General features: G+C 46.8%; 1 protein-coding gene across 3 annotated transcripts; it reads left to right on the top strand.

Annotated features, from left to right (window-relative positions):
- The first annotated feature begins 35,403 nt into the window (after nucleotides 1–35,403).
- Nucleotides 35,404–53,185, top strand: ZCCHC10 (zinc finger CCHC-type containing 10). 3 transcript variants are annotated; one of them, XM_069954720.1, is made up of 4 exons: nucleotides 35,404–35,510; nucleotides 41,286–41,447; nucleotides 50,922–50,960; nucleotides 52,078–53,185. In XM_069954720.1, the coding sequence occupies exons 1-4, from the start codon at nucleotides 35,470–35,472 to the stop codon at nucleotides 52,358–52,360; spliced, it is 525 nt and encodes a 174-aa protein (XP_069810821.1). In that variant the 5' UTR covers nucleotides 35,404–35,469; the 3' UTR covers nucleotides 52,361–53,185. The 3 variants fall into 3 exon arrangements, with proteins under 3 accessions (XP_069810821.1, XP_069810813.1, XP_069810830.1); XM_069954712.1 differs by having other exon boundaries at nucleotides 50,919–50,960; XM_069954729.1 differs by lacking the exon at nucleotides 35,404–35,510 and adding an exon at nucleotides 35,742–35,837 and having other exon boundaries at nucleotides 50,919–50,960.
- The last annotated feature ends 16,127 nt before the right edge of the window (nucleotides 53,186–69,312 follow it).

Genomic DNA, 69,312 nt, shown 5'->3' with positions numbered 1-69,312 from the left:
ACATGATGACAGATACCATAATGGAACCAGAAAGACTCCATTATAAGTCTGTTAGGTCTGACAGGCCCTATTGGTGTCCATCGTCGACCTGGTACACCATAATTTTAATTTCTCTGATGCCTATAAAATTGACAACACACTAAAAACTATTATGATTTTATACAGGTGTGAAACACAGTTTGACTTTATAGCTGCAATGTCGTGGAGATTTCCCCTTTGCTTAAAATAGCAATTACAGTCATAAATATCCCAATGAAAAGTCACCACACTATTCCAGGACGTTCACACGTCGTATGGCTAAGGTCCAGTACATGACTTAAAAAACACAGCAGGAAGCCTGTGACACATTATAGGATAATGAGGGTAATAACTATTTATCTCGGCAGATTAACAGGTACCTAGGTTCTTATGTTTATTAAAATGTAGCATAGCTGCCTAAGCTGGGGCATAGTGTTCCTCCTGCATTCTGTATTTTCATTTCATGACAAGTTGAACTTGTACAAATATATTCTCTAGTAAATAGCTACAGTAACGCGTATTATTAATATTTTTTTATAAACAAGTATATATATTCTTCTAACCTTTGAGGTAAACAAAAGACCTGCGTTTGCTTTGCGTCACACAGCTTTCAAAGGTCCCATGTATCAAAATTGTCCGAATGAAAACCTGTTTTTGTTGCCCATAGTGACCAGTCACAGAACAGCTTTAATTTTGTATTCTACTCCTTAAAAATGAAGGCTGCAATGTTTTGTTGTTTTTTTTACTTTGGGAAAAAAAACACCACTGAGGTGTCTACGTGTTTTTTTTTAAAACCAAATGCAGACGTGAATTTTGCAAGTATTCACGCTTCCCAACTTCTGTATATGTAAGTATATGTGTATATGCTTTGCACTGTAAATTTGGGTATTGTGCATCTTGTCTGGGTGCTGCTGAGAACAACCTAATTTGCAGAGTTAAAGCAAAGGAAAAGAAGATTTTACCTCCATAGCAAAGAGATGGGTTTCCTCTTCAAAAGTCAAATATTCCAGAAGGAGTTTTTTATAAGAACAAGCTAAAAGCAAGACATGCTGTCTCTAAGTCTGCATTCACTGTAAAGTTGTCCGTGCGCACACACACAGGGACAAATTTATAGCCCATTGCTTTGCATTAGGCTATTCACAAGTTTAGTATTTTCACGGATCCGTTCTCCAATCCGTTCTGTTTATCAGTAGGACATGTCATAACTTGGAACAGAAGCACGGAACAGATTCCCTATAGATATCAATGAGATACATGTTTTTAATGGATGTACATCCGTGTTCATCCAGGAAAAACAAGGAAGTGATGTAATCAATGTAATTTAAAATGCTTTTAACAGATCCATTAAAAACACAGACACGGATGCAAAAAGGAAGAAAAACGGATGACAATACGGATGGTTTTGCACGGATCACAAAGGTAGCTAGCAGATCACAGTCCCGGACCAGGTAAAACACTGAATGTGTGAATGCACCCTAAGACACCATTTTCTAGTCTATGCTGCAAGGATATATTTTACAACCTTCTTCTAGTCCAGGGTTACAGAATTTGTTCAAAAGGGCCTCCTTGCATTGCTATCCCTTAGTAGGCCTCCAGTCAGAGACAGTGTTGCTTGGCTTCCACATTTTTTATTGTGCTCCTGCATGCACACCTGCAGGTATTGTGTGACAGATCTGCAGAGTTGCTCTGTGGGTACTAGATTCTTTTTGACCATAGTCAACCAAACTGTGAAGATCCTCAAAAGTAAAACCCATAGCAACATAGCCATATTTCTACCAAAGTGTCCATAAGCCAAATTATTTAGTTAACCTGCTGTTTGCAGTAACCTTAAAGCGACTCTGTACCCACAATCTGACCCCCCCAAACTTGTCTTGACCCCCCCAAGCTATCTGACTTGTACCGTCAGATAGCTGCTTTTAATCCAAGATCTGTCCTGCAGTCCGTTCGGCAGGTGATGCAGTTATTGTCCTAAAAAAATACTTTTAAACTTGAAGCCCGTGCCAAACGGAAGTATCTGTGCCCTAACTTTGCACCACCCCTCCGTCCCTCCTCCCCACCCTCTTCAACATTAGGAATGCTCCAGGCAGATTGCCTCCTATTCACCACCTGTGGCAGCCCGGCACATGGGCTGGATCGTTAAGGACCTGTGCAATGTTCAGCTTGGAGAAAATGTTTCAGTGGCATTCCTAATGTTGAAGAGGGTAGGGAGGAGGGACGGAGGGGTGCTGCAAAGTTAGGGCACAGATACTTCCGTTTGGCACGGGCTTCAAGTTTAAAAGTTGTTTTTTAGGACAATAACTGCATCACCTGCCAAACGGACCACAGGACAGATCTTGGATTAAAAGTAGCTATCTGAAGGTACAAGCGGTTTGGGGGGTCAGATTGTGGGTACAAAGTCACTTAAAGGTCCGAAATATTCTTAGTCCAAAGCATATAAACTGTATCTACCTTGTGCTATACTGGATTTTGCACAAGAACTGCCAAGTAAAGTGTACAGCCATAAGTCACTTGCCTGCACTTTTTATGCTTCTCCTTGATGCATAAAAAATTACAGTGACATTTTAACAAAATGTACTGATTGGGAAACCCCACTTAATCTCATTAACATCTGGCTGCTGTATATAGTCAGCCTTAGAAGTGATAGCACATCATGAAGACTTGCTTTTACTTCCAAATCCATGGGGAGAGCCAATTTCCAAGCCCTAGGAATGAACGCTTTGTCAGTTTTCTGCCACACAACAAACAAAATGTTCAAAGGTTACTCAGTCTCTTTGTTCTGTCTAGTTTCACTGATCACAATGTTATGTCATGTTCTACTGTACTACAGCATTATGAGATGGAAACAGCATTTTCAACTTCTGGCACTTGAATGTGGAAGGCTATGCATATAACTGCCTCCCAAAAGCCATTTAACGGCAGAGTGGCAAAGAAAAAAAAGAATAAGACATGGTATATATGTGCTAGTGTTATGCCATAACACAAGGGTCTGAAATGCTACAGCAGTTATAGGTGCTTATCCGTTTAATGGAAAAATTGGATGCAAAAACGAATGCATTTGTGTACATCCATTTGGATTCTTACCTCTCCATGCTCCCCCAATGTCTTCCTATGACATCTTCGGGTCCCCGGCTGAACAATCCTGTCTCCACTTCCGAGACAAACTCATATCTGCAGTGACAGCACGCTCAGCCAATCACTGACTGAGGCGAGACAGTGTGGGGGTAGGGGACCTGAAGAGGCGAGGACACCGGTGGAGGGTGGAGAGGTAAGAATAACTATTAAAAGCTTTTAATAACATTTTAAATTTAAACTTTGCAGAATACCCCTTTAAATCCTCCATAATGGAATTTGCTAGATTCACACACACTGGAACCGCAGAGGATTTCACGCTGCGAATTTGCAGCGAAATCCGCTGTGGATCCCTTGCCTGTCATTTTCAATTAGAATACATACTCGCAGCGGGAACCTGGCCTAAGAATATAATATTCTCATATTGCAGTATTGGAGTGCCATAGACTTTAATTGAAATCAGTACTGCAGCGGATTAGACTACAGGCCTCTATGTGGGGGAAACAGGGCAGAGATTCAGTCAACGTATGAACTCACACCGCTTTAATATTAACAACGGCTGGACAGATCTCCCTGTGGCTGCACATTTCTCTGGAGAGGGACACACAGTAGAAGACCTGCGGGTTATGGTCTTGGGCCCCATTCACACGTCCGTGTCAGTTTTTACTGTCAGGAAATCCTGATCAGGAGACTTCAAATGTCGTCAGAAAAGTATCAGGATTTCCTGACAGTAATCTGTTTTTACAGGAAAAACCAGGAAACCATCAGAAAAAACCTTCAGGATTTCCTGATGAGATAATATGGTCTAGTATGCCAACATAAATCACAGGTACCCACAGTGTACCAGGATGGCCACAGGGTGCAGAACTACAACTTCCATCATGGCCTGCCAGCAAGGCATGATGGAAGTTGTACTTCTGCAACCTGGATGGCCACAGGCTGCAGAACTACAACTCCCATCATGGCCTGCCAGCAGAGTCATGATGGGAGTTGTACTTCTGCAACCTGGATGGCCACAGGCTGCAGAACTACAACTCCCATTATGGCCTGCCAGCAGAGCGGGTGCGGGTGATCGGCCAGCGGCCAGAGTGCAGGGCGGGTGGTGTTGGGAACTCAGGCAGTCTTGTGCTGAGGTCCGGGTCCGGGGCTGGCTCTCTACAAATCCGGAACCGCGGGCACTTTCCTGATATATATCACGAAAATGCCCATGATTCCGGCGCTCCCATAGACTTCTATGGGGGCGTCCGTGCCGGATTTCCGGACGAAAATAGGACAGGATCTAAAATATCCGGTCCTATTTTCCGGAACGGACACCCTTCCGGAAGAATACGGAAGGGTGTCTAATGTTAGCCTATGAGTCCGGAAATCCGTCCGGATTTCCTGATAGGAAATCCGGACAGATTTTCCAGACGTGTGAAGGGGGCCTTAATGGAACATTTTAAGACACAAAGAGAAAGGAGGGAATGAGAATATAAGCTAATGCTCAAATGTAAAACTTTGCAACATGGTCTCAATATTCATGCCAGCTTCATGTCGGCCTATGTGTGACCTGTTCTGGATATGAAGGCTATTAATTGCTATTAGGCCATTAATCTGACAACAATCAGATAGTGACAAGAGCTTACCATCCTCTTGTCACACCTCCCTAGCTTTAGATTATTGACCGGTTGTAAATAGCAGACCCTGTAAATATTGCATTTTGTTAATTTCTAAAGTTTCCTAAAATCCCTTGATGAGATCTGTCTAGTGTGTATATAAGTCTGTGATTTTTTTCCGTTTTGTATAACATCTTGTCTGACGAAGGGAGCTAGACTCTCAAAAGCTTACAATCAAAAATACTCAGTTAGCCTCCAAAAGGTATCGCCTGATCTCTTCTCTATCCAGCGGATTACACTGTGAGTAACTTGCAGCTTGAAATCTGTCGTAAATGAAAAACGGGTAAAAGCCCCCCCCCCCCCCCCTTGTGTGCACAGTAAGCACAGGGGGGCCCATGTCGTCCTTTCACTGCTGGTATATAACATATATATATATTTTTTTTAATGAAGTTTAGATTAGCGATTCGCTCATCTCTCCTGGCAGCACTATTGTGGTGTTCACAATATGGGATCAATAATGTAATATTTACTGTATCCCTGGAATGTTTCTATGAAGAATGATTATCAGGCAGCTCTGGGCTCAATCAGAATTTTTTAAAGTAATTCCATTTATCCCATTTAAAATTTGGTCCCTAAGTACCTTAATGAAGGCGCTGTTGTCTCAGCTCCATGCTGTCTGTACCTGTTGAGGCGCCGTTGTCTCTGCTCCCTGCTGTCTGTACCTGAGGAGGTGCCGTTGTCTCCGCTCCCTGCTGTCTGTACCTGTGAATTAGGAGGCAAAACTTCCTGATCTCTCCAGTGTGACACCCAGTGTAATGTGATTCTATGGTGCCGTCTCCTAATGCACAGGTATGCTCACCAGTAGAGTCGATCAAACCTAGGGAAATCCTAGGTTCAATTGAACTCGAACATTCACGAACCTGCTGCATGATTAGATTGCTGATTCCTTCCCGGTCCATGGGGAAGGAGGAGAGTGCCCGGAATTCCGGGATTCAGCATAGGTAATAGCTGGGCAGTCTCCTCCTTCCCCACGGACCGGGAGGGCATCAGCTATCTAATGCGGCAGGTTCGTGAATGTTCGAGTTCTATAGAACCTAGGATTTCCCGAAGTTTGATCAACTCCACCTAGCAGCGGAGACAACAGCAGCAGTAATACCTCCAGTAAGTATTTCCATCACCAAATTCACAATAGAAATAATTTAGAAAAATGACTCATGGTAACTGTATATACAGGTACAGGTGCTTTATAGATCGGCGTAGGGAACCTTGGCTCTCCAGCTGTTGCAGAACTACAACTCCCATCATACATGGACAAAGCTAAAACTTGGCTGTCCAGACATGATGGGAGTTGTAGTTCTGCAACAGTTGGAGAGCCTAAGTTCCCTACCCCTGCAGATAGTAGGTAAGGTTTATATAAATGTGATATATATTTGGATAGGGCAGTTATTAAGGGGTTAAGTATAGAATAATGTACAACCAGATCAGACCCCTAAATAAACACTGGACCCCAACTCTCTTATGTGTCTCCCCCCCCATCCCAGACAAGTGTCACCCTGTACCCCCCTGTCCCCCTCCCCAGACTGTGCACCCCTGATTGTCCTCCCCTTCCCACACACCTGTATCTTCTTTCTTCCTCCTCCATAGTGCATTGTACATACAGGACCTGCGGTGACATCAAAGTCACATGTCAAGGTCCTTCAGCATCTCTTTCTTGTATTGTCTCCTGATTTGCGCAAAATCGCGGTAAAAATGCAGCGATTTTGCACAAATTATAGCTAATCAGCAGCCAGGAGACAGTACAGTATAGGAAATACCTCTTTTGATGAAGGAAAAATGGTCCCCTGCCTCCCCACACTGACAGAGGGCAGGATGCTTCCAGGCTGCCTCATCCACTGCCCTTCACATTACTAATCAATTAAAAACCTATGGTTCTGTTGGAACTTACAGTAGTTCTTCCTTCCACACCTGACTGACAAATTACTTTTATAACTGCTATATCATATACATCATGGATCCTAAAATAAAACATAACCCATAATGCCAATGTGAATAGAGCCTAAATTCCCCATGATACCATACTGTTAAAAAGGAAGCCCATTGCAGAGCTGTCATGTCCATCACTGAGTCTAGCAACAGGACTTGTCTTACAACCCTTGTGAACTATAAGCTACTGTCCTGCATACCCAGCATTTTAGTAACATCTCTGTTACTGACCCTTGGCTAGCTGATAATGTTCATGCTTGCGTCCCTCTAGTACCTATCTCCTGCATAGCTTTACTAGTACATTATAGTGTTTTTGCCCAAAGAAACCATACCACCCGTGAGGCACTAGTCATTGGGTTGAGTATTTTCATCTTAACCAAAGTCATGGGAAAAGTGGGAGTGCTATGAAACTGTGCCATTCGGTATAATCTTTCGCTGGGTATTATTATTATTATTATTATTTATTTATAAAGCGCACTTAATTCCAGAGCGCTATACAGGCGACAAGGGTAACAAACAAGAACATTACAAGATCAAAACACATTGCATGAAGGCAGATGGCAGACTGATACATGGGGAAGAGGACCCTGCCCGCGAGGGCTTACAATCTATAAGGTACTGGGAGAGAAACAGGAGGTAAAGTGCAGCCAGTCAAGTGTGATGCAGAGTTATTGTAGGTTGTAGCCTTGTTTGAAGAGATGGGTTTTCAGGTTACTTTTGAAGGACTTGATGGTGGATGAGAGCCGGATTTGTCGGGGTAGCAAGTTCCAGAGTATGGGGGAGGCTCGGGCAAAGTCTTGGAGGCGGTTGTGCGAGGTACGAACAAGGGGGGAGTGCAGACGGAGGTCACTGGAGGATCGAAGGCTGCGTGAGGGACGGTAGCGGGATATCAGGTCAGAGATGTACGGAGGGGACAGGTTGTGGATGGCCTTGTAAGTCATGGTCAATAATTTAAAGTGAATACGTTGGGCAATGGGGAGCCAGTGGAGGGATTGGCAGAGGGGAGAGGAAGAGGCAAAGCGAGAGGAAAAGTGGATTAGTCGGGCGGCAGAGTTAAGGATAGACCAGAGGGGAGTAAGGGAGTTAGAAGGAAGGCCAGAGAGGAGGATGTTACAGTAGTCCAAGCGGGAGATAATGAGAGCATGTAACAGCAGTTTGGTGGAGTCAGGGGTGAGAAAAGAGCGGATTCTGGAAATATTTTTGAGGTAAAAGCGGCAGGAGGTGGTCAGGGCCTGAATATTCGGGTTAAAAGACAGGGCAGAGTCAAAGGTGACCCCAAGGCAGCGGACTTGGGGGACAGGGGACAGAGTGCAGCCATTGATAGAGATTGACAGATTAGACGGCAGGGTAGAGCGGGATGGGGGGAAAATGATAAGTTCCGTTTTGTCCATGTTGAGTTTTAGAAAGCGGGAGGAGAAGAAGGAGGATATGGCCGACAGACACTCTGGAATCCTAGATAGCAGAGAGGTGACATCCGGACCAGAGAGGTAGATCTGGGTGTCATCGGCGTAGAGGTGGTAGCTGAAGCCGTGGGACTCTATGATATGTCCCAGGCCAGAAGTATAGATGGAGAAGAGAAGGGGCTTAAGTACAGATCCTTGGAGAACACTAACTGTGAGCGGACGAGGAGAGGAGGTGGTGTGAGAATGGGAGAAACTAAAAGTGCGGTTGGAGAGGTAAGAGGAGATCCAGGAGAGGGGGAACGGTCGACTGTGTCGAAGGCAAAATATAGGTCAAGGAAAAGGAGCACAGAATATTGGCGTAAGGTTTTGGCAGTTAGCAGGTCATTGGCCACTTTGGTTAAAGGCAGTTTCTGTGGAGTGGTGGGGGCGGAAGCCAGATTGCAGGGAGTCAAAAAGTGAGTTGGATGAAAGGTGGGCGGATAGTTCGTGGTAGACATGTTGTTTTAGGAGTTTTGAGGCAAAAGGGAGAAGCGAGATGGGGCGGTAGCTGGATAAGGAAGTAGGGTCAAGGGATGGCTTTTTAAGGATGGGTGTGATGGTTGCATGTTTATATGGAGATGGGAAGATTCCAGAAGTTAGTGATAGATTGAAGAGATGTGTTAGTGCTGGGACAAGTGTTGAGGAGAGGTTGGGGATAAGGTGGGATGGTATTGGGTCAAGTGCGCAGGTGGTGAGATGTGATGAGGAGAGTAGTTTGGAGAGATGTTCTTCCGTGATGGTGGAGAGTTGAGTTAGTGGAGAAGAGCACTGGACGGGCATGAGGGGGGGCTGAGGGGACTGTAAGGTGAAGCTTACTCTGATGTCATCGATTTTCTGCTTGAAGAATGTAGCAAAGTCCTCAGTAGAAATAAGAGATGTGGGGGGTGGCAGTGGGGGGGGGGGGGGGAAGAGAGTTGAAGGTGTTAAACAGTTGCCTAGGGTTGTGGGATAAGGAGGATATGAGGGAAGTAAAGTAGTCCTGTTTAGCAGAGGTGAGAGCAGATTTGAAATCAAGGAGTGCTTGCCTGTATGTCTGGAAGTGTTCCTCGGAGTGGGACTTCTTCCAGCGCCGCTCAGCAGCTCTGGACACTCGCCTTAGTTGTTTGGTTATGTGGGTGTGCCAGGGCTGTCTGTTTATGCGTCGTGTTCTCTTTTTGGTAAGGGGGGCAACAGAGACAAGAGCGGAGGTTATTGTGGAGTTGTAGAAGGTTGTGGCTGTGTCAGTGTCATTCAGAAAGTGTATGGTGGAGAGTGGCTCGAGGCAGTCAGAGAGCGTTTGGGTGTTGAGGTTTCTAAGGTTCCTGCGAGGGTGGGCAAGGTTCTGGACTGGGGGGGGCAGATGAGGAGAAGAGAATGTTAGGAGGTTGTGGTCAGAGATGTTGAGAGGTGTGCTGGTAAGGTCAGATATAGGGCAGAGGCGGGAAAAGATGAGGTCCAGTGTGTGACCCTTTTTGTGAGTGGCCATAGAGGACCACTGTGTGAGGCCAAAGGAGGAGGCTAGGGATAGGAGTTTAGAGGCGGCTGATTTGGATGCGTCAATGGGGATATTGAAGTCTCCCATGATGATAGTGGGAATGTCTGTTGAGAGGAAATGTAGTAGCCAAGTGTTGAATTGGTCAAGGAAGGTGGTTGCGGAGCCTGGTGGTCGGTAGATGACGGCCACTTGGAGGTTAGAAGGGGAATAGATACGGATAGAGTGTACTTCAAAGGAGGTGAGGGTGAGGGTGAGGGCAGGGACGGGAGGGGTTGGGGTAAAGGAGCAGTTGTTCATCAGTAGCAGGCCAACCCCACCACCCTGTTTATTGCCAGGGCGAGGGGTGTGAGTAAACTAGAGCCCACCGTATCAAAGTGCAGCAGGGGAAGCAGTGTCAGTAGGGGTCAGCCATGTCTCAATTAGGCCTAGGAAGAAGAGGTTGTGGTAAAGAAAGAGATCGTGTATGAATGTGAGTTTATTGCGGACAGAGCGTGCGTTCCAGGGGGTATTGCAGAAATCAGATTATTACAGTCAAAAATTTGATCTGAAATCTGCTGGAAGAATACCTAGTATATTGGGTAATATGTGAGGGAAATAAACAAAATTCCAAACCTACACTGTCATGTTATTTTCATTTTTATGATGCTAGCATAGTGTTCTCACCAATGACATGATCTGCAATGTGAGCTTGCTTATCTAAAAATAGCAGCGCTAGAATGAGCCAAGAATGGAACATTCACCACACAGGAGTGTGACAATGGTATAACCTGCTGCCATGGAAACATTACACAGACGCATGCCATGCGTGATAGCAGCGACTGAAAAGGTCATTGGATACTGCAATGGTTAACCCCTGTTACAACTGGAAATGATTCCTGACCCTTAGTTTTGTTATGATCTCAGTGCATCTGGCTCAGGCTATAGCATCAGAGCTGCTATAAACATGACACTGTATCCAAGGAATTCGGACTAGAGAACATTGTAAATTTATACAACCCAATATCAATAGTGGCTGAGATCCAGATGCAAATACAACAAGACCAGCAAACCAAATGTTCTTTACTCTCTAGACTTTTTACCATAGTCTTCCTATCACCTATGTAGATATCTATCTGTGTGTGTATAGGGTTAGATCAGGGTGGAGGCTAGAATGTAGTTGCCAGAGGTAGGTCTTGAGGACCTTTGATGATGTCATGTCCATGTGACCAGCCCCATGTGTGGGAGGAGCTATCTTCCTCTGCTCGGTTTCCCGCTTTTCATGAGGCAGCAGTATAGTGAGTGCAGTGTATATGATCAGCAGGAGGTAAACCACTGTTTTGAGGGGTGTGTGGGTGCACTGTTATGTGATGCTCTGCAGGGTCAGTGTGTGTGGGTGCAATGTTCTGCAGGGAGAGGTTTGTGGGTGCACTGTTATGTGATGCTCTGCAGGGAGAGGTTTGTGGGTGCACTGTTATGTGATGCTCTGCAGGGAGAGGTTTGTGGGTGCACTGTTATGTGATGCTCTGCAGGGACAGGTTTGTGGGTGCACTGTTATGTGATGCTCTGCAGGGACAGGTTTGTGGGTGCACTGTTATGTGATGCTCTGCAGGGACAGGTTTGTGGGTGCACTGTTATGTGATGCTCTGCAGGGACAGGTTTGTGGGTGCACTGTTATGTGATGCTCTGCAGGGACAGGTTTGTGGGTGCACTGTTATGCGATGCTCTGCAGGGACAGGTTTGTGGGTGCACTGTTATGCGATGCTCTGCAGGGACAGGTTTGTGGGTGCACTGTTATGTGATGCTCTGCAGGGACAGGTTTGTGGGTGCACTGTTATGTGTTATGTGATGCTCTGCAGGGTCAGTGTGTGCGGGTGCACTGTTATGTGATGCTCTGCAGGGACAGGTTTGTGGGTGCACTGTTATGTGATGCTCTGCAGGGACAGGGTTGTGGGTGCACTGTTATGTGATGCTCTGCAGGGACAGGTTTGTGGGTGCACTGTTATGTGATGCTCTGCAGGGACAGGTTTGTGGGTGCACTGTTATGTGATGCTCTGCAGGGACAGGTTTGTGGGTGCACTGTTATGTGATGCTCTGCAGGAACAGGTTTGTGGGTGCACTGTTATGTGATGCTGTGCAGGGTCAGTGTGTGTGGGTGCATTGTTATGAGATGGTCTGCAGGGGGTTTGTGGGTGCACCGGTATGCAATGTTCTGCAGGGTCAGGGGTGTGTGGATGCACTGTTGTGAGATGATCTGCAGGGTCAGGGGTGTGTGGATCCATTGCTTTGGTTGAAAGCCCAGTGCACCCCAGCCGCCAGCAGTGATACCCCCACCCTGTGGCACTGACCGTACCCCTTTGTCCCCTGGACCTTCAGTGCTGGCCACCACAGCCCCCAACTCCCCTTCCCCCCGCCACCTGGACCCCCCCCCCCCCCAGTGATTTTCACAAAGACCGGACACCATCAACCACCCCCACCCAGGACCGCAGTAATGATCCGGCTCTCTGAGTGGCACAACTACACCCCCCCTGAACTTACTGATGAAGACGGGCTCTGGGCTTCTGCTCCTGAATCGCTGTAATGATTGACTATGCCCCCCCCCCCCTGACCTCTGCGGTGCGGGCCGTCACAGCCCCTAACCAGCCTGTTCCCTCCCCCCCCCCCCCCGGACCTCTGCGGTGCTGGCCGTCACAGCCCCTAACCAGCCTGTACCCTCCCCCCCCCCGGACCTCTGCGGTGCTGGCCGTCACAGCCCCTAACCAGCCTGTACCCTCCCCCCCCGGACCTCTGCGGTGCTGGCCGTCACAGCCCCTAACCAGCCTGTACCCTCCCCCCCATCATCCCCCCCCACCCGGGTTCGCAGTTAAGATCATGCCCCCTGAGTGGCACAGCTCCCCCCTCACTGATGAAGACGGCCCTGGGCTCCTGGACAGCTGTAATGATTAATGATCGGGTCCCCCATTCCTGGATTGTTGCCATGGTGCCCAACTGCAGCTTTAAAGGAAGGCCCCAGCGGGTGAGATGGGGGGAGCTCACAGTGCAGAGTGATGAGTGCTCCTCTGACCGGGAGCCCGATGGAGTGGTGCCCCTTGTATAGCGCCCTGCTTGCTTTCCCCTCCGTCCACCCCCACACTCCCCCTTCCCCTGAACCTCAGAAGTTCTCCGACCCCCCCCCCCCCCCCCCCCCCCAACTGAAGGCGAAGATCCCCCTACCTCACCATACCCCGGACCCCCACCCGAACCTCAGCAGTCCAACCGTCCCCCGGACAAAGGGGCTGATCCTCCATCCCAGGTCTGACGGACCTCAGCGGTGAAAATATCAGCAGTGACAGCCTGACAGGAGAGGTGAGATTACCCCCTAAAACTACAACCCCCACCATGTCCTGCTAACAGCTCATGATGGGAGTTGTAGTTTTGAAGCCCGTGGCCATCCAGAACTACACCCCCCATCATGCTTATAGACTGATCATTTTGGGAGTTTTAGTTCTGCAGCAGATTAGAGGATGACAGCATAGGAGGAGGAGGAGGAGGAGGAGGAGGCGGCAGTGGCACAGTAGAACTACATCTCCCAGCATGGTGTGGTGATATGAAGCACTACAGTACACAAGGGGACATGTGATGTGTGTGGAATGTATGTTGGCACACCACTAGACCATAGGGCTGGGCGATTAATCAAATTCAATTAATTTGCCCAGAATTTTAGAATTGATTTGAATTTTTTGTGAAAATCGTAAATTCATCGTAAAAATCATTGCGGGCGGTGAGGTGCACGAGGAGAGAAAGAGCTGCACAAGGCAGAACATGGGGCCGCTGAACGTGGTTCTTGTGGCCGGCATTCTCTACCGGCCAAACACCAGGAGCGAGACGCCCATCACAGTCACTCTACCGCCGCAGGGGAGTGACCATCTGAACCTGAGCAGTGTGCGGGTTCAGAGGTGGGCGGTGCCTGGGAGCAGAGGGTGCACTCCGTACTGCAGGGGAGAAGGACATGTCCCAGAGAGTGCCGGCCACATGGGGACTACCGCCTCCCTGTACAGCCGGCAGCGGAGCGCCCCCAGATGTCACAGCACACTGGCAGTCGGGGGAAGAGCAAGCGGAACGGGTAAAGGGGAACTCATCATTGCACAGTGAGGTCTGTAAAAGGAACACTGGGACACCAAATCAGGAGTTCTGGATGCTTTCCTGGTGTGCATCAGGAAAGCATCCGGAGTTCTGGTGCTCCCGTATAGTTCTACGGGGGCGTCTGTGCCAGAATTTCGGATGAAATTAGGACAGAATGTGAAAAATCCTGACCTATTTTCCGTAACAGACGCCCTTCAGAAAAAATCCTGAAGGGTGTCCATGACTAATGCACCCCTATGGGTCTGGAAATCTGGACAGATTTTCCGGATTTGTGACACATGATAGGTGTGTGGGGGGGGAGGAGTTGTTTCTTAGCAATTATCACTGCTGGCGAGAATGAGATGGGTGGGGCTGCAAACATCACTGCTGCGGTCCCGGGGGACTTAGCGATCATCATTGTGCTGAGGTTGGGGGGGGGGGGGTAGCTAGATAGAGGAATGCTGCCAAGAATGCCTGTGGTCTGCTCCCAGTCTAGTGTCCGATGCACTGGCACTGTGTCTGCCTGGGAGGGGGGGCTGGTGCTGGTATAATATTGATTGCATAAAAAGCCTTGTACACACTATTAGTTTATACAACCAGAACCTGCTGACAGATCACTGTGCAATATTAATCTTTAAATTGTTTGTAATAAAAGTTTATTTAAAAAAAAAAAAAAATGGTTTCATGTTTTTATTGGGGTGGGGGAGAGCTGGGGGTGTTGTTTCATTGTGTTAATTGGGGTGGGGGAGAGGTGATCAGCTGCTGATTGGCTGAGCTGACACTGCACAAGTCTTTGCTCAGCCAGTCATCGCCCGCAGCAATGCCCCGCCTCAGCCGCTGAGTGGCTGATGCTAGATTTGAAGAGACAGAGCACAGCACACTAAAAGCTCAGTGTGCTGGGCTCTGGAGAAGGAAGATGTTGAAGGTGAGTATGGAAGCTTTACTCGCACTGCAGCCATCCCAGAAAGGAAGGGGGCGTTTAACCCCCCTTCCTTGCGGGGATGGGTAAAGAGTGAGATTGGTCTGGCCACTAGGGAGTTGGTGTGGATACAGTGCATCCTCACAACCCCATCGTGGGCCACATTGTTCAGTATGGCACCAAAAGGGTTAAGTGGAGATGTGATGCATCCTCACTTAACCCCTTGTGTACTGGACTGTAAGCAGCATCTGGCAAGATGCTGTATATTGTAAGGTGCAAAACACCTGTCAAAATGATGGGTGTTCTGCTCCTGCCCTTTTTTGTGTCTCCCCTTTTGTTTTTCAGATATTGGTAAACAGGCTTGTGACTGATTCGGTGGACAATGTCAATGACCAGTGTGGTCAACGAGGAGTGTGTGGGGGGGTTTATTTTTTGAATAAAACATTATTTTTTTCAATTTGTCATCTTTACTTTACAGGCTGACAGATGGCATCCATGAGTCAGGGCTTAGTGTTAGCTGGTATAAAATGGCTAACACTAACCCCACCTTCCCCCATTATTACCCCAGTACCCACTGCACCAAGGTTGCTGGGTACCCTATACACACACATACATATATATTCCGAGTGAGTTGGGGGATGCGTCTCCCTGCATGCTGCTCATTGGCAGGGTTCAGAATGTAAAAGTTACAACATTTCCCCATGTGGGTTAGTTTTTTATTTTTCTAAATTTTTAAGCTTTAGGCTATGTTCACACTGCGAATGAATCCGGCCGTAGTTCGTACGCCGCCGTACATGTGCGGCCGAAACTACGGGCGTGGGAAAAATCGACATGCGGCCGGATGATACAAACTGTGAACATACGCCCGTAGTAGAGTTATGCTTCCCTAGCTTGTTTCGTAGTGATCTGAAACAGGTCATTTACTTGGAAATCTTCGCCCAGCCCAATAAAACACACAGAACCTTTTGGATCGAAAAATCAAGTTCAATTTGGCTGAAATAAGTACTTCGTACGGGACTGCACTGAAATCCACGGCCGTGAGTTACAACATTTCCGTCCTCAAACAATGGTCTTGTTCATTTTTCATGGCACCGTATACGATCCGGCCGTAAGCTCATACGTAGTGTGCATTGTGCAGGCGTATATCATATACTTCCAAGCGAACGCATCAACCTCAAAACTACGTGCGTATATTCGCGGTTTGCACTACGGACGGAAAAATACGCAGTGTGAACATAGCCCCAAAGTGAATCCGTCAGTGACTGGACCCGAGGTGCTAACAGTGTGTATCCCCTTGTGTGCATTGAACCTGTCTACAAAGCCTCTATGCAGTGGGATTTTTCCACTTTACAAACAGTCTAACCAAGCGTCAAAGAGGAGTGGTGGCTTGGCATTTGTGCCGCATCTCGGCCCGCCTCACCACTACTTCTTCCTCCCCTTTTTAATGCATATATACCTATTCGCCTGCCTCCTGCTCCCCGATATCATTATGTTGCTAATCGTGCATGCGTTGTTGGGCAGAAGTGCGGTGCACACATGCTGAGGGCCTGAAGCCAATGCCCTCTGCACCCTCCTCTTCCGCCCTATGGTGCATGCAGGAATGGTGTTATCAGGAGCACGCCCTCAGAGGGAATTGTCTGTGCAGACGTGCAACAACGTGACTACGACGGGGAGCAGGAGGCAGGCTAATGGGTAAAATGCATGAAAATGGGGTGAGGCGGGCCGAGGTGTGGCCCAAATGCCAAGCCAGTACTCTGTGACACTTGGTTAGAGTGCGTTTGTAAGGAGTTTAAACAAATTACTGCAGGGAGGCTTTGTAGAAAGTGACCATGCACACCTATACTACACTGTCAGCATCTTGGGTCTGGCCCGGTGCTGACAAATTCCCTGTAAAGCCTGCCTATCAGAAACAACCTCTTTTAGATTATACGGCATGGAGAGAAAGGAGCTGCTGCACCTCACACCTGTGGCTGACACTAAGGGGCTGTTCACACAGAGCAAGAACGGCGGAATGCCGCCAGCCTCCGTGTCATAATGACCTTGTATGGGAGGCGCGTGCGGCTCCTCTCCCCGCGCTGAAGAATGAACATGTTCATTCTTCAGCGCCGAGAGATGCAGTGCGCACCTCCCATAGAGTGTCATTAAGACACTAAGGCTGGCGGCATTCCGCCGTTCTTGCTCTGTGTGAATGGGCCCTAATGCTTCTCGGCTACATTTAAAAACCAACGCCAGGATGATGGTTTATAATTTGATTAAACCATATTGCCTCGTGTATCACGTGCAGGTCCCCTGAGTCCCTACACTACACACTGTCGGTCAGTGACCGCAAAGCGAGCGCAAGCAGGGAAGGGAGGCCATAGAACGGCCCTGCAACCTCTTTTAGATTACTTTATTTCCAGTCTGGAGAGCAGGAGAGGTTTTCTATGTGGATTTTCTACTGCTCTGAACAGTTCCTGACACGGACAGAGGTGGCAGCAAAGAGCACTGTGTCAGACTAAAGAGAATACATCACTTCCTGTAGGACATACAGCAGCTGATATATACTGGAAGGTTGGATGTTTGTTAAGGAAATTACATATCTCTGGCGCTAACCCTTACAATACCCATGTGCTGACATCTCTCCTGCCTGTATAATGTGGCAGATGGATCAGTGAGTTCCATCCACCTCCCATTCTCCTTGTAGATGGATCAGTTCACTCTGTGTGGTGTAAGGACTGTGGCTGTCTCTCTCTGAGCTTGTCAGGCTCAGCTTTTTAGTGAGTGATGAGTTGCTATGGAGGTTACCAAAGGCCCCCACCCCCAATCTCTGACAACCAGGGACTCCAGGGGTAGGACCTACCTCTGGCAACTACATTCTAGCCTGCTCACAGTGAATGAGCTAGATTCTGGACTCCAGGGGTAGGACCTACCTCTGGCAACTACATTCTAGCCTGCTCACAGTGAATGAGCTAGATTCTGGACTCCAGGGGTAGGACCTACTTCTGGCAACTACGGGCTCCAGGGGTAGGACCTACCTCTGGCAACTACATTCTAGCCTGCTCACAGTGAATGAGCTAGATTCCGGACTCCAGGGGTAGGACCTACTTCTGGCAACTACGGGCTCCAGGGGTAGGACCTACCTCTGGCAACTACATTCTAGCCTGCTCACAGTGAATGAGCTAGATTCCGGACTCCAGGGGTAGGACCTACTTCTGGCAACTACGGGCTCCAGGGGTAGGACCTACCTCTGGCAACTACATTCTAGCCTGCTCATAGTGAATGAGCTAGATTCCGGACTCCAGGGGTAGGACCTACTTCTGGCAACTACGGGCTTCAGGGGTAGGACCTACCTCTGGCAACTACATTCTAGCCTGCTCATAGTGAATGAGCTAGATTCCGGACTCCAGGGGTAGGACCTAACTCTGGCAACTACATTCTAGCCTGCTCATAGTGAATGAGCTAGATTACGGACTCCAGGGGTAGGACCTACTTCTGGCAACTACGGGCTTCAGGGGTAGGACCTACCTCTGGCAACTACATTTTAGCCTGCTCATAGTGAATGAGCTAGATTCCGGACTCCAGGGGTAGGACCTACTTCTGGCAACTACAGGCTCCAGGGGTAGGACCTACTTCTGGCAACTACGGGCTCCAGGGGTAGGACCTACCTCTGGCAACTACATTCTAGCCTGCTCACAGTGAATGAGCTAGATTCCGGACTCCAGGGGTAGGACCTACTTCTGGCAACTACGGGCTCCAGGGGTAGGACCTACCTCTGGCAACTACATTCTAGCCTGCTCATAGTGAATGGGCTAGATTCCGGACTCCAGGGGTAGGACCTACTTCTGGCAACTACAGACTCCAATGGTAGGACCTACCTCTGGCAACTACATTCTAGCCTGCTCATAGTGAATGAGCTAGATTCCGGACTCCAGGGGTAGGAGCTACTTCTGGCAACTACGGGCTTCAGGGGTAGGACCTACCTCTGGCAACTACATTCTAGCCTGCTCACAGTGAATGAGCTAGATTCCGGACTCCAGGGGTAGGACCTACTTCTGGCAACTACAGACTCCAATGGTAGGACCTACCTCTGGCAACTACATTCTAGCCCGCTCACAGTGAATGAGCTAGATTCCGGACTCCAGGGGTAGGACCTACTTCTGGCAACTACGGGCTCCAGGGGTAGGACCTACTTCTGGCAACTACGGGCTCCAGGGGTAGGACCTACCTCTGGCAATTACATTCTAGCCTGCTCAGTAGAGAACAGTCTAAATTCTGTACTTCAGGGGTAAAAATTACTTTTTAGCAACTCCTGGGGTAGGACCTACCTCTGGCAACTACATTCTAGCCTGCTCATAGTGAATGGGCTAGATTCCGGACTCCAGGGGTAGGACCTACTTCTAGCAACTACATTCTAGCCTGCTCACACTGAATGGGCTAGATTCCGGTCTCCAGAGGTAGGACCTACCCCTGGCAACTACATTCTAGTCTCAACCGTTAGATCAGTGGCGTAGCTACAGTGAAGGCAGGGAAGGCGACTGCTATGGGGCCCCTGCATGAAGGGGGCCCGAGGAAGCCTGCCCTGCCTTCATGCTAGGTACCCCGCTCCCCCAGGGGTCCAGAGAGGAAGAGGGACCCCCACTGCATTGTTCAGCCCTCTCACTGTAGTGCCGGGTGAGCGGGCTGAACAGAGGAGCAGGACCTGCCAGACAGCACAGGAGAGGGATAAAGGACCTTTGGGTCACATGACCCAAAGGTCCTCAATACCTATGTGAAGATCTGCCCGGACTACAGGAGGAGGAGGGGGAAGCCTGGGAGCTGTAAGTGCTGTGTATGTGTGTCAGTGTGTGTATATATGTATCTGTGGGTATATGTATATGTCAGTGTGTGTATATATGTATCTGTGTATATATTTATATGTCAGTATGTGTTTGTATCTGTGGCTATATGTGTGTATGTCAGCAATGTCTGTAGCACTGGTGTATATGTGTGTGTTTGCTCCCAAAGATGTTCTGCAGCAGCTTCTATTAATGCTGGGCTCTAATAAAAGAACCCACCATTAACATCTGCAGCATTTTCTTTTATTTCTGGTTGAGTATTTCTTATTACAATCAGATGATTTCCCAGTGTACAGTCTACTCATGGTGTATACATCTGCACTAGTGTAATCACATTACAGCGTATATATGTGTGTATGTCAGTGGCGTATCTGTATATATGTTAATGGTGCCTCTGTGTGTGTATATGTGCGTCAATGTCTGTGTTTGGCGAGGGGGGGGGGCGGGGGCGTACAGGATTTATGGGGCCCCATACAGTTTTTTGCTATGGGGCCCCATGAATCCTAGCTACGCCCCTGGGTTAGATAATGTCAGAAGGCTCCATTCCACTACTGTAATGTAAAAGGTTAAACATTGCTCCTCAGCTTTATACTCCCGACTTAGGGTATGTTCACACTGAGTAAATCAGGCATAATCCCTCCTGCCTCAGTGTGCCATAGCCTGTCTATGGGAGAGCTTGCACTCCTCCGCTGCTCTCCACTCAAAGAAGTGACATGTCAATTCTAAGAGCTGAGAGCGGAGGCACACAAGCTCTCCCATTGACAGGCTATGGCACACTGAGGCAGGAGGGACTATGCCTGATTTACTCAGTGTGAACATACCCTTACTCAGACTGCAAATTAAGCATAATATGCAATAATAGAAATAATAAAATTAATAATAATCCTATACACCTAGAAACACCAATGCTGTGATAAGTCCCAACAACACACACACATACATAATTACTTACAGATACCAATTGTATTCTAACAGTCAAATCAGTCATATCATATACCTGTACCTCCTGTTCCTCACAGGCTTCAGGAATAATTAGAAAGCCGTTACATTCGTCAGGGTATGAAAATGTTGTTTTTTTTTTCTAATAAGGGGGCACAAGGGGGCATTATTAGGCTAGGTTCACACTGCGTTTTTGCAATCCGTTTAACATATACGTTTTATGGAAAAAACTGATTAAAAAAACAGATGCAATTGTCTGTCATCCTTTTGGATCCGTTTTTCCATTGACTTCCATAAAAAAAAAACTTAAAGAAACTGATGCGTTTTTTTAACAGACACAAAAGTAGTGTTGAATACGTTTTTCTGTCCGTTAAAAGTAACCAATTAAAAAGTGATACATTAAACAGAAACCCCAGTTTAAACCCAGCCCTACCATATGGGGCCACCGGGGGGGCATTATTACCATATGGGGGCACGGAATGGCATTACAACCATGTGAGGGCCACAAGAGGACATTATTATTATACAGGATGGCGTTATCACTATTTAGGGGACAAAGACGGACATTAGTACCATATGGGTGTACAAAAGGACTTTGTTACCATATGAGAGCATGTGATGGCATTATTACCATATGGAGCACAGAAGGGCATTTATTATCATAGAGGATTGAGTTAACTCTCTAGGGGGCACAGGAGAGCATTTTTACTGCCTGGGGCACAGAGGGCATTAATACCATATGGGCACAGGTGGGTATTATGACTACATAGAGAATATGATGGCACTATTACTGCATGGGGGGCACACAGGGCCGCTTTAACCAGAGGGCACATGGTGCACGTGCACTGGGCCCACTGGTTAAAGGGGCCCCCCCGAGCAGGCCGGCCGTTGCTATGTGCGACCAGTGCGGTCGCACAGGGCTGCGGCCACCAGCCTGTCAGGGGGGAGCGCCATGGATGGGTAATCTACTTACCCCTCCATGGCGCCCCCTGCAGGGCCCCCCCGTCCGTCGCTGCCCCCGCCCGCCCGCTGCTGCTGCGGCGCTTTAGCAGCAGCGATACTGACAGAGAGAGAGCCATTGGCTCCCTCCCTGTCAGTCACTCTTGTGGCCGCACTTCCTGCGGTCACAAGAAGCCGCACTCTCCCTCTAGCGCCCGACGTCACTGGAGCGTCGGCGCGAGGGTAAGGGGAGTGCAGCCTCCTGTGACCGCAGGAAGTGCAGCCACAAGAGGGAAGAGAAGAGGAACGCGTGGACCTAGGTGAGTAACAGTGTTTGTTTTTTTCAATATTATATGGGAGGGGGAGCGCATATGCTATTGGGGAGCACAGGGGTCTATATACTATTGGGAAGCACAGGGGGTATATACTATGGGGGAGCACAGGGGAGCTATATACTATGGGGGGGGCGGCTATATACTATGGGGGAGCACAGGGGGCTATATACTATGGGAGGGGCGGCTATATACTATGGGGGAGCACAGGGGAACTATATACTATGGGAGGGGCGGCTATATACTATGGGGGAGCACAGGGGAGCTATATACTATGGGGGAGCACAGGGGAGCTATATACTATGGGGGAGCACAGGGGGCTATATACTATGGGGGAGCACAGGGGGCTATATACTATGGGGGAGCACAGGGGAGCTATATACTATGGGGGGGTGGCTATATACTATTGGGGAGCACAGGGAAGCTATATACTATGGGGGAGCACAGAGGGCTTTATACTATGGGGGAGCACAGGGGAGCTATTTACTATGGGGGAGCACAGGGGGGCTATATACTATAGGGGAGCACAGGGGAGCTATATACTATTGGGGAGCACAGGGGAGCTATATACTATTGGGGAGCACAGGGGAGCTATATACTATTGGGGAGCACAGGGGGCTATATACTATGGGGGAGCACAGGGGGCTATATACTATGGGGGAGCACAGGGGGCTATATACTATTGGGGAGCACAGGGGTCTATATACTATTGGGGAGCACAGGAGAGCTATATACTATTGGGGAGCACAGGGGAGCTATATACTATTGGGGAGCACAGGGGGCTATATACTACTGGGGAGCACAGGGGAGCTATATACTATGGGGGAGCACAGGGGAGCTATATACTATGGGGGAGCACAGGGGAGCTATATACTATTGTGGAGCACAGGGGGCTATATACTATTGGGGAGCACAGGGGTCTATATACTATTGGGGAGCACAGGGGTCTATATACTATGGGGCAGAGCACAGTGGGGCTATATATTGGGGAGAGCACAGGGGGGCTATATACTATTGGGGAGAGCACAGGGGGGCTATATACTATTGGGGAGAGCACAGGGGGGCTATATACTATTGGGGGGAGAGCACAGGGGGGGCTATATACTATTGTGGGAGAGCACAGGGGGGCTATATACTATTGTGGGAGAGCACAGGGGGGCTATATACTATAGGAGAGCACAGGGGGGCTATATACTATTGGGGAGAGCACATGGGGGGCTATATACTATTGGGGGAGAGCACAGGGGGGCTATATACTAATGGAACGCACAGGAGGGCTGTATATAACTGGAGGAGCACATGAGGGTCTATATACTACAGGGACACCTTAAAACTATGGAGGCACAGAGGGGTGTAACTATGTAGGGGTACAGAGGGGTGTAACTACTGTATAGGGGTACAAGGGACCTAACTACTGTATGTGTTGGAGCCTAAAATATTTCTCTGGCAGATTCTGGAGAGAAGATTCACAGCCAGGAGAAGACTTCAAGGTGGCCCAGGCTGGATGGAGAGAAAAAGAAAAGGTGACAGACTCGGTGATCGGAGAAGACGCCCCCGGTGAGTCACTGGATGTAACTGCACTCTGTTATAGGGTTGTAGTGTTAGGGGTCATGATGTGGCGGTATTATGTAATGGTATCATTGGTGATATCTTTCTGTTTTGTTTAGTGCAGTTTTTATGTAATATGTAATCACTGTATGGTGGAAATAGTGTTATAAGGTAACTACTGTATGTATTGGGGCTCTTTATACAGTGTAGGGGCAAATTCAGTACATTATGCAATGTGCCAAAAGGGAAGGGGGGGGGGCACTCTTGAGGGCTGTGCACTGGGCCCACCAATGTATTAAAACGGCCCTGGGGGCACATATGGGAAATATTACTTTATGGGGGCACAGGAGGGAATTATTATTATATGAGGGGACAGGAGGGTATTAATACATGGGGCATTACTAATAAGTGGGTGTACTGTTGGGGCATTATATATGAATAGGATCACAGTTGGGCTCTTACTACTAAGGACATTATTACCATAGGGTACATTAAACTATAAACTCTGCCAAGATAAGTACAGTTGGGAGAAGTAATCATAGCAGTCTGGTTTAGAGAAGGAAAGTAAAAGTGTGCAAATCCGGAAAGCCGTCAGCAGTAAGTCATTGGATGTACCCGCACTGATCTTTTTTTTTTTTTAACATGCAGAGCTCTTATGTACCTAACACTACATATATAGGGGTAACACTTAGTCCTCTTAGTGGTTATACAGACAGATTATTTAAATATTTGTGAAATACTATTTGATTTTTTTTTTTTGGAGGGAAGGGGGGTCTATGTCAGAAATTATGCCTTGAGGCTTGTTCTCTGGATCTTTTCAGACCCAAGAAATGGTGCTGCTACCAGGTAAAATAAACAAGTTATACTTTAATGATCACGCTACTATCTGCCATTAACTCCTTGTGATCTATAGCAAGGGTGTCAGTGACAGGAACGATACCTGTCACTAAACAATTGAACCCCCGCAGCGTGACTGCAAGGTCCCGATTGGTTTCCCTGACAGACAGAGGTCTCTTAAAAAGCTGTTTGCTGTTGGATCGGCAATCTGCATCTAAAGTCTGTCTTAGGCTCTACATGCAGATCGCTGATCTCGATCAATGCCTAGCACTTAAAAGTTTAAAGAAAATTTCAAAAATTTCTATTTACAACAAAATGTTGTCAATAAAACTATGGATCATGACACAAAGCTTCTCTGGACTATAAGTAAGCTTAGTGTGTTCCTGTACACCCAGCTTCCAGCTGTCAGTCTGTCCAGTTGTTTCCAGAACCGAAGGGTCATCTTCCAGGGGTCTGGCCAATGGCCAGGGCCTGCCCCTGAGCTGTTTTCCTGTTTCCAGTGTTCCTTATCATCTAAGTTTGCAGTGCTATGCCCACCAGATGTGACTATGGAGGGGGGAACCTTCTGTCCATGCTGAGAGGGTCATTGTTCTCAATGTCAAGCTTTCAGTTTTCAAGTCAAGGCTGTGTTCTGTAGTGTTCAAGCCTAGTCAGCTGTTGGAAAATTTGCATCTTGCCAAGGGCCCCTCTGCTTTTGCTGAGTCCTCTTGGCCAAGCGTCGAAGGTTAGCTCTTCCTAGTGATGCACTAGGGCCAGTTAGTGCTAGAAGAGCCACCCTTGTCTCAGCTTAAAGGATCATCTACTGTGAGCAATGGTTATCTCTGTCAAGTCTCTATTCAAGTCACTCAACTCATCGCAACTGTCAGTACCTTCTCCAGCAGAGTACACTACTATGTGGACAGTCTCCCTCATAGTATTCCACCTTGTCACTTCTGTCTAAACCTTACTACAAATAGCTACAAGTCAGAAACTCAAGTACTGTAAAGTCTCCAAAAATCAGTATTCCTGAACTCCTTATGATTGTGTCAGAACGGGGTAATAGGAACATTTATTGAGTGTGTGTGTTGGGACTGTGGGGGGGAGCTCAAGCCCTATGACAAGTGGTGCAGTGGTAATGCAAGACCCCTTGCTCCTGCATATACCATCTAGCAGCCCATTGGTCACCACACACAGGCAAGAATGGGTATCTTTAACAAGAAGTTAAAGCAGGATCTGCCTGCTCAGCCAATCACTGACCAGGATGGGACACTGCTGGAACCAGCGACTGACTGGGAAGGAACATGTGATATGCCATATGGTCCTTTAGACCAGACAGAGTGCATTTCCACAAGTAAAGCTTTTTTTCAATAACTTGATGGACACAAAACAACAGAACAATAAAATTATGTTATGACACTGGGATCCCATTTATCCCTTTTAACTGTCATTATTTAAATTTAAATTGAGTCTATATTTAATTCAGAGTGTTTCATGGTTTGCATATTTCCAGCACAATTGGATTTAAGCCTATGTCTGCATGAGTATATACAGTGTTCACAGAAAGAGATGTTTTTTTTTCTATAAGACAATGCTTCACTTGCAAAAGAATTTAGTGCCCGCTGTCTACTGTTAACTAGTCATTGATTGATAAAGTATGAACTGAGCATTTTGTTAATAGTATTTTCCAGTTAGAAAAGACCTTAAATACAGTCCATAAAAGTGCCAGAGTCTATCATCTAACAGTAGAGCAAGTCACTTTGTGCCTTCTGATGTGCCTACAGATCATACTGTGGTTAAAATGCAATGATACTATATGTATGCAGCAATGTTAAGGCTGGGCCGATCTGGAGGAGCAAGAGGGCGCCAACCTGTCAGGTCAGTGCTCGCTTGCTCCTCCTTCCTCACTTTCGGCCGGCAATATTACACATGCCGACAGTGTGCGGGGTGGGGAGGCAAGGGGAGCTGCAAGAGGGAGCCTATAGGAGGTAGTGGTGGTCTGATCCCGCTGCTCCTATTACACAGACGACAGCCAGCAGACTGTTGCTATCATTCTAGTTTTTTTCCAAAATGTTGAAAGACAAGGATCAGACGACATTGTGCATGTTGGCTAACTGTTGCCTTTTAACAGGAGTTATTACACCAAGTGATAATCTGCCGTAACGGCCTTAAGAGAAGTGTATAGAAAATGAATTGGGGGGGGGGCGTGGCTAGCCATGGTGGTGTGAGGACGCACGCTTCTTGAGTTCCGGTCCGGCGCCCGCTATCACAGCTTATAATTAGCTCCCATGCCAAAAAAGCAAAGGGGAAGCCCCTCACCCGTCCTACCTCTCCTCAGCCTGACATTGAGGCGTACTTCACCCGCTCTCAGCACCCATCCTCCAGCTTCCAGACCTCAGAGACTGCAGCAGCTGACGTTTCCCCTGCCACCTCGACTACAGTGTCCACCTGGCCTACGGACATTGAAGCAGACACCCCACTACAGGGCCTGGGAGACTGTGCCACACCTCCCCCTGCTCCGATCTCCTCCCGACATGCCGACACTGAGAGAGACGGAGCACCACGTGGAGCCCAAGATGGCCGACGGAACAGCAGCGCACATGAGGACCCACAGCAGCTGCCCTCCCAGGTGAGATTCTCCCAGCCCCCGATGCAGCTCAACAGCTCCCCAGACCTTCCCTCTTACCTGCCCGCCTCCCGGGCTGGCAACCCGGCCATATATTGTACAAACATTTTAAGCTACAATAAAAACTTTTATAAAGTGATTATAATTGATCTTTCGAAACTTAATAACTCAAATATCCTGGTGATGAACATCGTACAATTTAAAGGCTGTGTAAAATAAACATTGATTTGATTTCTTTATAAGGAAGTGTACATAAAGCTGAGCTATGAAGTATACGGCTAAGTTCACACAATGTATGACAGTGGTCGCTGTCTGTGAAGTTCAACCTGGCCAGTACTGCAGTATCGGCCAGATGAACTTAATTTCTTTCGAATTAGAAGGTGGGCACATACGGGTGTGCCCGTGTTCCAATTAGCCATTGCAGACAGTGTAAAGTCGGAGCCAGACTTTAAATTGTGTGGACTGTCAGTTTTGTGCGGCCACTATTCAATGTCAGTTTTCTGTGCGGCTGCATGTATACACTCCGTCCGGGATTCCATAGAAAACAATGCATTGTATTTTTTTCAATAAACAGCCGTTAGTAATTGAAAAAATACGTTGTGTGAACCCGGCCTACCTCAGTAAAGCAAAACCTTTTTTTTTTAAATACTTAAATGGTCAAGAAAGTGTGTACAATAATAGTACATAATAAAATATATTTAAGGGTAGCTTCACATGTACCGGATTCACAGCGGATTTCACTTCACCTGGTACTGTCACTTCAATGAATTACATACCTGAGTATTTAACCTGGCCTCTTTAACCTACCCGCAGCATACATTACCTACTCAGCGCCATGGCTGCATGTGAGGCTCCCATCAGTTCCGCTCAGCCAATCAGTGACTGCAGCGCCCTGATGGGAGCCTCACATGCAGCCATGGCACCAAGCAGGTAATATATGCTGCAGGTGGTGGGGGTTAAAGGGGTGCCAGGTTTATCAGAACAAAATGCCTCTTTCCTCAACTATACAGACCCCCCCCCATCCAATTTATAAAAAAAATATGCTAAGATAGAAGAGATGAACTATCAACTCAAGCACCTACAAGCAAGTAACACTCTGCACTTATAAGTCTATGGAGGGGGAGAAGTTGGGTGCAGAGTAAGGCAAAAGCGAGAAAGAGAGACACACACAAAAACACAGCTGTAGTGTTATATCTCATGCCAGTGCTTGTTGAAAGAGGAAATCCCATGAAACAGAAAAACATCAGACAGGGGGTGTGAGAAAATAATAAACAAGTAAAATCACCTGTGCCTCTGCTGTGCTGCTCCTGGGTTGAAAAAAAATACCCCTTGGTGTTCTTTGGGCTTTTCCATTCTTGCTATTAGCTGTCCCTTCCCTCCTCCTACCGTTTAACTACCACAGGATGCCATCTTTGGCTGGAAACCGGGTACGTCGCGTACCCAGCTCTTTTAGCTGTGATGTCCCCATGTCCCAAGTGGCTGAGTGGGCAGTCACTCAGCCGGGTACGTGACGTTGCAGCTAGAAGAGCTGCAAGACACCAGCAGCTGTCAGCTGGACCCGGGAGCGGTGCGATGGGCACGAGGATAGGGAAGTTTGCTTATTATTTTCCACACACCCCCTGTCTGACTTTTTTTTAGTTTGGTGGGACTTCTCTTTTAACAGTGTTAAACATGCCACTGCCACTTCATAAGGTGTGTTAATCTGGTCACTTAATCTGAATTTGAGTCATATTAATGCCAATGGTTCAAAAAGTTATCGCAATTTGTCTTTTAATTTGCCATTTAAAACATAAAAAAGGCTGTTGCTCCATGTAATTACTTCTGTAAAAACATCTTCCCCAGCTGTGCTTTACCAACAATGGGGCACCTGACCAGTGAAGCCTGCCTAGTAGTTTGAGATACAATCCCTTGGTGTGTGCTCGACCGGTCACTTGCCAGATGGCAAGTTGGTTGGTCGGAGTATAACACAGCCAGATGGTAGGTTGTCGTGATGACAGTGCCGTTAGGTTGGTTGGTCGGAGTATAACACAGCCAGATGGTAGGTTGTCGTGATGCCACTGCCGTTAGGGCACACAGGTATGAAGGCACACCTGCTTTTAGTTTAAGATGGCTGGCTATAACCTTTCCCCTGTGGTCGGTGACCTGCCGGGCTGTGAGAGGGTCCCTTGGGTACTTATCACAGTGGAGTTGTGACCCACCCGGACTGTTGGTACCAACACCTGCAGAAAGGGGAGACGACCCAAGGACGGTGTAAATACTTTGTAGGTGCTTGAGCAATAACCAGTCCTGTTAGCATACATAAACTCTTCTTTACCGAAGGGACACTTAATACACCAGCTGAGAATAGACTTCTGATTTGACTAGGCAAGATCTGTGCTGAGAGCTTCCGAGGTAGACTAATGATGCTGACTTGGTTGCGCGCTGAGACGAGTAGAGTTCAGAGTAGTGGAGAGAAGTTTGCCATGAGAGTCCCAACCCAATATAGTGCTGTGCTCTACCTGAACTTTAGAAGAAGAAGAGGAAGAAGAAGGAGAATAATTAAAGGGGTTATTCAGCGCTACAAAAACATGGCCACTTTTCCCCCTACTGTTGTCTCCAGTTCAGGTGCAGTTTGCAATTAAGCTCCATTAACTTCAATGGAACTGAGTTTCAAAACCACACTCAATCTGGAGACCACAGTAGGGGGAAAGTGGCCATGTTTTTGTAGCGCTGGATAACCCCTTTAAGAGTACTTGAGAGTAAGAACTGACTAGCTCAATTCTGCGTACGCACAAGGAATTCCAAGCCACTTGGGCATCATGGTTATCTTATAGAGACTTGGCACATCCCGCTACGTAGACCCATAGACCGAACCACCCCTTCTTTAAAATAGAGGTAACTGAAACATGGCTTTGTATATATATATATATATATATATATTTACTTTGCGTAGGTATTGTAATAATTTAATGCAATTACCCCCTCTAAAACACGCATTTGTCCCCTTCCCCCCCCCCCGTCCTAACAAGGTGAAACAAGCTCCAATCCTTGTTACCCGAGTTGAGCAAGGTGGCCAAAATTACCTGGTTACACCTGTGCTGCGAGATAAGGGTATGTAGGCTTCTAGCAACTTTGCTCTATCCGGATCAATTCCTTTAGCTTTTAGGATACTGTCCTGCACCTTTAGAGACGTTCAATGGCGTGGGTTGGGGTTATCTGACTAGTCCTCTCTTGAGTGTTTTAGCACTGCATGGTTAGAAGAAGTGTGGCTTTTAGGAAAAGAGTCTCTGCGTCTTCCATGTGTGTCCGTCTACTACCAAACTCCAGACTAGACTACACTACACTGGACTTGTCCTCTTGTCTCTGACAGGGACCTATCTATCAAGACTCACTAAGTGTGGGTGTGTACTTCCTCTCCCCTTGTGACAACTTCCTACAGGGTATGTAATAACTCCTTTGAGTGGTGGAGAAGAGAGTGAACAGAAAAGAAAGGAGAACAGAGATAGAGGAAGAAGAGGAAGAGCTCTCATTGGTGCACAGATCACAAGTAAACAGTAACCCCTTGTTTACTACAGCTGTGCGATATGGAAGTACATAGATACATTCTAACGACATCTAGTGGCAAAACTTAGGCATAACTTCATTACCACTTTACTTAGAATACAGGCTTTTGTGAGGGGTGTACAAACTAGCAACACCCATGGTGGGACAACACAATCCACTAGGAGGAGGGATATTCTGTAGTTGCACCAAAGGTTTTAAACAGCAAGGGCTTATTCTCACTAGAGATGAGCGGACCGTCGGACTTTTGGTCCGACGGCATCGGCGCTCTCTCACATGCCAGGGAATTCAACAGGGATTCCCTGGAATATCATGGCCACATATTCCCATGAGCGCAAGTATGCGGCCGGGATCAAAGGCATGATGAGAGAGCAAACTGCTTTCGGACCAAAAGTCCGAGCAGTTCGCTCATCTCTAATTCTCACGTCCCGTATTTTACAGACACTACGGACGGAGAAGCCTTGTAGCGCCCATAGAATAAGGGACGTGGGACTAAGCCCCAAAAGTCACAAACCACAATTTTTCTATGAATTGTATAGATTAGCTGTAATGAGTTCTATATACATAAGGTTTTTTATAGCATGTAAGTCTGAATACAAAGGGGGACATTTATTAAGTCCGGCGTTTTTTACGCCGGACTTATAAATGTCCCCGCATCTCCGGCGCTACGGAGATTTATGTAGAGGCGGACTGCCTCTACATAAATCCCGTGCGCGTCGGTGCGCACAGCCGAAAACCTACGCCACCTGAAAGGTAGAGTAGGTTTTCGGCGTATCTTTGTGCGGAAAAAATGATAAATCGCGCCCGCGAAAAATGATAAATCTGAGTCCGCGCCCCCCGTAACGCCCCCTCCACACCCCCTCCCCGCCCCCCGGTGTACTCGGCGGAAAGTGCCGATATGCGAATATTTTATTCGCAAATCGGCCATTTGCGAATAAAAAATACGCAAATCGGCACTTTCCGCCGAAAATCATCCGTACGCCGGATGATACATGCCGCCCAAAGTCTTTTCCAATACAATTCTATCAAGCATTTAGTGACATTTGGTATTAAAGGGAATGTATCAGAAAAAGGCCTGCTACTTGTCATTTGAGGTAATTTATGTGTGTGCAAAGAGCACTACTGTACCTATGCAATTTTTCACTAGATTTCTGCTCTGGATGCTCCATCTATTACTTTTAGTTGTATCTGAACTAGGGAAGAAGCTTAACCTCTATGATAGCTTTCAAACACTGCAGACACATAGAAGAGAGGATTCTGCTCTTCTCTATATAGTAGACCCAAAGAATCAGCAGCATCATGGGAGATGTTATTGAGCAGTAAGTAGTCAACAGTCTAACCTGTAAATCAAATCTTGGGTAAAAGCTAGATAATAGGAAAAAGAGGTGTTTTTCTCTGATAAGATATATTACACAGTTTTTGTTATTTTTAATTAGAAATTTTTTTCAATAGGTACAGAAAAAACGGTACAGAATTAACAGCTCCAATATATGACATTGCAATCAGCAGATTCACAAAACGAAATGCATAGCATGAACACAAGAGAAAGTGTAAGGAAAGAGGGAGAGCAAAGGGGGAAAGAAGAGGGAAAAAAAGGAGGTGGGGGATATTATGGGTAAGATGCAATGACTTTATATTTGGCTTGTGCAATAATTACAAGTATTTTTATACATGAGCATAGGGCGGACGTTATGCACTAGAGAGGCTCATTAATAGTGTTGCCAGTAAATCCAGTGTCTTTTGGGGGGGGGGGGGGAGGGGTTATGGTGGTATTGGTCAGGTCTGGTATGGGGTGTTATCCAGTCACAGTATGGCGGTATTGGTCAGGTCTGGTGTAGCAGTGGTAAATGTGACTGGAGCTATTACCTACCAATTTACCAATCCTGTGGTGACAATTCCTTCAGACAATATGTAGACCGCTCTAATCACTGATTCACTGCGGAAATTTGAATTTTGAAAAGTTAAAAACAGTGAAAAACCTAATTTCAGACAATGTTTCTACATGTAGAGAAATGTGGCCGAAACCCGGCTCCCATTTCTTCCCCAGTAGTTACCAGGATTAGTGGCCATACACCTATTGGTTACCGCATGAGGGTCTGGTTTCGGCTGCATGTGGTGACGTACAGTAAATGTGGGAACGCGGTCTAAGACTGATCAGATATCAATATGTTGTTCAGAAACTAGAAAATCATTATGCTAATTGGTGAGTAAAGATGGAGCAGCTGCAGGTTTAGTGCCTAGGGCAGCAGCAGCTCTTAATATGGCTCAGGACATAGGGGAGGGCTGGCACTGCCACGATCTCTGCTCCCACCACCCTCTTCCCAGCCACTGGCATCTGATGCCAGCAGGGGCTGGCTGGCAAACTTTGGCCTGGGGGGCAAGCACACAGCAGTGGCCCATGAGTAGCGGACAATCGTCAGGGCACATATACTTAAAGGAGAACTGTTGCTGAACCTAAACATCCCAAGCAGGCAGGGGGTGAGGGGAACATAATAAAGAATCCATACTTACCTGTCCCTGTGCCCCCGCAGTGCAGCGTCTCTGCTCACAGACCGGCCTCCTGCAGCTCCTGGTCCTGCAATGTCACTCTAAGGAGGGGGTGTGGGTACCCAAACGAGGTGGGTGTGACTAGTTACAGGTACAGCATAAAGCCCGGGCAAGGTTCCAGTGTGTTACATGGATAACAGAAACAATGTAAACAAGGACAAAAAAACTAAAAATCAGGGCATAATGAACAATGGTTAAGAAACCTGCTGTACCCTAAACATACCCCCAAATAGAGTGTGGTGATAGTCCACAGATCGGCGTTATGTCAGGCAAAAAACTATATTATTATAGGAATGTGTCCAGGTCAGTAGTCTTTCATAAGGATCTGTTTACCTGTCTGCGCAGTAGTGAGGGCGTCAAGACTCCATGCCGGGTTATCCTCTGCGGCCACATGCCCTGTGGATGTAATGTGCCGGAGAGGTAGACGCCGGATGTGACGTCACGCGGAAACCCGCACATGGCAGGGATCCCGGAGATATCGTGACGTATGCCCGTTCAGCACCGCCCAGGAGGGAGGGCCCGGCCGCGCAACCATGACAACCAGGACGCGTGCGCCCAGCGGCAGCAGAAGAGCTGTCAGTGGGCGCACGCATCCGACGGGGAGAGACTCCAACCGGCAGTCGGACAGTTATAAAGAGGGAATGAAAAGAATAGAAGGAGAGGGCACTTGAGCGGACCCGGATGCCTTGCCCTAGATCAACAAGGTCCAAGCACAGAGGACAAACACTGCCGTAGTGTAGGTCCAGTGGGGGCCTGTCCCACAGATGTGTACAATTGTCCGGTCCAACAACCAATAAAGTACCGTGCGGGTTTGTATGGCCCGTGTACAAGACATGACAGGGAGTAAAGCTAGTTGCTACAGGTGATAACACCCGGGCTAGGCATAAGCCGGGTATGTCAAATGTGCTAAGTTGGGTACCAACACAGACAGTGGGCAATCGCCACCCACATCAGTGATACTGACCACCCAGCCATGGCTAGGATACGTCAGACATGATAGGGAGTAACCACCTCAACTTTGGTTTCCAAAGGCGATCCCCGATCACACTCATGCAATCGCAGACTAGGATAAATAGATATCGTTCAGTAAAAAAAGAAGTTCATGGTGGCACTACTGATCCCAGCCCAAAACGTGCAAAGTGTGGAGCAGCAGCAATAACGGTGGTGCCAGTTCAAAACAAGCTAGGTGATAAAATATAATGCAAAAAAGAAGGAAAAAGAACTGCACTCACCGTTAAAATGTCTCTATCTTTATTTATAATCCATCTTAGAAAACACAGGACAAGGTGCTGGACAAAGTGCAGATAGTGCGGCAGCAGACGCCACGGAGGTAAGGTCACCTCCGTGGCGTCTGCTGCCGCACTATCTGCACTTTGTCCAGCACCTTGTCCTGTGTTTTCTAAGATGGATTATAAATAAAGATAGAGACATTTTAACGGTGAGTGCAGTTCTTTTTCCTTCTTTTTTGCATTATAGGATAAATAGATAAATGAATAAATAGATAAACATATAATATACCGTAGCGTGCGTAATTGTCCGATCTATTAAAATATAACAAGCGCCATTGTGATCGGTAAACGGCGTACACGAAAAGAGGGGAAAAAGTGCGCAGATTACCGATTTTATGTTACATTATATATTAAAAAAAAAACAATAAAAAGTGATCAAAACGTCCGATCTTCACAAATATGGTATTAATAAAAACTAGAGATCATGGCGGAAAAAATGACACCCCATACAGCCCCGTAGGTGAAAAAATAAAACCGTTATAAGCGTCACAATAGGCCCATTTTATTAATATTTAATTGCCAAAAAAAAGGATTTCATAAAAAAAATACATATATAACATTAGAGAATCTGTGTAACCTGCATATGGTTGTGTTCGGACTGACCTATAGAATAATAGTGTCATGTCGCTGTTACCATATAGTGCATTACGTAGACACAGGAACCCCCCAAACGTTACCATATTGCATTCTTTTTTACGATTTCACATATTTATATCTTCATAAATAATATATTTGGAATTCCATCATACATGTTATGGTAAAATGAATGACGCCATTACAAAGTACAACTATTCCTGTAAAAAAAACAAGCACTTACATGGCTTGTAGATAGAAAACTGAGAGTGCTAGAGCTCTTAGAAGGGGAGGAGGGAAAAACGAAAGCACTAAGATCAAAATTTGCGCGGTCCACTGGGTCATTTTGGGCCTGGTCCTCAAAGGGTTAAACAAGTCACCTACTCATTCAACTGTGACTGTGTTGTGGTACAATATCCCAGCACTTGGGGCCCCACTTTAAAATTTTGCCCTGGCCCACACTTGGCCTAAAACCGGCCCTGCATTTGTGTGCTCTCCATACCATGCTGCACCCCATTCTCTGAAGTGCTTCCACAAGAACAGCACACCTCTGCACCCCAGTGGACTCATTGAGTATGTTTGTGAGTATGTTTGTGTACTGTACACTATGGTATATGTCAGCATGCTATTCTCCCAGCTATCTGAGGTATACTACAAAATATAAGTGAAGCCAGATAGGTCTCTAGCAGACAATATACAGTACCACCCCTATATAATTAGCCAGTGGTGGGTGTACAGCCTGTGACAATACAACAAACTGTGACAGAAATTCTTAGCCAACATTCTTGAGAGAATTGGCAGCTATGCACACCGTGCCCTCGTCAAACATGGCTGCCGACGCCATGACGCCACTAGCAGCTGCGTTTCAGCAATATTTCCTGCGGACTGCTATTGCCCGGCATGCAGCGGGGCGGCGCCTGGCTCTCACCAACATGGCTACCCCCATGCACCGGCTGATCGCTCGTAGGCAGGCGTAAGTGCCCCCCCGGACTGGGAGTGCGAGGCGGGGGGAGGAGTGAGAGGACCGGGGCATTTGTTCGTTGCGTCATTTTGGGCGGGAAGTGCGCTGGGCCAGCGGTGGCGCCATGGAGGCGGGAGGGAGGGGGCTGAGCCCAGCGCGGCGGCGTCTGCTGCTGCTGCCCAGATTTATAGGCACGTACAGGCGGCGTTGTGGCCATGTATATAGAAGTGGCTGTGTATTTACATACGTGCCAGTGCGTGTAGCCAGATAAACGCATGGTGTAAATGGGACTTTCCTCAGTCGTGGATAAAAGTTCCTCACATATGTGATTAGGTGTAGGTGAGGGCACATGTCATTACTGGAGCTTAGAAAGTGATGTTCTGGTGGCCTCTGCTTAGTTCTTCAGAGTCACATATATAACATGGCATTGTGTACTCACACCCACCTATAAGCGTGTGTGGTGTCTGTCCATGGAGGCCGTCACTCATGTGGCACAGCCAGCCGTAAGGGTGGAAACACCAGCAGAACTGCGCCAGTCATATCGCTAAATAAGTTTGCTGGGAAGGTTGTGTGGAGAATGGCTGCCACATGCATCTGATAGCTTGTCCACACTAATAGTGGCGTATACCCCATCACACCCTCATACATGTGCTCCTTGTCCCCAGTGCCCCGATAGGTGTCACCCACTGCTGCCTCGCCCCCCTTACCACATTGTTTTCCTGACCCTTCATTACTATGTATTATCAGCAAACACAGAGTATGTTATACTGTCTGCCACTGATTACTTTTGCTGGTAGAGATGAGCAAATCTCTGCAATCCAAAGTTTCCCAGGACTGGATGCAGCTCTTCCCACCACCCAGAAGGAGCGGCGGTGTATAAGTGTATTTGCACACTACGGAATCCAGGCGGATGACCCACCGCTCAAGCGCTCACTGCAGCACGCATATCCGCCCGTGCCATAGACACCATTCTTTGGCCAGGCCGATTCCTCCATAAGAACTGACAATTCTTACGGCGGAATCTGCCCATGCATAAAATGGTGTCTATGGCATGGGTGAAGACTCGCGTCCATGAGCGGATACGAGTGATGGACTCCGTTGGAACGTATCAACGCGGATTCCATAGTGTGAACCCACCCTTAGGGAGGAATGGGGCATGGTCTCCATCGTATTCAGAACGTATATGTCCCGGGATAGGAGCAGGCTGTCAGCCCAGTGGCATGGGAGGAGGCGGGCCTAGCTGGTGGGATAGTGCAGAGGACACTCTTCTGGCGCTTGAATACCATTCAGGAGCCCAGAAAAGTATGCTGCTCACTGCTATAGTTTGCATATAGCAAGAACACGATCAGCGCTGGGAGCATGGGCTGAGATACGTATAAACCCAGCATAAATCAGATCATTTATGAGAGAAATACCTGCTATTAAGGGTCCATTTACACAGAAAGATTATCTGACAAAGGTTTGAAGCTAAAGCCAGGAATGGATTTGAAAAGAGGAGAAATCGCAGGCTTTCCTTTATGATCTGATCTGTTTATAGTCTGTTTCTGGCTTTGGCTTCAAATCTTTAGCAGATAATCTTTCTGTGTAAATGGACTCAAAGGGCCCTATTACATGGGACGATTACAGTGCGAAAAATCGTTCGAGTTTAAATGATAATCTTTCTGTGTAATTGCAGACAACGATTGAAAAATCGTTCGTATGTCGTTAATCGTTGATTTAGATTTGAACCTAAAATTATCGTTAATTGTTCGCTGCAATTCCACATTTGTTCGCTCGAGTTCCGCATTTTTTCACTAATCATTCGGTGTAATTGCACATTGTTGTTTGTTTTTCTGGGATCAGAAGGAATAAACAATCATAGTAACGATCGCAATAACGATCATAGTAACGATCGTAACTAACGATTATCGTTCTATGCAATTTGGTGAACAATTTCAGGTTAATGATAAACAATCTTGTTTGCAATTGTTTATTGTAAGTCGTTCATTGTTAAAAATTGCTCCGTGTAATAGTAAGGTTATGTTTACACTTAGTAAGTACGGCGCAATTCTCCGCCGCAGAATCCCGCTATGCTCAGTGTCCCACTGTTGGTGAATGAGGGGCACGCGGTCCTCTGCAGCCGCCGCTCTCCACTCACAGCGCGTGTCATTTAAAGACAGTGGGACACTGAGCACGGCGGGATTCCCCAGCGGATTTCCGCCATACTTTCTCAGTGTGAACATAACCTAAGCCCAGACAGTGAATTTAGACAAAATTTTAGAGCCCACACAATCCCTTTGGCTCGGATCAAACTCGTTTTTGCAGTTAATTTAACCCTTTGAGGACCAGGCCCAAAGTGACCCAGTGGACCGCGCAAATTTTGATCTTAGTGTTTTCGTTTTTACCTCCTCCCCTTCTAAGAGCTCCAGCACTCTCAGTTTTCTATCTACAAGCCATGTAAGTGCTTGTTTGTTACAGGAATAGTTGTACTTTGTAATGGCGTCATTCATTTTACCATAACATGTATGATGGAATCCCAAATATATAGTTTATGAAGATATAAATTGGTGAAATCGCAAAAAAGAATGCAATATGGTAACGTTTGGGGGGTTTCTGTGTCTACGTAATGCACTATATGGTAAAAGCGACATGATACAATTATTCTATAGGTCAGCCCGAACACAACCACATGCAGGTTACACAGATTCTCTAATGTTATATATATTTTTTTAATGAAATCCTTTTTTTGGCAATTAATTATAAATAAAATGGGACTATTGTGACGCTTATAACGGTTTTATTTTTTCACCTATGGGGCTGTATGGGGTGTCATTTTTTCCGCCATGATCTCTAGTTTTTATTAATACCATATTTGTGAAGATCAGACGTTTTGATCACTTTTTATTAATTTTTTTTTATATATAATGTAACATAAAATCAGTTATCCGCGCACTTTTTTCCCTCTTTTCGTGTACGCCGTTTACCGTTCGCAATGACGCTTGTTATATTTTAATAGATCGGACAATTACGCACGCTACGGTATATTATATGTTTATTTGTTTATTTATTTTTATATGTTTTATTTATATAATGGGAAAGGGGGGTGATTTCAACTTTTATTGGGGGAGGGGTTTTGGGGTTGTGTGTTAGTGTTTTTAACTTTTTTTTTTTACACATTTGAAGTCCCTTTGGGGGACTTTTACATCCAGTACTTGGATTTGTACACTGATGATTGCTATGCCATAGGCATAGCATTGATCAGTGTTATCGTCGATCTGCTCATTGAGCCTGCCTGTGCAGGCTTAGTGCAGCAGATCGCCGATCGGACCACACAGAGGCAGGTAAGAGACCTCCGGCAGTCCGTTTTAACGATCGGGACCCCCGCAGTCACACTGCGGGGGTCCCGATCGGTAAGTGACAGGGGACTCCCCCTGTCACTTACACTTAAACGCCGCGGTCGCGGCGTTTATGGAGTTAATGACACGCGGCAGCGCAAGCGCTGTAGTGTGTCATTGCCGGTGAGGTCCCGGCTGCTGATTGCAGCCGGCCCCCACCTGCTATGAAGCGCGCTCCGCTCCGGAGCACGCTTCATAGCAGGAGAAACACCCAGGGCGTACAGTTACGCCCTAGGTCGTCTGGGGACAGACTTCCATGGCGTAACTATACGCCCTGGGTCGTCTAAGGGTTAATGGGTTAATTTTTAAACTTTTAACGTACAGAAAAACATGGCCAACCACATTTTTGTGTATGCTAAAAAAAGGATGCGTTTTTAATATTAGAAGTCAGTAAAAAAACAGATCAAAACGGATGCATACATGCATAAATTTTTTTTCATTATACACACCCCAAAAACGCAGTGTGAACCCAGCCTTAGGCTCTAATTAACGCAGCAAAGCTGCAAATGTGTGGGCACAGCCTTTTGGTTCATTCACGCGATCTCCGCAATCTGTCCGTAGCATGAGTGGTGTCCTGCGGGGTGGAGCGCAGAGCTCCCAGCATCATGATTAATTATGATGTCGGGAGCTCCGATACTGTTTAATCAGTCATGTCAAACGCTCGCCCATGGTGCCATCATTTTTGGCCCGCCAGGCAATCCAGAATTTGGATTCCATCTGGCCCGCCACGTCTACTATATAAGAGACTATGGGGAGGGCTGGCTACTGTATAAGAGACTATGGTGGAGTGCTGGCTACTGTATGAGACTATAGGGGAGAGCTGGCTACTGTATAAGAGACTATGGGGGAGGGCTGGCTACTGTATAAGAGACCATGGGGGGAGGGCTGGCTACTTTATTAGAGACTATGGGGAAGGGCTGGCTACTATATGAGACTATTGGGGGAGGGCTGGCTACTATATAAGAGACTATTGGGGGATGGCTGGCTACTATATAAGAGACTATGGAGGAGGGCTGGCTACTGTATAAGAAATTATGGGGGAGGGCTGGCTACTGTATAAGAGACTATGAGGTAGGGCTGGCTACTATATGAGTTTATTCGGAGGGCTGGCTACTATATGTGATTACAGGGGAGGTCTGGCTGCTATATGGGACACTTGGGCAGGCTACTATTTGGGCACTATTGGGAGGGCTGGTTAATATGTGGCGGCAATTTTGGTTGGGTTGATGATCTATATCCAAGATGGCGCCGGCCAGAAAACTACATTTCCCATCACGCATTGCTTGTCCCTGATTGGTCCGTTTATGTACGCCCCCCACCCTTTAGCTATCTTTCCTGCATCAGCACACTTAAATACATTTATACTGTGACTATAACTGTGCATGAATACTATCCCCCAAACTTCAGCTCTGCTTCCTGTGTATGTGTCCCCACTGTGAGATACTGTGCAACACCCTGTTCCCGCCACACACACACACACTGGCAGTCTGCAGCCACGATCACGCCCCCTCTCCCCAACACTGGCACTGCTCCAAGGACACATCCCCTGACACTGACAGCCCACCCCAGGACACTAAATGCACCCTTCTCCCCCCTGGACACTAAGCGCACTCCTCGCCCTCCTGCCAAGACACTGACAGCCTGCGGCAACATTTGGCCCTGTCTATGTGTCCCCACACTGACAGAGTGCAGCCACAATCGGCCGCCGGAACTGAGCAAAAACAGCTCCCCCCGGACACTGAGCATACCTCCTCCTACCCAACGGCCAAAATCCCCAACACCATCCCCTGCCACTGACAGCTCCCCCCGCAGACATTGACAAACTACGGTCACCATCAGCTAGACACTGACAGTTCCCCAGAACTGATCCAAGGACTGAAGCAAGCAGCAGCATCACGTCTCTGCAGTGAGCAGTTTACAATCCCACATTGAGGGAGGACATATGAACCCGACACGGAGGTGAGGGCCAGGAGGAAAGGGCGGTGTCGGATTGGACTCAATTAAGCACAGTTTTTGTTTCCAGAGGGGGTGAGTCTGCAGAAAAAGCGCCAAAACACAGAACGCAGAACACACAATAACTTGTATTGGCTAATATAAGTAGCTATGGGTGGGCTTTTACATACTGTAAAAAGTGGAGTGGAGCTGTCTCTGGAGGAAAGTGCCCATGTTTTTGTAGTGCTGGATAACCCCTTTACAACTGTGCTGATTGGTTACCTTTACAAACATTTTTATATGTTATGTGACAAATCACGTGACAAAATGTTTTTATTGTTCGGGGTCTGATTGTTCAGACCGGGACTGATCAGAAGAATGATTCAAAAAATCCAGTTTAGCCAAATGTTTGAATTGTGTATTTTTTTTACTCTAAAATTGCTTTATATGTAACACACTTGTATTCTTTTTGTATTTTCAGTGAAGCAAACAAGCAGAATGTACGTTGTCAGAAGTGCCTAGAAATGGGTCACTGGAGCTATGAATGTACTGGGAAAAGAAAATATCTCTACCGACCCTCCAGAACAACTGAATTGAAGAGAGCATTAAAAGAGAAAGAGGCTAGATTGCTTTTAGGACAAAGGTGAATGTACCATTGAATAATGTATGATTTATTGCTTGAACTAAGTGTGATGCTCACGTTTCACATTATTGTTGTTTGTTAACCGAAATTCAACAGGTACCACACCTGTACATGTCATATAGAAGACTGGAGGTCAGTCCCCCGGGATGTCTTACTTGTCCTGTGGCAGCCTCTGTGTCCTGGCAAAGTTACATATACTGTGCCTAGTGACTAGTTACGTCTAACCTAATGAATGTTAACATTAGAGTTGCCTTTACACTGCTGAGACGGTCCCAAGTGTTATGTCTATTGTAATGCTAATATGCATTAAAATAGATTGGGGGGGTGGGGTTGTACACTACCAATATGTAACTGTGCGAGCTTGAGCAGCCATGACAGACATTATATATTTATACATGTTATTTAAAGAAGCACCTCCCATGTGACCCAGTCTCTGACAAGCTGCTGCTTTGGAAAAGCCGTAGTGGAAGTAAGTGTTGTTTATGTTTCTCTATGGGACACTGGATATTATATATCTACTGTATATATCGATATGTATAATTTTGCCTGAATATCCCTTTAACCTCTTAAGGATGCATGACGTACCGCTTCGTTATGCGTCCTTAAGAGGTGTTCAGAGCGGGGCCGCGCGGCGACCCCGCTCTGAACCGCCGTGGTCCCGGGTGCCATGTGTAGCCCGGGGCCGTGGCTATTAGCGGGCACGGTCTGATCGGCGTGCCTGCTAATTAAGTAATCGGAGGCAGCTGTCAAAGTTGACAGCTGCATCCGATCACTGTATGCAGCCGTCCCTGGTGTCTAGTGGGGGTGGATCGCGAGGAGCGATCCACACATCCTGCTCCTGCCGGGGTCTCTACCAAAATGGCGCTGATCCCGGCTTGGCACTCGGATGCTTTCGGCTGCAGCAGCCGAAAGCATCCGAGTGCCAATCTCATTGATCTTTGCTGTATAAGTATACAGCAAAGATCTCAATGAGAGATCACTGTACTTATACTAGAAGTCCCCCAGGGGGGCTTCTAGTGTAAGTGTTAAAAAAAAAAAAGTGTTATTAGTAAAAAGCCCCCTCCCCTAATAAAAGTCTGAATCACCCCCCTTTTCCCAGGTTTTAAATAAAAGTAAAGAAATAAATAAACATGTTTGCTATCGCCGCGTGCGTAATTGCCCGAACTATTAATTAATCACATTCCTGATCTCGCACGGTAAATGGCGTGAGCGCAAAAAATCCCAAAGTGCAAAATTACGCATTTTTGGTCGCATCAAATCCAGAAAAATGTAATAAAAGGAGATCAAAAAGTCGTATATGCGCAATCAAGGTACCGATAGAAAGAACACATCATGGCGCAAAAAATGACACCTCACACAGCCCCATAGATCAAAGGATAAAAGCGTTATAAGCATGGGAACGGAGCGGTTTTAAGGAACGTATATTTGTTAACAATGGTTTGAATTTTTTATAAGCCATCAGATAAAAGAAAAGTTATACATGTTATATATCGTTGTAATCGTAACGACTTGAGGAGCATGTGTAACAAGTCAGTTTTACCCCAGGGCGAATGGCGTAAAAACAAAAAAACCCTAAATAAAAAAAAGTGTCTTTTGTTCAGTTTCATCACACATTGAATTTTTTTCTGTTTTCGCAGAGTACTTTATGCAAAAATTTTGCCTGTTATTGAAAAGTACAATTAGTGACGCAAAAAATAAGGGCTCATGTGTGTCTCTAGGTGGAAAATGCAAGTGCTATGGCCTTTTAAACACAAGGAGGAAAAAAAGAAAATGCAAAAACGAAAATTGGCTCTGTCCTTAAGAGGTTAACTAATTTCGATTTTAAACTTAAAGGGGTTGTCCAGCGATTTTTTTTTTTTTTTTTTTTTTTTTTTTTTCCTTTTAAATGAACTTGTGCCAGAAACTTATATAGATTTGTAATTGACTTTTATTTAAAAATCTCATGTCTTCCCATACTAATTAGCTGCTGTATATCCTGCAGAAGTGTTGTTTATTAACATTCAAACACAGTGCTCTCTGCTGACATCTCTGGCCAAGTCAGGAAGCAGGACAGGTTTTCTATAGGGATTTGCTGCTGCTCTGTACAGTTCCTGACTTGGCCAGAGGTGTCAGCAAAGAGCACTGTGTTTCAATGTAAATAAACAACACTTCTGCAGGATATACAACAGTTTGTTAGTATAGGAAGACTTGAGATTTTTAAATAGAAGTAAATTACAAATCTATATAACTTTCTGACACCAGTTGATTTGAAAGAATTTTTTTTTTTTTTTGCTGGACAACCCCTTTAAGATAAACAAAGGACAATTTTTTACTCACCGTAAATTTTCTTTCCTGTAGTCCGAAGCAGCAGCACGAATGGGGGGGGGGAAGATTCTATCTTCCTGCAATGGTAGGACAGATGGTACTAATTAAAAGAACACTGATTAGGAGCTCTATAAAGGACTGTACAAACCCCTCCTCCTTGTGTCATTCTAACGCTATATAAGACCATAAATCATAAGAAAAATAAAGACCAATAAGGCACTAAAGGTATGCTGCATAATCTTAGTTTATTTAAAGTAGGGCGGGAAGTCCGTGCTGCTGCTTCGGACTACAGGAAAGAAAATTTACGGTGAGTAAAAAATTGTCCTTTCCCTTTACGTCCTCAGCAGCAGCACGAATGGGGATATAGCAAGCTATACACAGAAAAAATGGGAGGGAATTATATAGTATGTTTCAAAACAGCTGAACCAAAAACCGGCTGATCAGAATCACGGATGTCCAGTCTATAATGTTTTACAAACGTATTATATGACGACCACGAGGCAGTTCTACATATGTGTTCCAATGGTACGCATCTTTTTTCGGCCCATGTGGATGACATGGCTCGTGTCGAATGTGCCTTGATTCCTTCAGGTACCTGTAGTCCAGCTTCCTGATAGCATAGTGATATGAGTTCTCTTATCCATCTGGATAAGGAAGCTTTGGATGATTTACATCCTCTGTTTTTTCCTGCAAAAGATAAAAACAGATGGTTAGACCTCCTAAAGGGTCTTGTCCGATCAACATAAATACTTAAGGCTCTTCCGACGTCTAGGGAATGAAGCTTTAGTTCTTCCTCACCGGAAGGTTCAGGCATAAACACAGGTAGCTCAATTTGCTGATTAGTGTTTTGAAAGGAAGGTACCTTAGGCGTAAAAAATGGAAGAGTTCTTAGGACAACCTTATCTTGCAAGATAATTAGATATGGTTCAGAAGCCCCTAAGGCTTGTATCTCACTAATACGTTTTGCGGATGTAATTGCTACCAAAAAGCATACCTTTCGAGAAACGAGTTTAATGTCCGCTGAAGACAAGGGCTCGAAAGGTGGTTTCCCCAGTTGGTCCAGCACAACTTCCAAGTCCCATCTGGGAATTGGGTCTATCTTGTTAGGACGAATCCTTTATATAGCCCTTACAAATCTTTGAATCAGTGGTACCTGGTACAGTCTTATCTCAAATATAGCCGATAGAGCAGATATATGTACCTTCATAGTGGATGGTTTTAAACCTTTTTCAAATCCATCCTGAAGAAACTGCAGGATGATCTGCAAAGAAGGTTTATTATAGTTCAGCTGATTTCTGCTACACCAATTCTCAAAGGCCTTCTTTACCCTGAGGTATGTTTTGTTGGTGGAAAGAGCTCTAGATTGTAGTAGTGTTTCTACCACTGATTCCGCTAAACCCCTATTTTCTAATAAGGGCCTGTCAAAATCCAGGCTGTCAATTGTAGTTGTTTTAGGTCCTGACAATGATTGTGTCTCTGAGTTAACAGGTGTGGAACCTGAGGGAGGTTCCAAAATGTCCCTCTGGACATTGTCCTCAATAGGGAGAACCAAGCTCTTCTTGGCCAGTAAGGCGCTATCATAATCACTGATGCTTGGTCCTGCTTTATCTTCTGCAGCACCTTCGGTATCATGGGTAGGGGAGGAAATATATAACCCAGACCGAAGTCCCATTTGAATGACAGAGCATCCACTTTCCAGGGTCTGTCTGCCGCAAACAGGGAGCAAAAGCGATGAACCTTCGCATTCTGTCTGGTGGCCATCAGATCTACTTCCGGATATCCCCACAACCGGGTGATCTGGAGAAAAATTGAGCGATCTAGAGACCACTCTCCTGGCAGAGGTAGGTTGCGACTTAACCTGTCCGCTAGGACGTTCTGAGTCCCTTTCACATGAACTGCTGACAGTCTGCTGAGATTTTTCTCTGCCCAGCGAAAGATCTTTTCCGCCTCCAGTAGGAGTGGAATGGATCTGGTACCCCCTTGTCGATTTATGTATGATACTGAGGTGGTATTGTCGGTCTGGACCTTGACCGCTTTGTTCTGGATCCCTTGAGCGAAATGTAAAAGGGCCAGTCTGATGGCTCTCAGCTCCCTCATATTGGAAGACATCAGTCTTTCCTCTGGAGACCACATGCCTTTGGTCCATTGGCCGATCATGTGTGCTCCCCATCCTGTTTTCGATGCATCGGTAGTCACTACTACCCATTGAACTGGGGCAAACGATCTGCCGATCTTTGGAGCTATCCACCATGCCAGAGATTCCCTCGTTTCCCTGGATATAAACCTCAGACTGTCTAGGGATTCTACACTCCTGTCCCAACCTAAGAGGATTTCTTGTTGGAGATTTCTCATGTGCCATTTTGCCCATTCTATCGCATCTGCCGATGTTGTCATAAGGCCCAATACTCTCATCATCTGACGAAGTGATATTGGCATAGGCTGTCTGAGGTATAGGATCCCTTCCTTCATGACACGAATCCTGTCTGTAGGTAGAGATATACTCATGGATCTTGTGTCCAGAATGAATCCCAGAAATTGTTTCACCTGTGAGGGAATTAGGTGGGATTTCTCCCAATTCACTATCCACCCTAGACGCTGGATGTGTGTCAGCGTATGGTCGATATTTCTCTGTAGTATTTGTTCCGATGCTCCTACTAGGAGCCAGTCGTCCACATAGGGTATCAGAGTGATGCCCTCTTCCCTGAGACTGGCAACCGTAGCAGAGACCACCTTGTTGAAGACATAAGGTGCGGAAGTAATTCCAAATGGCAGTTCAACAAACTGGAGGTGTTGCCATGAGCCTTGAACAAATACTCTGATACGTAGGTATTTCTGGTGTGCTGGGTAGATAGGAACATGAAGGTAAGCGTCCCTCAAGTCCAGTGTGGCTAGGAAATCTCCCTGCGAGATTAGAGGGAAGACAGAATGAACAGTTTCCATTCTGAACCTTCTCTTGACTAGTAATTTGTTTAGGAATCGTAAATCTATGATCATCCTCCAACCTCCTGAGTTTTTTGGTACGAGAAACACTTGGGAGTAGATCCCTAGTCCTTTCTCTTTATGTGGAACTTCCTCTTAATACTCCCTTTTGAATGAACTCTAATACCATCATTTGCAAATGAGTCTGTTTTGTAGTAGACATAACCGGGGTGCTTAAGAACCTGCTCTTGGGTTTTGTGTGCCATTCTAAGCGATACCTGTTCTTTATTATGGCTAGTACCCATGGATCTTTGACATACCTTTCCCAAGCTGGCAGGAATCTCATCAGTCTGCCTCCCACTGGTGCTCTTCTGGCGTCAGAAGGAATTTCTTTTATTCGTTGTTGAAGTTCCTCTGCCCCTTCCTCTCTGTCTTTGGTAGGAGTTTCTCTGCGAGGAATGACCCCTTCTGAAGTATGAGTCTTGTTTCTTTCCTGGAGCGGCTTTGTTGGAGAATGAAGAACGAAAGGAAGTATTTCTTTTCTTGGTATAAGGTGGCGGCAGATTCTTCCCTTTCTTATTAGAAAGACCCTCCATCAGTGTGTCCAATTCTGGACCGAACAGTCTGTTAGGTTTAAATTCCATAGAACATAAGGAATTTTTAGAGTGCACATCTGCTCCCCATGGCTTTATCCATAAGGCTCTTCTGCCGGCAGTGGAAATTGACATAGCTCTAGTAGCCAATCTGACCTGTTGGATAGAAGCATCGCATAAATAATTGGAATCCAGGGCAATGGATTTGAAAGTCTTCAGCAATTCATCTCTAGATGTGCCACCATCAATGTCTTCCTCCATCCGGAGGAGCCATGATCTAAGGTTCTTGGCTACAACATAGGCAGAAGCAGAGGATTTCGCCTGGGCAGAAGCAGATAAATATCCTCTTCTAAATGCACTCTCAATCTTTCGATCCATGGGATCAGCAAAATTTGCTCCATCTTCACTAGGCACTACTGTGCGTCTGAATAGCCTTGATACTGCCATGTCTACTTTAGGGGGATCACCCCATAGTTTACTCTGCTCCTCTTCTATGGGATACATGACTTTGAATCGCTTATTCAAGAAAGGGCCCTTCTCTGGGTACTTCCATTCATGAGACATCAATCTTCTAATAATGTCATTAACTTTAAAGGATCTCACCTTCTTGATACCTCCATCCTTCTTAGTCACTTCTTCAGTGACACAACTTTCAGGGTCCAGCAATTTAAATAATTTATGCATCTTATCAAGAGAAAAGAAATTTACATCGTCATCAGAATCCGTATCCGAAGTAGAAGAATGAACTTCATCCAGAATCTGAAAATTATCCAAGCATATGGAGTCTTCAGAAGGAGACTTCTCAGCCCTGGACGACTTCCTAGAAGATGGCTTTTCTATTCCCTTCTCTTGAGCAAGTGATTCCTTGAATTGTCCTAAAGCTTAAAGAAAAAAAAGGGGAATCCTAAGCACCTAGTGCTATATTATAAAATACCTCATGTTATAGATGCACCCATATATTTACCATCTTTAACAAACTGCTTCATCCATGTAATCATTTGAGCATTGGAAAGTAGCTCCTCTTCTGGTGGTTCCTGAGTATTACATGCTGAACAAACAGCTGCTTCACATCCATCAGGGAGCGGTGTCTCACATGATTGACAGGCAAGATGTTTCCTTTTACTGGAGGCCTTTCGTGCTACGGAGGGTCTGTCACTAGAACCCTGCGACATCTACCAAAAAAGTATACACGTATGTATAGATATATAAATATATCTACTTCCCTTTCTACAGATATTTACTTATCTGGAATAGAACTGCAGGGCTTGTAGTTAGGAAATAACAGACTTACTTTGTCCAATGTTTACAGGATCTGGTCTCCAAGGAATCCATCCTGATACTGAGTCCCGCGCAATAAAAAGGGGCCGGCGCATCATGCACAGCGCGTTACGCCGCCTCTGCGTCATCGCGTAATCTCGCGATACATCCCTACGTCATCCCTACGGACATGTGACTCCTCCGTGCAGGCCGCGAGCCCTGCGTACGGCATACCCCCGCGTCATTACGCATAGCGCGTGACGTAGTTAATCCCAAGTCTCGCGATACCGAGGATGTTGTTCCGTAGTCACGTGATGCATGTACGCAACGTGTGACGTCAATCTTCAGATCTCAGCCTAGTCGAGATGGCAGGATTCTTATCCATGAGGAAAAGAGGAAAAACGCCGAGTTATCAGGTTAATGATCGGGAACATGTAAGGTACAATAATGATACCAGTTAAATGATACGTTTATATCCAAACGAAATAAATATACAACATAACCAGTATATGAAGCAAGAGAAGCCTCCAATACAATCTAAAGAAAAAACCATAATATAAAGAGATAAACTGCCATATTGTGGCAAGTAACATATATATATATATATCGAAATATAAAATCTTCTTTCCGCGCGACCGCACGAGAAAAAGATAGAAAGAAAGAAAGACAGAGTACATCACCGCATCCTCTATCCCTCTCTCCTTCTCACACCACCTGTCCCACAGGAGGACAGAAAAAAACACAAGGAGGAGGGGTTTGTACAGTCCTTTATAGAGCTCCTAATCAGTGTTCTTTTAATTAGTACCATCTGTCCTACCATTGCAGGAAGATAGAATCTTCCCCCCCCATTCGTGCTGCTGCTGAGGACGTAAAGGGAAAAGCATGCAGAATCTACTCAGACTGCAACATGTGCAGTTTTAAGGCTTTAGGCTACAAACCCACTTGGCGGGTCTGCAGCGTGTCTCCTTGCTGCGTTTTTGCAGCGAGACTCGCTGCAGATCCCAGCCCTATACTTTCATTAGCAGAGAAACTCGCAGCAGGGATGTACATTTTGTCTGCAGCCCGCCCCATTAACCCCCTAGCCTCCGGACATTATACATTACCGAGTCCCCGTTCGTGCTTGCTTCGGGGCTCCCGGTGTCTTCACGGCCCGCCCAGCCAATCAGTGCGCTGCGGCGGGGCAGCGCACTGATTGGCCGGGCGGAACGTGTCGGGAGCCGCCGAAGCAAGCAGGAACGGGGACCTGGTAATGTATATCCTGCCCGCCCCCTTGCAGCCCCGATTGCCCCCGGCCGCACGATCGCCCCCCGCAGCCCCCGGCCGCACGATCGCCCCCCGCAGCCCCCGGCCGTACGATCGCCCCCCGCACCCCCCGGTCGGGGGCTGCGGGGGGCGATCGTGCGGCCGGGGGGTGCGGGGGGCGATCGCCCCCCGCAGCCCCCGACCGGGGGGTGCGGGGGGCGATCGGGGCTGCGGGGGGCGATCGTACGGCCGGGGGGCGATCATGCGGGGGGCGATCATGGGGCTGCAGGGGGGGCGGGCAGGATATACATTACCAGGTCCCCGCTCCTGCTTGCTTCGGCGGCTCCCGGCACATTCTGCCGGGCCAATCAGTGCGCTGCCCTGCCGCAGCGCACTGATTGGCCGGGCAGGCCGTGAAGACACCGGGAGCCCCGAAGCAAGCAGGAACGGGGACTCGGTAATGTATAATGTCCGGCGGCTAGGGGGTTAATGGGGAGGGCTGCAGACAAAATCGCAGCAGGGATGTACATCCCTGCTGCGAGTTTCTCTGTTAATGAAAGTATAGGGCCGGGATCTGCAGCGAGTCTCGGAGACTCGCTGCAGACCCGCCAAGTGGGTTTGTACCCTTAAGGTTTTGTAGTGCACATTTGGATAGGAAAACATATGCAATAATATGCTGTACATATGCATATGTTTTGTTTTTTTAGATGTCTGTGTGTTATGTGCACTGATGACATCAGTGTTTTAACTTTTTTTTTCCCGCAGAATTTCACATAATAATCAATGGCAGTAACCAATAGGGATTTGATTTCGACTGCTGAGACCCCACCGAGCAGTATGAGCTGGTAGCGTGCGGCACCCTGGCTTGCAGCGATCTCTGTCCATACAGCTCCTTTATAAATCTGTGATGATTGACTTTACTTGTCCAGATTGGTGGGGGTTTCAGCAGATAGACCTTGACTGATCAAAACTTTTGACATGTCCCTGTAACATGTCAAAATTCTATTTTTATTTTTTTTTTAATGACCAACATGCTTTAAGATTGGCATTGTCATAAATCCAGTGTTTCAATGTTATCATAGCAAGTACTGAAGAGTTACTAAAACATATTAACAATGTTGTTTCCTGCTGATTGACATTGGTGTTTTCTTTCCAGTAGTGGCAATACTATGGCGGAAACAAAGATGAGGAAGAAGAGGTAGGTTTCAGTAACCTTTTTAAATTTAGTACAGGGATCCATATTGCATTATATGTACTGTATTAGATTTTTTTTACAAGTGTGTTGAAAAAATATTCAATCTGCTGTCTTGGTCTGGTCACACTGTATTTTATTTTGACAGTCACATTACTAAACTTGAAGGGAACCAATCATGCCGAATATGCCCCTAATGATAAGGAAACGTGCTGTTACATCACCCAGCACGCTTCCCAAACATGCCCCTGTACCCTCCGTCCCCTCCTTGATTACACCATAATCTTACTTTTCCGAAGTCCCACGCTTCATGTTAATTAGCTCTAAGTAGTCACGGTGGGCTGAACTTGTCACGGTCCTGGGCGTTGCTAGGCAGGGTCCTGGGCTGTTTTGAGCGCTGTAATCACGCCCAGAGGGGCGTGATTCAAAGACCTGCGCTCCGCTGACTTCACTCGGGCTTGCGTTCCACGTACCGGGGCCTGCGTTCCATGTCGGCTACGCTACGACGTCTTCAGCATGCCACGCAGGCACAGTATGGCGGGAGAAGATGCTGACGTACTGCACATGTGTGGCGTGCTGAAGACGTCGCAGCGCAGCCGACGAGGTAATCAAGGAGGGGACGGAGGGTACAGGGGGATGTTTAGGAAGCTTGCTGGGTTATGTACCGGCACGTTTCCTTATCATTAGGGGCATATTCGGCATGATTGGTTCCCTTTATTAATTGGGTATTACAATTTGAGCATTATAAACAAGTGAATACTTACCCTCTTGCTCCACTTCTGCTACCACTGCCAGATCTTCTAAGGACGGCTGCTCTCCTGATTTCTGGTTTTCAAGTAAAAAAAGAAGACAGCACAGCTGAGATTGCAGTGTTGCACAAAAAAAAAAGAAACAAGTGACTTGTCACATCAGTGCTTTTCTGCAAGGTAGCTCGCATAGAAATCAGTGGAAGCTTAAAAAACAAAACAAAACATGAAAAACCTCAGTTTCTATGTAAATTTTGTGGTGAGTTTTTCAGAGCCTTTTTTTTTTTTTTTCTGCTTGTGCGAAGTTAGGGCTATGGACACAAATAGTGGAAAATAGACTTCTGTAACTATTATCACTATTATTTATCATCTTCTAGATCAAAAAGTGTCACCAGCTCCAGTAGCTCCAGTTCAAGCAGCAACAGCTCAGATAATGATCCTTCTTCAGACAGTGAGGACACCTCCAGCTCATCCTCTTCTTCTGAGGATACATCTTCCAGTTCTTCATCCTCATCTGAGAACTCCTCATCTGAGTCTGAGTCTGAATCAGAGTCCGAATCTGAAACGAGCAGCAGCAGCAGTGGTTCTACTAGCAGCAGCAGTAGTGAAGAAGACAGTAGCTCAGAAGATGAGCCACTTAGGAAGAAACGGAAGAATTAGTCCTGTCATAACATTGCCGTCTCTGAAGATTTTGGAAGAATGCTATGCTGGGACAATATCTGTCGAGAAAACAAACGGGAACCTATGCTTTGAAAAAAATACCTGAATGACGCCAACCTTGGTGCCCTTCTTCAGTTATCAGTTTGTTATTGTTGATTTCAGTAGTGTTACAATCTCACTAGAAATACAGATTGCAAAAGTAATGTATTTTAGCCTCTGGAAATGATGATGGCAGACTCCTTTTATTTTTTATTTTATTTTCTCCATTTTGTACTCTGATCGACCAAGTATCGCATATAACTTTTTGGTACTAAAGAAATTTGGACATAATACTATTTATTGTCCATCTGCCTTGGAGGATAATTTAAAATACATATATACATACAGTATGTTGTCTGTGCAAATATATATAAAAAAAAAAAAAGTTTAACAAGAGTTAACAGGGTGTAAAGGTATGACCTCACAGCCGAAGAGTCCTGTAAAATGGCAGCTTTTGGGGATTATTTTTATAGTGGTATATTATAAAGATCGATTTATTGTGTGCTAAGATTGGATAATGAAAGGTTGTGTTTGTCCACAATGGCTCAGTGGTCTACAAAGTTATATTTTTATGGTGGAAAAGTCCCATACTTTTAGCTGTTTAGGTTGTTTTATATGTGCAATTGATTATAAAACTGAGTTTAAGTGTCATTTTCAAAGTGCCATGTCTGTAAATAAAAAAGCCTGTGACTTTATCCTGTATTGCAGGCTGTTCTAGCACAATAAGGAATATTGTCAACTTGTACTAAAGTTTTGGTTAATAAACATTTGTCTCTTTTGCTATTATGATTCTTGTTTTTGTACTTGATACAAAATTATATATACAGTACTATACAACTATTCTAATTTGTCATTTATTAGCTATATTATCTATTTGTCACATTAATGGATAGTTGATATATATGTTCTCAATGGATATTTGATTTTTTTTAATACACCTTTCTCTCTGCTAATGCATATAATTATAATGTTACTGATAATCATCAATGGTTGACAGCCTTCCCTGTATGAGCATGCATGCAGACAAAGCAGTCAATCCCTGATTAGGACTGCCCACTAGACTTGTTAGGCTTGAATGTGCCACACATATCAATCTGCTCAGCTCATCTTGCTCTGTGCAATGCTGCTGACAGTTCAAAATTCTTGTTTATGGAGTCATATATCTTCATTTTAATTAATAAGTAAATTAGGCAGTTTGGTGCACTGGGGTGGGATTACCGCCTCAATGCACCAATCCATCTCATCCACCAGCCGCCTCCTTATGAATATTGAGGTGGCACTCGGCAGATCGCTGAATGAATACTCACAAGGTGGGTCTGATTGGTACAATAAATCTCCTAATTTACATATTTAACAATTTCACAAAAACCTCCGCAGAGAATTAAGGTAAAAAAACCTGCCTCTTGTGCATCATGGGAACATAACTACATAAAAGGTTAATGTAGTTACAGTAGTTAATACTGTAAAAACAATCTAGAAATTCTGTTTTTAGTCACCTTGCCTCCAAAAAAGCTGAATTGCTGCTTAATCATCCCCATTTTCATACACTATACAGTGCTTTTAAAAAATACTGCTCATATAAAAAATGTGCTAATATGGCTACATTAATTGAAGAAAAAAAAATAAATAGCTCTTAGAAGGAATAGTAAAAAGAATTTGCCACGGGGCGTGTCTAGCCATGCTGCTGTGAGGACGTGTTCTGCAGAGCTCCTCCAGACCCATTCACCATCCAAAGGCATCCTGCACCTCAATCATGGGGAAAACCTCCAGAAAGCTCAGGGAAGGCTCCTCCACCCGTGCCTGCTCACCCCAGGGGGAAATTGGCCATTATATCCTCCGGCCAGAGGCATCATCCTCACACCAGATGACGGAGCTGCAGGGGAAGGAAGATGGCCGCCGCCATGAGGACCCTGTGCCCGTCACCTCCTCAGCGGCCCGCTTACGGTCAGCCACCCCATCCACTGCTGCCCGTGCTCCGGAGGATCCGGCAGCCTCCTCCCGGCCACAACATTGCCACGGGGATCCGGCACAGGCCTCCCGCCCTTCCCCCTCACCATCCCCTCCAGGCTCCGGCGGCCATCTTGCCCGGACGCACGGCGAGGGAGACGCGACACAGGAGCTACCTATACCGCCATCAGCCGTGGAAGAGCTGCACCCGGGGCCCCATCAGGTACCTCTAGACTGTGCCCACTGTCCGGCACCCCTCTCCTCCTGCCCCTCTCCTCATAACAGCCCCGGCAGGTTGAGGCCCAAATCCAAGATGGCGCCCCCCTCACTGCCCCAGAAGCGGCCGTCACTGCACCCCCTGCTGCAGCACTGAACCCAGCGGCGCCCTTATGGGTGCAATCAGCCCAGGACCTGGCATGGTTCTCCCCCCCACTTCTTCCACCCTCAGCCAGGGAGCCCCCGCACCCCCACTTGCCCTAGCTCCGGTGGGCACACAGGGTGGCCTATCCCCTGCATGGTCCTCAGGATCCTCGTGGGGGGGCTCCCCTGCACGTAACCAGGCCGCACTTGGTCACACAGTGGCCTTAGTACAAGCCCCTGCAGGCTCCTCTCCACCCAAGGGACTGTTGCTGGACATTCATCCCTCAATTCCTCCTTCCCTGGTTGGCACCCCACCGATATTCAGACAAGCTACACAGCACCCTCCTCTCTGTACCCAGGAGCTACCATTGCATTTGTCCTCCTCCTGCACTTCTGGCCTTGATGATAGTAGACCTGCATCTCTGGCGGATCTCAAGATCCTTACTCAATCCTTACCCACTAGGAGTGACATCTCAATTCTAGCTAAACAACTGGTGGACGAGTGCAAGCAAGAGTTTGCGCAGTTTCGTACTGAATTAACAGCGGTCTCCACCAGAGTGGATAACATGGAGGTTGCTCAGGAGACCACATCCACCTCTCTGTCTGCCTTACAGTCCACTGTGAACTTGCATACTGACCAACTGTTTGTCCTCCAGCAACACATGGACGATATAGAAAACCGCAATCGGAGGAACAACTTGCGGATCCGGGGGCTTCCTGAGTCGATTGCTTCATCGGACCTGTTTGCTGTTCTCTCCGGTATTTTTAACGATCTCCTGGAGCAGCCGCCTAACACACACATTGAACTGGATAGAGCGCATAGGGTGCTACGCCCACCCAGTCGAGATGACCAGAAACCCAGGGATGTTATCTGTCGGGTTCATTTCTACTCCACTAAGGAAGAAATTCTCCTGAGGGCCCGCAAACAACGTGCTGTGGTGTATAGGGGGGCTCACCTACTCATTCTGCCTGACCTTTCCCGACACACGCTGGCTCAGAGAGCGGCCCTGCGCCCCCTGTTGGACATTCTCAGAGACCGCAATATACCCTTTTGCTGGGGCTATCCTTTTGCACTGACTGTCCGCCGGAATGGCCGCACCCTTACTCTACGGGCCCCCGCTGATGTTCCGGATTTCCTCAGGGACCTTGACATCACTGGCCTCACTCTCCCGGAATGGCCTTCCCTCCTCTCTTCGACCCGGGGTGCCAAGAGACCTCTCTCACCGAGAGACCCAGCATCTATCACTCAAGGACTCCCTCCGAGATCGCCACGTCGCCATGGACCCCGTAGATCCTCGCCCCCTGCGCCTCGGCCCTCAGAGTCATCGCGCAACTGAGATGGAGCCATCTGAAATGGAACACCGCAGATGCTTCCCGTGGAGGGACCTTCGATGCTCTCTTTTCTAACACAGTGATTGTTGCTGTTTAACACCTTGTTCATATTGCCCCCTACATCTGTCTATATTGCATCCTTTTTCTGTTCTGCCTCCCCTGGGCAGGTTCTGTTCTATATCTGGTACAACCCTCATAGTTCTATCCATGTTTAACCGTTAGTCATAAGTTTTGCTTGTTTGCCTTAACATACTTTCCTCAAGGTCTGTGAGGAGCCCCCTGCACCGCGTATACGGTACTTGTCTGCCTCTCTCCCCCCATAGGTGGGACACCGGACCCGAGTTTTCTCTGGTTTGGTAGCCCTTCAGCTGTGCTTTTGTTGAGAATACGTTGCAGTTTTATTCCTTACTGCTTGTATATTTGTACTCGTGTTGTGTTCTCCCACCTTCCTACCCCACCCCCCTGTTTGTCCTTCACTAATTGTTTTTCCTTTTTTCCAGAGTCGGTTGTCCCTGACGGCCCTTCTTTAGGGTCTCCACGGCCCTCTCCGTAACGCCCCTTGCCCGCACCCCATGGCGAACCTTCATGTTGCCTCTTTTAATGTGCAGGGACTGAACACACCCGGGAAGCGATCACAGATCCTACATCACTTCCACCGTAGAAAGGTACATGTCCTCTGTCTACAGGAAACACATTTCAAGGTCAACCACGCCCCCGCTATCCGTCATAGACATTACACTCAGTGGTTTTTCTCTAACAACCCCGAGGCTAGAACCAAGGGAGTGGCTATTGCCATACATAAGAATTTGCCCTGCCAGATCCTTCACTGCATTACAGACCCGGCGGCTAGGTACCTTATCCTCTCCTTATCTGTTAATGGTCAAGTTTTCACTATTATCAATGCCTATGCCCCGAATCATGACCAGGTTTCCTTTCTCACCCATCTGATTGAGCTGTCACTATCTGTGGTCAAGGGGACTGTAATCCTGTGCGGTGACCTTAACTTAACTTTGGACCCGTCTATGGATAACTCCTCGGGTCAATCGTCTATCTCCTACGCGGCCATAAAGAGGGTCAAGCGAGCCTTTCTGTCGCTGCAACTTTATGATGCCTGGCGGCTGTCGCACTCAGCTGATCGGGACTATAGTTTCTATTCCAACCCCCATGGGACTTATAGTCGCATTGACCACATTCTCATACAGCATAGTGCCCTGCCATGGCTCTCCTACACCTCTATTGGCAACATTTTATGGTCAGACCATGCCCCTGTCTTCTGCTCCCTCACACTCCCTTTCCTGTCCAAGCCTCACTGGACCTGGCGTTTGAATGAGTCCCTCCTCTTGGACACAGTTTGTGTTGCTGACCTTAAACAATCGGTCACGCACTTTTGTTCCGATCATGCTGTGGATACAACTTCCCCTATTATTCAATGGGAAGCTCTCAAGTGTGTCCTCCGAGGAGTCCTCATTAAACACGGTTCCAGACTTAAGAGGGAGAAGGCGGCTTCCCTGACAAAAGCGCTTGCTAAGGTTTCCTCCCTTGAGCTCGCCCACAAACATGCTCTGTCTCTCCCGATTCTGAGGGACTTACAAGCTGCACGCTCGGAGGTTAAACGCCTCTTAGAGGCATCGTGGGGCCGTCTATTGCAGTCCTGCCATAGTAAATTTTATGAAAATGGCAATAAGTGTGGACGCATGTTGGCGAGGGCTTTAAGGGACAAACTGGCGCAATCGCATATCCCCTGTATCCGGACCACTGCGAATGTAACTACCCATATCACCCCGGAAATAGCATCCACATTCCATTCCTACTACACTACCCTTTATAATCTTCCTAAACCCTCGGCCTCAGTGCCTGAGCCCTTCTCTCCCCCTCCTATTGCTACTCAGATCTCCAGCGATACGGCAGTAGCCCTGGAGGAGCCGTTCGCGTTGCACGAACTCAATTGTGCTATTGCACAACTCCCGGGAGGGAAGAGCCCGGGCCCAGACGGCCTGACAGCCCAATTCTACAAAGTGCTTCAGGAATCCCTAGGCCCCACCATGCTCTCGGCCTTCAACTCCATATCCGACACCGTCCCCTTTCCGCAACACACTACTATGGCCCATGTCGCCCTTATTCCTAAACCGGGGAAGGACCCGCAGACCTGCGGGAGCTACAGGCCCATCTCCCTCCTCAATGTGGACCTGAAACTTTATGCCAAACTAATTGCCAACAGGCTGAACCCACACCTGCCGGCTCTCATCCATGCGGACCAAGTGGGTTTTGTACCAGGGAGGGAGGCCCGCGATAATACTCTCAAGACATTAGACATAATTCATTACGCTCAATCTAACAATGTACCAATGTAACAATGATGGTTCTCTCTTTAGACACCGAGAAGGCTTTTGATAGAGTCTCGTGGTCCTCCCTGGTACAAACCCTACAACGTGTGGGCATAGGCCCGTCCTTCCTCTCGAAAATTCTAGCCCTTTATAACACTCCCTCCGCTCAGTTGAAAATCAATGGCACGTTGTCGGCACCCTTTTCTATTTCCAATGGAACGAGACAGGGGTGCCCCCTGTCCCCCCTCCTTTATGTCCTGATCATGGAAAATCTAATGTCCACCATCCGCTCTGACCCAGACATACGGGGGATCACCATTGGATCCCACGAGTATAAATGCTCCGCTTTCGCGGACGACCTCTTGCTCTATATCACAAACCCACGTTTGTCCCTCCCTTCCCTTATGTCTCGACTAGACCGGTTTGGTGTATGGTCAAATTTTAAAATTAACCTTGCTAAATCTGAAGCCCTCAATGTCTCCTTGGACAGCGCCACGGTGCGCTCTCTTCAGGAAAATTTTCCATTTGCATGGCCCCCCGCAGGCATATCATACCTGGGCATACGCATCCCCCCCACATTGTCCTAACTCTTTGATGCTAATTTCCTGCCTCTGTTAGGCCGTTTCCGAACGGACCTGACAGCCTGGACCAAGAAAGATTTCTCTTGGTTCGGGAGAATTAATATCCTGAAAATGACCCTTCTCCCTCGACTGCTCTATCTCTTGCAGACCATCCCAGTCCGCATCCCCGTTTCCTTTTGGAAACAATTGCAGCATTGCTTTTCTTCCTTCGTCTGGTCCCCTGGCCGTCCCAGAATCAGACGCGAGGTTCTTTCTCGTCCTAAGGATGCGGGGGGGGGGGGGGTTGGTCTGCCAGATTGCCGCCTTTATTATCTATCTTGTGTCCACGTGAGGATCTTGGACATGTTTCATCATTCTACTTCCAAGCTGTGGGTACAGTTGGCACAGGCCCAGTGCCCTCGGCCTTTGTCCACGCTCCCATGGACATGGTCCCCTACCTTGGCAGACCGCACACCTCTGTCCTACACAACTCGCCATACTCTTGCATCTTTACCAGCCACCGGGTCCCCTTGTGCTCTGTTGGATAGTCGCGGTCCTATGACCCCCGTCACAGATAACCCTGACTTTCAACCAGGTATATCCTGGACCTTCTTAGGCACGCCTAGGGACACCCCTCTCCGCTTTTATCACGTGGTCAAACGGGGAGCACTGTTACCCTTATCCGGCATTCTCCCCTCCGCACCCCCCTTGTCCAGACACCTGTTTGAGTATATTCAACTGCAGCATTTCTACACGACCACCTCACGTACTCACGCTCTCCATAATACGTTGTCGGACTTTGAAAAGTTGTGTGTGGCGCCTTCCTGTCCCCCACATGCCATCTCTCTCTCTTATCAACTGCTCTCCTCTAGACTGGACCATCTGCCCTCCTTCTGCTCGGCATGGGAGACAGAGTTGGGAAAAACTTTTACGCCTCAACAATGGTCAAAGGCTTTTTATCTATCTCACAAAGCTACTATGGCATGTAAGACACAGGAGACCAGTTATAAGATTTTGTCCCGTTGGTACCGGGTTCCAGCTGCCCTTCATTGCTGGTACCCCTTGGTCCCTGACATTTGTTGGCGTTGTGGGGGCGTGGGAGGCACCATGACACACATTTGGTGGGGATGCCCCAAATTGCGGTCATTTTGGCCCACGGTCTTGCGCCTCATTAAGGAAATTACCGGCATCACTATCCCTAATACCCCTGAAGCGACACTGCTTTTCATGTTCCCCACAGCCCAGTCGCGCTTCAAAAAATCTCTGGCACGCCATCTGCTCCAAGCTGCCAAGTCAGTCCTCCCTCGGAAATGGAAATCCGTCGACCCTCCGACTATTGACGAATGGTTTGCGGAAATAGCCCAGACACATCACATGGAGGACCTCATTGCTGTTACCCCGGCAGCAGTGAAGAGGTACACGGCCACTTGGGGCCAATGGCTCCTATTCCTGGATTCTGATTCTTATAGAACCGCCACGGCCTGAAATCGTCCTTCTGTCCCTAGTTGCCCGAAGGGTGCCCCCCCCTCTTTTGCCGCCAGGGACAGCCTCTCTTTTATGATCCTCTTGTTGTCTTGTCCTCTCCTGTCCGGTGTGTTTTGTTTGTCGTCTTCTTGCTTCTGTCTCTCCTATCTCTGCAGTACAGCTTGCATATGATAGTACATTGTTTTTGTAATGACTTATGCTGAGATCGACCGGAATACTGATCCCGTTTTTTCTAGTCATGTTACGGATGTTGATATTCCTACTGTTCTTTGTTACAGTTCACGATTACGATTGCATTCTGTGCATTTACATCATTCCTTGTATTTACCCCTTCCCCCAGAGGGACTTGCTGTCCCGAGTTCCCATTTGTATTGTATACTTTCTCTTCTTGTCTTTGAAAATAAAACTTTAAATTTAAAAAAAAAAAAGAATTTGCCACATCCAGAAAGCCAAAATGGGCATCAGAATCCGGCCAAAAGTTTGCCAAAGCATACACCTCTGGGAACTGCATTTCCAAAGATAGGTCCCTGATACATGAGGATTACATTTATGGGATGGCACAAGCCGTCCCAGCATCTGTTGCACTGAATGACATATCTGTGGAAAAATTACAGCTTTCACTGTGCTCCATCCTATGTGCATTAAGTGGAAAAAAACCTGTGGGTTTGTGGTCAAAATGGGGGTCAATAAAAACCATTTCAGAAAAGTTTACACCAAAGATGGAGCTTTTCCCCTTCAATTAATTTATGGTCACATGTGGGGTATAAACATATTCAAAGAGAAAGTGTTAAAAAATTTTTGGGGATTTATCTGTAGCGTCCCACTGCGTGTTTTCTTTATTTACACACATCCAGGTAAAAGTAGTTCTGGCAGGTGTCACAGTTAGGTTATGTAGCTGCTGTGCCCTACTCCAGCCACTAGGTGTCTCACAGCTGCAGTCTGGCCAGTGAGGAGCTAGTTAGTTGTGTTCCAGCGAGAGAGACAATACCTGGGGCCATTAACTTAAATAACACTCATTACAAAGTTGTATAACTTTGTAATGTGTGTTATTTAGTGAATAAATGTTCAACGCCGCACTACCCCTTTTAAAGCTGCATTATCAGCAGGTTCTGGTCAGTGAACCTGCTGATATCTGCCACCAGATTTTTACCTTATGAGTGTCCTGCTGTTGTTCACTATGCACCCATCATCATGTTATTGTATAAATACAAACCTTGTACACTGTTTATTCCCTTCTGATGAAGCTGCTGTGTACAGCGCCGCATGTTGGGTTTTCTCTGATCCTCTGCCCAGTTTGGACACATACATCACAGGATGTAAGGTTATCTTACCCTTATACACTTACCCTTATTGCTTGACTGTGTAAGACCTTATTGGTATTGCCCATATCTTGGAATACTCAGGATCTCCACCACATGAGGCATCCACTATATCCTTGTTGTATTCAACTTATTTTGGTAGAGGATTAAGTATACCTTACATGGAGTCTACTGCATGAATGTTTTAATTGTTTTTGAGTGGTTTGTTATCAATTAAAGGGGTACTCCGGCCCAGGGGTATTTTTCCGTTATGGCCGGGGATGGGGTGGTTATGAACGGCAGAGGTCACTTACCTAGCCCGTTCCAGCGCCGGGTCCCGGAACGCGCCATTCTGCGGCCTTAGCAAAGTCCCACCTTGGCCGCTGAATGGCTGAGCTGCCTTGAGACGCCACGTTTCATGCGGCAGCTCACACCAGGAAGCGCCTGCGGGACAGGTGTACCAGACGGCGCGATCCTGGACCCGGTGCTGGATGGGGTAGGTAATTTACCTCCGCCATCCATAACCACCTCATCCCCAGCCATAACAAAAAAAAAAAAAAAAAACCCCGGGCTGGAGTACCCCTTTAAGCCCCTATTCCATGGGGCGACTGTGAGGAGCAAACGAGTTCTGTCAGCGCTTGTTTGCTCCTCCTTTCCTGCTCCCTGCCGCCACCATTACACACAGCGGCACCGAGCAGGTGAATCCGGGGGGGGGGTGCATTTTGGATGGTACCTCTCATGTGCATAATTTTATTCCATGTTGTGATTTAAAAAAAAAAATTTGTACTAATAAAGGATGTTTATGGTTTAATACAGTATTAGCCCCTTTTTTGTTTAGCATATAGCATATAGCAGCGGTCTGCTGCCAACGCTCCTATTCCAGGGAGCGACGGCAGCAGATCGCTGCTATATGAGTCGTTTGTCTTTCAACATGTTGAAAGACAAACGACTACAACGATCAACCGACATCGTTCATGTCGGCTGATCGTTGTATTTTATTACACAGGACGATTATCGGCCGTAACGGCCGATAATCGTTTCGTGTAATAGGACCTTAAAGCTTACTTCTGACTCATCAGTCATCCTGCATCGGGCGCCCCCGCCAGTTACACTGCATTCATGTTTCACGTGAATACACAAGAATAAAGATATTACACGGTGAGTGCCGGTGTCTTTTTGTTGTTCTAATTTATTTTTGGTATGCTTTATTTTAGTGCTTGAAAAGCACTATATTGTAATCCGTATTCTTCTTCTTCTGTTTCTTCTTCTTCTTCCAGCCATTTTTCTGCGCGTAATACAGCCCGAACCGCTTTGCGAACACACTCCATTTAAACTGCGTTTCGAAGCCCTCGGCGGTGTGTGGTGTGCTATCTATTTTTCGTTTCGATCAGATTTGTTGTTTTTAAGAAATTTACGTTAAACGACCCCAAATTTCCTATAGAAAATAATAGCCCATTGCAAATAATGGCCACACTCTAACCGTAACAGCCAATCACAGCACATATGCAAATAGCTGAGATATAGCAGCCAATAGGAACTCTAAGGTCTCGTCAGGCAATGTCTCACACCATCCACAGTCACATGTCCACTATTGGCCAATAGAAGATGTAATATATGGAAGGTCCTTAATGAATTTGTCTCACTGACATGAGTAAGATTGTCATGGTAACCGAGCAATGATCTTTACTATTATAAGTACCCAGATCACTCTTAAAGGGACCCAGGTCGCCCTTAAAGGAACGCAAGTCGCTTTTAAAGGGACCCAAGTCGCTCTTAAAGGGACGGGAGCCATGTCGCTCTTAAAGGGACCCAAGTCGTTCTTAAAGGGACCCAAGTCGTTCTAAAAGGGACCCAAGTCACTCTTAAAGGGTCCCATGTAGCTCTTAAAGGGATCTAAGTCGCTCTTAAAGTGACGGGACCCAAGTTGCTCTTAAACGGACGGGACGCATGTTGCTCTTAAAGGGACCCAAGTCACTCCAAAAGGTATGGGACCCATGTCGCTCTTAAAGAGACCCATGTCGCTAGAGCAACCTGGGTCCTTTTAATAGCAACCTGGGTCCTTTTAATAGCGACCCGGGTCCCTTTAAGAGCGTCCCGGGTCCCTTTAAGAGCGTCCCGGGTCCCTTTAAGAGCGTCCCGGGTCCCTTTAAGAGTGTCCTGGGTCCCTTTAAGAGCGTCCTGGGTCCCTTTAAGAGCGTCCTAGGTCCCTTTAAGAGCAAAATATGTCCCTTTAAGCGTGAAATTGGTCCCTTTAAGAGTGAAATTGGTCCCTTTAAGAGCGACCTGGGTCCCTTTAAAAGCGAAATATGTCCCTTTAAGAGCAAAATGGGTCCCTTTAAGAGCGACCTGGGTCCCTTTAAGAGCAAAACATGTCCCTTTAAGAGCGAAATATGTCCCTTTAAGAGCGACTTGGGTCCCTTTAAGAGCAAAATATATCCCTTTAAGCGTGAAATTGGTCCCTTTAAGAGTGAAATTGGTCCCTTTAAGAGCGACCTGGGTCCCTTAAAGAGCGTCCTGGGTCCCTTTAAGAGCGAAATTGGTCCCTTTAAGAGCGACCTGGGTCCCTTTAAGAACAAAATATGTCCCTTTAGGAGCAGAATATGTCCCTTTAAGAGAAAAATGGGTCCCTTTAAGAGCGACCTGGGTCCCTTTAAGCGTGAAATTGGTTCCTTTAAGCGTGAAATTGGTCCCTTTAAGAGTGAAATTGGTCCCTTTAAGAGCGACCTGGGTCCCTTTAAGAGCAAACTGGGTCCCTTTAAGAGCGACCTGGGTCCCCTTAAGAGCTACCTGGGTCCCTTTAAGAGCAAAATATGTCCCTTTAAGAGCGAAATATGTCCCTTTAAGAGCAGAATGGGTCCCTTAAAGAGCAAACTGGGTCCATTTAAGTGCGATCTGGGTCCCTTTAAGAGCGACCTGGGTCCCTTTAAGAGCAAAATATGTCCCTTTAAGAGCAAAATCGGTCCCTTTAAGAGCGACCTAGGTCCCTTTAAGAGCGAAATGGGTCCCTTTAAGAGCGAAATGGGTCCCTTTTAAGAGCAACCTGGGTCCCTTAAAGAGCGACCTGGGTCCCTTAAAGAGCGTCCTGGGTCCCTTTAAGAGCAAAATGGGTCCCTTTAAGAGCGAAATGGGTCCTTTGGGTCCCTTTAAGAGCAAAATATATCCCTTTAAGCGTGAAATTGGTCCCTTTAAGAGCGAAATGGGTCCCTTTAAGAGCGAAATGGGTCCCTTTAAGAGCGAAATGGGTCCCTTTAAGAGCAAAATATGTCCCTTTAAGAGCAAAATGGGTCCTTTTAAGAGCGACCTGGGTCCCTTTAAAAGCAAAATATGTCCCTTTAAGAGCAAAATGGGTCCTTTTAAGAGCGACCTGGGTCCCTTTAAGAGCGAAATGGGTCACTTCAAGCGTGAAATTGGTCCCTTTTTAGAGCGACCTGGGTCCCTTTAAGAGCAAACTGGGTCCCTTTAAGAGCGACCTGGGTCCCCTTAAGAGCTACCTGGGTCCCTTTAAGAGCAAAATATGTCCCTTTAAGAGCGAAATATGTCCCTTTAAGAGCAGAATGGGTCCCTTAAAGAGCAAACTGGGTCCATTTAAGTGCGATCTGGGTCCCTTTAAGAGCGACCTGGGTCCCTTTAAGAGCAAAATATGTCCCTTTAAGAGCAAAATCGGTCCCTTTAAGAGCGACCTAGGTCCCTTTAAGAGCGAAATGGGTCCCTTTTAAGAGCGACCTGGGTCCCTTTTAAGAGCGACCTGGGTCCCTTAAAGAGCGACCTGGGTCCCTTAAAGAGCGTCCTGGGTCCCTTTAAGAGCGAAATGGGTCCCTTTAAGAGCGAAATGGGTCCTTTGGGTCCCTTTAAGAGCAAAATATATCCCTTTAAGCGTGAAATTGGTCCCTTTAAGAGCGACCTGGGTCCCTTTAAGAACAAAATATGTCCCTTTAGGAGCGAAATATGTCCCTTTAAGAGAAAAATGGGTCCCTTTAAGAGTGACCTGGGTCCCTTTAAGCGTAAAATTGGTTCCTTTAAGCGTGAAATTAGTCCCTTTAAGAGTGAAATTTGTCCCTTTAAGAGCGACCTGGGTCCCTTTAAGAGCGATCTGGGTCCCTTTAAGAGCAAATTGGGTCCCTTTAAGTGCGATCTGGGTCCCTTTAAGAGCGAAATGGGTCCCTTAAAGAGCGACCTGGGTCCCTTTAAGAGCAAAATATGTCCCTTTAAGAGCGAAATATGTCCCTTTAAGAGCAAACTGGGTCCATTTAAGTGCGATCTGGGTCCCTTTAAGTGCGATCTGGGTCCCTTTAAGATCGACCTGGGTCCCTTTAAGAGCGACATGGGTCCCTTTAAGCGTGAAATGGGTCCTTTTATGAGTGAAATTGGTCCCTTTAAGAGCGACCTGGGTCCCTTTAAGAGCGAAATATGTCCCTTTAAGAGCAAAATGGGTCCCTTTAAGAGCAAAATGGGTCCCTTTAAGAGCGAAATATGTCCCTTTAAGAGCGAAATGGGTCCCTTTAAGCGTGAAATTGGTCCCTTTATGAGTGAAATTGGTCCCTTTAAGGGTGACCTGGGTCCCTTAAAGAGCGAAATATGTCCCTTTAAGAGCGAAATGGGTCCCTTTAAGAGTGACCTGGGTCCCTTTAAGAGCGAAATGGGTCCCTTTAAGAGCGAAATGGGTCCCTTTAAGAGCGAAATATGTCCCTTTAAGAGCAAAATGGGTCCTTTTAAGAGCGACCTGGGTCCCTTTAAAAGCAAAATATGTCCCTTTAAGAGCAAAATGGGTCTTTTTAAGAGCGACCTGGGTCCCTTTAAGAGCGAAATGGGTCACTTTAAGCGTGAAATTGGTCCCTTTTTAGAGCGACCTGGGTCCCTTTAAGAGAAAAATATGTCTGGAACGCAAGTTACGTCATCAAGATGGCGGCGCCGGCCTTGCTGCACAGAACAGAGTAAGTAAAGTAGAAGATACAGACTGTAAAGGCAGTGTGTATCTTCATGAAGTCTATTTATGAAGATACAGACTGTCTTTACAGTCTGTATCTTCTACTTTACCTAATCCTCTGTTCTGTGCAGCAAGGCCGGCGCCACCATCTTGATGACGTAACTTGCGTTCCAGCGGTGGAACGCAAAGAAGTAATCAAGATGGCGGCGCCGGCCCTGCTGCACCGGCACAGAGTAGTAGGTAAGGCATAAGATACAGACTGCAAAGGCAGTCTGTATCTTCATAAATAGACTTCATGAAGATACAGACTGCATTTACAGTCTTATACTTTACCTAATCCGCTTGTTTGGTGTAGCTAGGTCGGGGTGGGGGTGGGGGTGGGGGGAGGGTTGGGGGGGGGGGCGCCATCTTGAAGACGTAACTTGCGTTCCAGCGGTGGAACGCAAGTGACGTCATCAAGATGGCGGGCCCCTCCCGGCCTTGCTGCCGCTCTGCATGACGGGAGTTTCCTGTTGAAAAGAGCCGGCGCGAGGCAGGAAAGTAAAACAGGAATATTTAAAAAACGCAGCTTTAAAATTAATTAATTATATTTACAAATATTGTTAAAATTAGGATTTACATCTAATTAGGGAATAAAAAAAAATTCATTTTCGCCCGTGATTGGTTCTCTTTAAGCGTGAATTGGTCCCTTTAAGAGTGAAATTGGTCCCTTTAAGAGCGATCTTGGTCCCTTTAAGAGCGAAATATGTCCCTTTACAGCAAAATGGGTCCTTTTAAGAGCGACCTGGGTCCATTTAAAAGCGAACTGGGTCCCTTTTAATACGATCTGGGTCCCTTTAAGATCGACCTTAGTCCCTTTAAGAGCGAAATGGGTCCCTTTAAGAGCGACCTGGGTCCCTTTAAGAGTAACTTGGGTCCCTTTAAGAGCGACCTGGTTCCCTTTAAGAGTAACTTGGGTCCCTTTAAGAGCGACCTGGTTCCCTTTAAGAGCGACCTGGGTCCCTTTAAGAGCGAAATGGGTCCCTTTAAGAGCGAAATGGGTCCCTTTAAGAACGAAATGGGTCTCGTTAAGAGCGACCTGGGTCCCTTTAAGAGCGAAGGGACCCACGTCGCTCCTAAAGGGACCCATGTCGCTCTTAAAGGGACGGGAACCAAGTTGCTCTTAAAGGGATGGGAACCAAGTCGCTCTGAAAGGGACAGCACCCAGCATTTATGTTAAAAGGAAGTCATTGGTAAAGGGGCGCTCTGGAAGTCACTAGTAAAGGGGCGCTCTGGAAGTCACTGGTAAAGGGGCGCTCTGGAAGTCACTGGTAAAGGGGCGCTCTGGAAGTCACTGGTAAAGGGGCGCTCTGGAAGTCACTGGTAAAGAGGCGCTCTTTTCAAGCACTATGTATTTCCCTGGAAATGCAAATCTAGTTATAGTGCTTGAAAAGCACTATATTGTAATCCGTATTCTTCTTCCATTTCTTCTTCCAGCCATTTTTCTGCGCGTAATACAGCCCGAACCACTTTGCGCACAGACTCCGTTCAAACTGCGTTTCGAAGCCCTCGGCGGTGTGTGGTGTGCTATCTATTTTTCGTTTCGATCGGATTTGTCATTTTTAAGAAATTTACGTTTAAAGACCCCAAATTTCCCATAGAAAATAATGGCCCATTGCAAATAATGGCCACACTCTAACTGCTGACAGCCAATCACAGCACATATGCAAATAGCTGAAATATAGCAGCCAATAGGAACTCTAAGGTCTCGTCAGGCATGTATCACACCATCCACAGTCACTATGTCCACTATTGGCCAATAGAAGATGTAATATATGGAAGGTCCTTAACCATTTTGTCTCCCTGACATGAGTAAGATTGTCATGGTAACCGAGCAATGGTCTTTACCATTATAAGTAGCAGAGGTCAGTCAGTAAAATAGCAGAGCTGAGGCAGCCATGTAGCAGGTACGGGATCCAAGCTGCTCTTAAAGGGACGGTACCCAAGCCGCTCTTAAAGGAACGGTACCCAAGTCGCTCTTAAAGGGACCCAAGCCGCTCTAAATGGGTCCCTTTAAGAGTGAACTAAGTACCTGTAAGAGCGACCCAGGTCCCTTTAAGAGCGACCTGGGTCCCTTGAGGGGGTAAATGGGTCCTTTAAGAGCGAAATATGTCCCTTTAAGAGCGAAATGGGTCCCTTTAAGAGTGATCTTGGTCCCTTTAAAGGAAATATTGCGCTCTTAAAGAGACCCGTTTCGCTCGAACTGGGTCCCTTTAAGAGAGAAATATGTCCCTTTAAGAGCGACCTGGGTCCCTTTAAGAGCGACCTGGGTCCCTATAAGAGCGAAATATGTCCCTTTAAGAGCAAAATAGGTCCCTTTAAGACCGACCTGGGTCCATTTAAGAGCGAAATATGTCCCTTTAAGAGCAAAATATGTCCCTTTAAGAGATAAATTGGTCCCTTTAAGAGTGACCTTGGTCCCTTTAAGAGCGACCTTGGTCTCTTTAAGAGCGACCTGGGTCCCTTGAGGGGGGAAATGGGTCCCTTTAAGAGCGAAATATGTCCCTTTAAGAGCGACCTGGGTCCCTTTAAGAGCGAAATGGGTCCCTTTAAGAGTGATCTGGGTCCCTTTAAAGGAAATATTTCACTCTTAAAGAGACCCATTTCGCTCTTAAAGAAAGACCTGGGTCCCTTTAAGCGTGAA

This window comes from Dendropsophus ebraccatus, chromosome 1 (assembly GCF_027789765.1).
Source record: "Dendropsophus ebraccatus isolate aDenEbr1 chromosome 1, aDenEbr1.pat, whole genome shotgun sequence".
Classification (NCBI taxonomy): domain Eukaryota; kingdom Metazoa; phylum Chordata; class Amphibia; order Anura; family Hylidae; genus Dendropsophus; species Dendropsophus ebraccatus.
This window is presented reverse-complemented; position numbering and strand designations above follow the sequence as displayed.

Bases quoted from the DNA above. Each gene is read 5' to 3' on its own strand.
- ZCCHC10 (XM_069954712.1), top strand. From the start codon at position 35,470: ATGGCTACCCCCATGCACCGGCTGATCGCTCGTAGGCAGGC. The intron at 41,448-50,918 runs GTGAATGTACCA...TTTTCTTTCCAG, and splicing joins AGATTGCTTTTAGGACAAAG to TAGTGGCAATACTATGGCGG. The intron at 50,961-52,077 runs GTAGGTTTCAGT...ATCATCTTCTAG, and splicing joins ACAAAGATGAGGAAGAAGAG to ATCAAAAAGTGTCACCAGCT.